General features: G+C 31.2%; 6 protein-coding genes and 1 pseudogene across 8 annotated transcripts; 6 read left to right on the plus strand and 1 right to left on the minus strand.

Annotated features, from left to right (window-relative positions):
- The first annotated feature begins 1,953 nt into the window (after nucleotides 1–1,953).
- Nucleotides 1,954–7,509, plus strand: LOC130818286 (uncharacterized). The gene is made up of 4 exons (XM_057684401.1): nucleotides 1,954–2,524; nucleotides 5,431–5,880; nucleotides 6,486–6,807; nucleotides 6,893–7,509. The coding sequence occupies exons 1-4, from the start codon at nucleotides 2,102–2,104 to the stop codon at nucleotides 7,024–7,026; spliced, it is 1,329 nt and encodes a 442-aa protein (XP_057540384.1). The 5' UTR covers nucleotides 1,954–2,101; the 3' UTR covers nucleotides 7,027–7,509.
- Nucleotides 7,510–10,629: 3,120 nt separating this feature from the next.
- On the plus strand, nucleotides 10,630–17,513 carry LOC130818275 (EH domain-containing protein 1-like). Its single transcript, XM_057684390.1, has 16 exons — nucleotides 10,630–10,714; nucleotides 10,854–10,933; nucleotides 11,991–12,059; nucleotides 12,212–12,269; nucleotides 12,863–12,918; nucleotides 13,013–13,053; nucleotides 13,321–13,381; nucleotides 13,820–13,933; nucleotides 14,390–14,492; nucleotides 15,035–15,084; nucleotides 15,169–15,297; nucleotides 15,390–15,641; nucleotides 15,913–15,992; nucleotides 16,142–16,268; nucleotides 16,345–16,488; nucleotides 17,096–17,513. Exons 1-16 carry the CDS (start codon nucleotides 10,630–10,632, stop codon nucleotides 17,279–17,281), a joined length of 1,635 nt encoding a protein of 544 aa, XP_057540373.1. The 3' UTR covers nucleotides 17,282–17,513.
- Nucleotides 17,514–18,647: 1,134 nt separating this feature from the next.
- Nucleotides 18,648–24,990, plus strand: LOC130818266 (dihydroxy-acid dehydratase, chloroplastic). Of its 3 annotated transcripts, XM_057684379.1 has the most exons (16): nucleotides 18,648–18,804; nucleotides 18,912–18,982; nucleotides 19,880–20,430; nucleotides 21,036–21,107; nucleotides 21,190–21,237; nucleotides 21,875–22,029; nucleotides 22,100–22,294; nucleotides 22,369–22,480; nucleotides 22,582–22,651; nucleotides 22,781–22,839; nucleotides 23,094–23,217; nucleotides 23,316–23,386; nucleotides 23,485–23,586; nucleotides 24,059–24,139; nucleotides 24,449–24,607; nucleotides 24,696–24,990. In XM_057684379.1, exons 3-16 carry the CDS (start codon nucleotides 19,888–19,890, stop codon nucleotides 24,744–24,746), a joined length of 1,842 nt encoding a protein of 613 aa, XP_057540362.1. In that variant the 5' UTR covers nucleotides 18,648–18,804; nucleotides 18,912–18,982; nucleotides 19,880–19,887; the 3' UTR covers nucleotides 24,747–24,990. The 3 variants fall into 3 exon arrangements, with proteins under 3 accessions (XP_057540362.1, XP_057540361.1, XP_057540360.1); XM_057684378.1 differs by lacking the exon at nucleotides 18,912–18,982; XM_057684377.1 differs by having other exon boundaries at nucleotides 18,674–18,982.
- A 670-nt stretch (nucleotides 24,991–25,660) lies between these two features.
- LOC130818314 (photosystem I chlorophyll a/b-binding protein 5, chloroplastic) lies at nucleotides 25,661–28,802 on the plus strand. The gene is made up of 6 exons (XM_057684441.1): nucleotides 25,661–26,156; nucleotides 27,148–27,280; nucleotides 27,586–27,698; nucleotides 27,804–27,908; nucleotides 28,215–28,303; nucleotides 28,541–28,802. The coding sequence occupies exons 1-6, from the start codon at nucleotides 25,945–25,947 to the stop codon at nucleotides 28,678–28,680; spliced, it is 792 nt and encodes a 263-aa protein (XP_057540424.1). The 5' UTR covers nucleotides 25,661–25,944; the 3' UTR covers nucleotides 28,681–28,802.
- Nucleotides 28,803–29,571: 769 nt separating this feature from the next.
- On the plus strand, nucleotides 29,572–34,489 carry LOC130818292 (chloroplast stem-loop binding protein of 41 kDa a, chloroplastic). The gene is made up of 6 exons (XM_057684411.1): nucleotides 29,572–30,286; nucleotides 31,071–31,195; nucleotides 31,933–32,035; nucleotides 32,437–32,575; nucleotides 33,296–33,573; nucleotides 34,136–34,489. The coding sequence occupies exons 1-6, from the start codon at nucleotides 29,888–29,890 to the stop codon at nucleotides 34,310–34,312; spliced, it is 1,221 nt and encodes a 406-aa protein (XP_057540394.1). The 5' UTR covers nucleotides 29,572–29,887; the 3' UTR covers nucleotides 34,313–34,489.
- A 471-nt stretch (nucleotides 34,490–34,960) lies between these two features.
- Nucleotides 34,961–38,366, plus strand: LOC130818307 (grpE protein homolog 2, mitochondrial-like; annotated as a pseudogene).
- Nucleotides 38,367–45,584: 7,218 nt separating this feature from the next.
- On the minus strand, nucleotides 45,585–50,426 carry LOC130818297 (indole-3-acetate O-methyltransferase 1-like). Its single transcript, XM_057684417.1, has 4 exons — nucleotides 50,136–50,426; nucleotides 48,296–48,724; nucleotides 46,975–47,250; nucleotides 45,585–46,171 (listed from the first exon to the last, which is right to left on the minus strand). The coding sequence occupies exons 1-4, from the start codon at nucleotides 50,220–50,222 to the stop codon at nucleotides 45,812–45,814; spliced, it is 1,152 nt and encodes a 383-aa protein (XP_057540400.1). The 5' UTR covers nucleotides 50,223–50,426; the 3' UTR covers nucleotides 45,585–45,811.
- Nucleotides 50,427–61,208: the final 10,782 nt, after the last annotated feature.

The raw sequence follows: 61,208 nt of genomic DNA on the forward strand, positions 1-61,208 counted from the left end.
TGAAAATGACATGATTCATATTATGAAAATTTACACTATAAATTATTTTCATTTTCACCATTTAATAATGAGTAACAAACATAACTTTTCATGAAAGTAAAAAGTTAAAATAGAAAGTATATATTTTTTACTAATAATAGTTGAGTAGTTGCATCATAAAATATTAAAACATGGGTTTAATTACTAAAATAGGTTTGACATTGCCACCTAAGTTCCAAAGAATGTCTCTTTTCTGTCACTATTGAACTTGATGAAGCTTATTTTAAGGATCAATCAAATAATTGCAAAATTAAGCCAACGCCAACAGCTGTGACTATGCTTCCGTTAAACGAGTGTGATGAAACACTATAAAAAATCTTAAGATCATCATACCGCTTATGAAAAAATTATGGTCATGGTCTGGGGAAGGAAGAAAAACGACACCTCATACTCATAGAGTTGTGCGTTCAAAGAGTCCGAGAAAGGTCTTCAAAGAGAGAGATCCTGCAACTTAGAAATAGAATAAATCGAATAAATTGAATACGTACAAATAACTAAAAATAAAGATAAAAGTAAAGAATGAATTAAAGAGCGATAATTAAAGGCAATGAACAATAACAATTGATAGGTAAAAGGGACAGGTTTAGTAATCTAGGACGTGGATAAGGCGCCGCCAACTGCCCTGTCCCTGGTCAGCTCCTTGGAGAGGTGAAATTCATGCAGGTCACTTTTAATTTGTTACTCCCATATTCTCTTAGGTCTTCCTAAACTTCTCTTACCCTCCACTATAATACATTTGATCCTTCTTACTGGATCATACTAAGCATAGTAAGCATATTTCTAATATAGTCATATTATAACATGAATTTTAATATATATTTCTTTTTTATGATTCGAAAAAATCTAATAATAATAATTTTTTTAAAATTAATCTGTTGAAACAAATCATACACAAAAATCTAACTTACTCATCTCATCCAACTTTACATTGGTGCATATAAACCAAATATTTGATTGAATTACCCTAATTTCATCAAACCCTTACTTCGTTTCCCAATTATAGAGCAACATCCTAAGTTACAACCAGTCTAATAAGTTTAGTTTCTGAAAGCTACAAACATAACTATTTCAACTGTTAAAATATCTATTTAAAGGCTTAAAATCACAACTTTAAGATTTAAAATCCTTACTTCAAACTTTAATTTTCCTTTAACAATATTGTCTTAAATTGTTTAATAATTCCTTCGTTCTGAAATACTGGCTACATTAGAAATAGTGGTATTATTCATCTTTCTAGCTTATTTTATATATGGTAACTAATGTGTAAAAAGAAATACATTCAAGTGGGATCTTGTTTGAATCGTCTAATCGCATACTTTCCCTATATCAAATTTTTAAAATTTTTATTTAAGAAGAATTTAAGATATAAATGATTAAAATTATGCATTGAATTGCATAAAAAGTAATATATAACAAGTATAATGGAATTATATAACACCAATTAATGATAGTTGGATAAAATCAACATAGGAAAAGCATAGATAAGTATTCAATAAATCTTATAATAGTGTCTTAAATTAGCCTTTGATTGTGAATTAAAAAAGTAATGATATTTACGGTCTTTAGGCTGTACATAAAAATTAACAAATTCTCTTTATCATTAATAATTTTAAATTTTCTGACAACTAATACTTTATATAATAATTTTAACTTTTCAAGAAAGAATCAATGGTAAAATAATAAAGTATAATTAAATAATTATATTTTCAAAGCAAAAATAATATTAAATTACATAAATTAATACAAAATTCTTTTTTATATACAATCCTAGAAATTGCATATATCATTTTCCTTAAAAAAAAAAAAAAATTCCAAATAATGTGACATTATTGAGTAAAAAAAATAATTTGATTTTAAAATTCTAAAAAGTTATAGAGTACTATATTTATTCTACTACCATCTATAAAACAAATCAACATCAAGATCAGCAAAACAACACAAAAAAAAACTCCATTTATAAGCAATTAATCATCTTTTACACTCTCCAATAGACCCCATCACACACATTCCCTATATCATCATCATCTGTTCCTTTCCTGTTCAAAATTCCTACAAAAAACCAATGGGAGATGATAATACACCAAGAGAACAATTAATACCCACATCAAAAAACACTGTAAAATCATTCAATCGTCTTCTATCACACGCCCATGACGAATTACACACTTTCCGATCTTACCTTCGTTGGATGTGTGTTGATCAATCCAATATTTACACTACAATTTTATGTTGGTTTACATTTCTTGTTTTTGCAATCTTAGTTCCTGCTTTTTCCCATTTTTATCTTGCTTGTTCTTCGTGTGATGCTAAACATCATCGACCTTACGATTCTCTTGTTCAGCTTTCGCTATCCAGTATCGCAACGCTGTCGTTTCTTTGTTTGACTCGGTTTTTGAGGAAATATGGGTTGAGAAGGTTCTTGTTTTTCGATAAACTTGTTAATGAGAGTGATTCTGTTCGACATAATTATACTATTGAGCTCAATGTAAGTTTCTAAATTCTCAATTTCGGCTTATTTTTGATTAGGGGTTTTGTTTTTGGTTTTCTGGGTTGTTTAATTTAATTGGGTTTTTGTTGATTTGATTTTTATTGATTTGATTGCTTTGTTTCATGTCCCCTGCTTCTGGGTTTGTTGAATTTGGGAGAGTTTTTGATTAATCTATCAGATTTTGTGTCTAAATTATCAGTCGTTTTTTCTTAATAAGATTGATGGAGGTACTTTATTACCTTTTCAAATTCAGACTCTACTTTAAATCGGGAAATTAGATATGATGTTAGTTTCCATTGGTTGCGCATGTTTTTATTATTTGGGTGCAGTGGCTAGTGTGCGCCGAACACTCTAATGAAAAATTTAATAGTCATACTTATCTTTCTTTATAAAATTTATTCCAATTTATTACCATCTAAACATATCATATTAGATAGTAATAAAAAATTGTAAAAATTTTTTTTTTTATGATTATACTTTCATTACATGGAAATCATATGATACGCATAATGAAAATTTATACCATAAATCATTTCCAGTTAATGATTAATGTAGTATATAAGTAAATTGTAACAGTCAAATTTAAGTTCTTGGGTAGTGATAATTGTATGCTTGAAATTGAAATTTATACTTACTCTATAGTATATTGAGTATAAATATTTTAAAATATTATCATGTGTTCAAAGTCCAAGCTGTTTGATTGAATTGTTTCTGGTTGCTTCTAAATTTGATCTTAGTGAATAATTAGCTGTCCTTTGTTTTTGTAACATGTTGATTAATGGAAATCATTATAAATCCGGTTGTAAAGCTTGTGATTGTCAATAAAAAGTTGGCTAACAGCTTTTTTTTTATCAATAACATTGAACTTTTAGTTTCCTTGTGTTTTCTTTCCTTTTCTATTTGCAAAAATGCCAAAAGTTTATTTCAAAAGGTTGGGGGTAGATTAGATGAAGTGATATTCATCTTAATTTTGACCTGTAAATTTAAATCCATTCATATATTTATATCTTATTATCTAAATGGCATTAAATAACTCTCACATATGTAAGGTTGGGGCGGAATGAACTCTGCCTTACCTTTGTTAGTGATAACAAACTGTTAGGCCGCGACAATTTTATCAATTAATCACTCCGCATGTCCACTTGTATTGATCATTGATGCACCCATGGGGCACCCGCAAACTACCCACAAACCCGTGGTAGTAAGTGTGGACTTGCATATATACTTGATGAAATTCACTCTTCCCCAAAACCATATGATATTAGAAGGATCACCCATCAAATATTATATACAAGTCCACAGTCTATAATTTTAGTAATTGAAATCTTCCTCAACATGTAAAGTATTTCCAACTTAAATATCTTATTTTCCATTGACTATTTATCTATTTGCAGCAGAGAGTTAATTTGGAGAACAATGGGAAAATTAAACAATGTGGATGTTTCTAGATTGCATCATTACATAATTGTAAGGTTCAAGAAATGTGGCATAGAAGGAATGAATACTTGACTTTTAGGTTTTGAATTCTTTGTGTCTTTATCAAAAAAGCACTAAAATATTTGGCTTGGATAGGTGTAGTATTCTTTGATAATAGAGAAAAATCTTCTTGGCCATTACTTAATGTTTCTTAAAGTATTCTTTACTTAATGTTTCTTAGGTGTAGAATTAATTGATAAAAGAAATTATACCATGATTTAGGGAGCTTAATTACATTTACCCACTATTGGATAGTTCATTTGCATGAGGTGGTATTTAATGATTAATTTGATAAATAATTATATATTATTTTATTAAGTAATTAGCAAAAAATAAATACATATAATCTTTATATCCTCAATACTATTTTAGATGTTGCCGAATTTTTTTATTTAGGAACTAGGATTGACAATAAGTTGCCTTATATTATTATCTATATTGTTCTTTTGCTAACCTTGGGAATTGGGATTGTTGCTTGGATTAAAAACTGCTTTAGATAGTTGACTGCTGAATTTTAAATTTTAACACTCCACCGTAGGAGTTTCACATCATCACCTATTTGCCCCAAAGATGTCAAAAAGCTCAGAATATTAGCCAAGAGTGGTACTTCTTCAAATCAAGTCAAGTTTTGTTCATGTTGGATTTAGGTCATATAATTTTAGTGTAAATTTGAGTTTGGATCATATAATAGTATAGTATATAATCAGTTTTTCTCCTTTCGATTCTTATTAACTAGCAAAAAGGGGCGGACCCACGAAAAAAAATACACAGAAAAAATCCAATACACAAATATATATACAAAACTATCATAAAACAATACTGACCCTATTTATCTTTTTAAAACTCATGCGATCTCGTATATACTCTATGTGACCACCATAAATGCAACTTGACAAACTTTAGTCCTTTCAATCATGCACTAATTTGGATGTAACCCAAACTTCATGTGAAAATGATCTACTTTTGTCATTGAAAGTAAGTAGATTGTACAAGAAAAATGATGAATGATAAGTTGTAGGCCATAGTAATCCTATGCCTTGTATTAATTTTGATGATGTGAAATGATTCTCTCTTTGAAAAGAGTACGAGTATGAATTGTCCGTTATCTTTTCTTATCCAGACCATGTTTTCGAGCGGGATATTGGGTTGATCAAGAGGTGTTCAAAACAATTTCGATGACCCAATACATACCCAACCTTGTAACCAAACCTTGTAACCAAACCCGATTTGGCCCGACTTAAAAAATGATTTACAATTATGTAAAAACCAATATGGATACAAAATCCGATTTCAAACTGACCCGAAACCCCTAACCTGAAATCAACTAAATGACCCGAATGAACACCGCTAGGTTGATGATGATGATGATGTGAAATGATGTTAGAATATAGTGATATTGATCAACTTTGCTTGTTATGCTTATGCAGAGATCACTGAAGATAGTATCCGTCTTTGTACTCCCATGTTTTGTTGCTGAATGTGCCTACAAAATTTGGTGGTATGCTTCTGGATCCTCCCAAATTCCCTTCTTGGGTAACATCATCTTAAGCGACATTGTAGCATGCTCATTAGAGCTTATCTCATGGCTGTATCGGACATTAGTCTTTTTCCTGGTGTGTGTTCTCTTCCGTCTGATCTGCTACCTCCAAATCCTGCGGCTGAAGGATTTCGCCTCTGTGTTCCAAGTAGATTCAGATGTTGGGTCTGTTTTGGTGGAACACCTTCGGATCAGGAGGCATTTGAGGATTATTAGTCATCGTTATCGTGCATTTATCTTATGCGCATTGATATTCATCACTTCGAGCCAATTTACTGCTCTATTGTACACTACTAAAAACCATGCTAATATGAGCATTTTCAGAGCCGGAGAACTAGCAGTAAGTCTCTTGCACCAAGTTTTCTTAGGGCTGTTTCATTTGTAAAGCAATTTGTCTAGATCTGCTGTTGTTTTGTGCTAACTGCGAACTTGTGTGCTATAACATACTCCAAAGCCAAATTTGTATATTTCTGAGACACTTATCACTTATCTAATGAAAGAATCATCAGTGTTGTTTGGCAAACAACTGATTGCTAATTACAGTGACCAATTTGACCAGCTGATTTTGAACCCATTGCTCTATTGTATGGTTTGACAATCCACCCTCTATTTTTATTAAAATAAGCTAAAATTGCCTGATAAGCTATTTTGCCAAACACCATGGTGACTGGTATGTGTGATTCTTGTCGTATCCGAGTTCCGTTTATGTTTGTCCATAACGTAAATGATTATTAGATATACGTAGTGGTTTTCACATAATATTAAAGAACAGAGATAACGTAGAGGGTAGGATTGGAAAATGATATGAAAAATTTAAGCTTACAAGTTGAGATTGTAGAGAATATAGAGACAAATTAGGTGGCGACCAATAGAATGATATATTGATTCATGTAGCTTAACCCAAACTGATGAGAGCTAGGAATTTGTTGTTTTTGATGTGTGTAGTTATGCTCCATGACTTTAATGACTGGTCTAGCCATAATACTGAGAAGTGCTACAAAGATAACACACAAAGCTCAGGCAATCACATCTCTTTCTGCGAAATGGCACGTGTGTGCAACCATCGACTCCTTTGCTACCACCTCTGAGACCGAAACACCAGTAGTTCAAAACTCCAATGGTGCGGGAAGTGCTGGTTTCTTTGATGCTCGTAGTGGAGACTCAGATGACGATGATGCTGGAGACGAGGAAGATGATGTTGACAACACTAAGTTTCTTCCTGCGTATGCCTACAGCTCAATCTGTTTTCAGAAACGACAAGCTCTAGGTAAGTGAAAATCGCTTCGTTTTTCTTGCACAAATGCTCAAAGTATAAAGAACGATACTTGAATTTCGTAATTGGTATTTGGCAGTGACATATTTCGAAAACAACAAAGCTGGGATTACAGTTTACGGATTCATGTTAGATAGGGCTTGGCTGCAACTCATTTTTGGTATTGAGTTATCCTTAGTACTCTGGCTGCTCGGAAAAACCATTGGTATCTAATGCACACGATCACACGAACATCATTATTAGAGCTTGAAGACTATTTATTCAATCTTCAATAATTCGTCGATCTTATAGTCCTCACTTTCGTAGACGTTTTCTCACCAATCACTAAGACGAGGCAGGTTGTGGCTGCGACTGGTTTGTCAGTTTAGTCGTCCTGCAAAGCGACATCATTGAAGTACAATGCTATTTTGTGTTTACGTACCATTTGTAGATTCTACACCCTATTTGGCTTCCGTCTTGTACTTAGCATCTTCATAAACGGGGAATAATAGGCTTGTCGATCATTGTTGCTCGATATTTGTTGATTCGTGGTATTCTTTCGAAATAATTGATATGTTTGTATGCCTTTTTTGTTACCTTGGAGTTTTTCTCATGTTCTTTTTTTGTACGTGTAATTATTAATTGTTTGATAGAATAATTAATTTTTTCAGAGTATTTATGTTTACGCGAAGAGATAATTTTACGTGAAAAAATAAATGTTGGGAATATGTGAGCAAGGCTAGTGTAGAATTCGTTACCTCATTGTCATCAATAGTTTCCATATATGCTCTCATCTCACGTAACCTTGTTTGAAGGATTATATGTACGCAACATTATTATTGTTAATTACAATGAGGTTATTTTTGATCCATCTTAATGTTATTTGCAACTTCACATGAATAAACGTCTATATAAATACAAGGGGCCTAGGGCAAATGATGACATCAAATCTTTGTTTAAACAACAAGATGCTAATATCTGACTTAGGCGTGCTATAGCTATGGTTAGGGAGTGTTCAAAAGTATCGAATTCGATGACTTGCCGACCCGTTTCATAAATGGCGGGTCAAAAAATAAAAAATTGAAAAATCCGGGTCGGGTTATGGGCCGATTTCAAATTGATCTGGGTACCTGTTAATCACCCGCTTAATAGTTAATATATAGAGTTATTTGTTTCAGGGTTTTCACTAGTCTCACATATGCCCTTCCTTCTGTGTTTTATCTTTCAAAGTTTGAGGGGCTGTTTTTCATTCTCAAATTTCAAAATTGAAACATCTTTCCTTAACCCAGTTATTTGTTTTACTCTATTTATTCAATTCCCTCAATCTAGAACCTTCTTCTACCCATCATCATATCTTTATTTAACTGTAATTTATACCTTAAATCCCAGTATTAAACCCATACCATATTCCTAGTCCTCATTATGAAAATCTAAACGCCATAAAATTGCTTCTAGGTATTTTCAAAAATGAAAAGTGTAACTACAAAAGAAGAGATTAAACTTGTTTATAAGACCAATGGAAGGGCTTCATGAGATGGATCCACCTCTGTTTTTTATCAAGACTTTTGATATGATGGAAAATTCTTCTACTGATACTATTGTTTTTTGGAGTTCAGCTTCAAATTGCTTTATTGTTTGGGTTTTTTGGAGTTTTGCCCAGATTTTTCCCATAAAAATAGCCACGTAATTAACAATCTTATCTACCTAAAATATCAAAAAATAAAATCGGGTACCCGGTGTTCCGACCCAACTTATTCGGGTACCCATTAAAAAGGTATCCGACTTACCGAGTACCCGAAATACCAGATACACACTAATGAACACTACTACCTATGGTGCTTGTCCGTTTGGTTTGGCTTTGCTCAAGCTTGCTCATTTACTATTCAAGCTTAATCTTAATTATCATTTCACATCGAATCATCCTCTCTCTCTCTATATATATATATATATATATATATATATATATGTATATATGTATATATATATGTATATATGTATATATATATGTATATATGTATATATATGTATATATATATATATATATATATATATATATATATATATATATATATATATATATATATATATATATATATATATATATTAAAAATATAATTAAAATGTTATTTCTAAAATGAGAACACTTTTAGGATTTCCTTAGATTCGAATAAAATTTTAAATATTAATTTTACACTAATTCTTAAATGAAATGGTCTCACGGTGAGACCATCTTTATTAGACCGGCTCAATATACATTTTTTGTTTTAAAATGATCACTTAGAACGTTAAAGTGATCACTTATAATTTTAATATAATCACTTTTTTATAGTCTTAGACTAGATTACTCATAATCTTTAAACGATTACTTATGATCTTAAATTAATCAATTGAAAAAATAGGATATTATATGAGAACCATCTCATAGTGAGACAGTCTCATACAGTATAAAAACTCCCTGACACAATTTTTTTTTTTAAAAATAGTGAAAGATTTAGATGACTATCTGAGGATCAAGTCCCAACAATGCTTAAATATTTGACACTCTTCTAATCATGCAAATTAGCATATTACTCACAAATGAAAAAAATTGAATAAAAATCAAATAATCGATAAAAGTTTGCAGAAAGAGATTACGAAAGAAAAAGAACGTATGAGATAAGTTTTTTTAGGATGTTATGTGCTATAAAATATCTTGGTACACATAACTTTTGCCACCTTAGTGAGGGTAGAAAACATTATAGTAGGAGGTAAGAGGAGTCGAGGAAGACTCAGGAAAACTTGGGATGAGCAAATAACAGTTGACTTACATGAGTTAAACCTCTCTGAAGGTCTGACTAAGGAAAGGGGTAGTTAGAGGCGCCATATTCATGTTTCAGACTACTGATGTCTTCTTAGGTTACCTTTGGGTGTTCTTGCCATCTTGTTTCTCTCGTTTCTTTTATTATTAGTTTTGTATTCTTTTTTTGTTTTCTTTTGTAGTTCGTTCTACTTATTTATTTTATTTATATGCATTCCATTTATCTTTTCCGTGCAGCTACGTCTTATTATCTTTCTCGAGCGGGGGGACTCCTTTGGTCGCGCTGTCGCGCTCTCCTTTACTGGTATGAATTGCCGCCGTCCTTCCCTCCCCAGACTCTGTCCATAGTTTTTTATAAAAGGGATACATTGGGTAGGATGATGATTATGATGATGACTCACTATGAAAATAAAAAAAAATTAAGGGAAATTATATATGGTGATCCGTGAGCCTAACCAACTTTTATATGTAGTAGATAAAATGTTAAGTTTTTTGTTAAATTAATTACTCATTTCGACTGGATTACATAATATGTGGTCAATTAGGGTGATCGCGACCTCTATTTTTTTGAAAAAAAAGTCATTATGTTCAGAAAAAATAGCATAAAGTTAACAAAATACTTCATTTTTATCTATCATGCGAAGAAGTTATAAGCCTACAATCACTATGTGAATTAAAAAATTATCTACCGCATAAAAAAATCAAAATTGAGTTCGTCACAAAGGCGTTGACCTAAATTTTTATAACATCTCATCTTGACGTACGTCGTTTACCCCTAAAAACATTTTCATGCTAACGGTATTCAACGACCATTCATCTAAATTGTAATCATAAACACGACGTCGTTTACTCAAAACTGATTTTCAAAAATTTATCTCTATTATACTTTTTTCCCCGAGTTATCCTCTTCATTTTACGATCAAATTCCATAATTATAATAATCGATGAAAATTAAAAACAACAGAAAATATAATTGCAGAGAAAAAATCTTTTTCCACATTCAATTTTTTGGATTAATTAATTAATTTAAGGGTGTAATTATGGAAATAACTGGGCCTTCAACTAGCTTTTGCTCCAAAGAAACACGAAAAATTTATCAAGAGTGGTTTAATTTTGCAGATTCTGGTATTTAATTTTGTTACCCATCTTTTCTTTTTGATCTTTTTTTTTTTAAATTTTTAAATTTTTAAATTTTTTTTATAATTTGTTGAATTAGTAAAATAATAGATTTGGTTTGTTTTGTATTGGAAATTGCTTAATTTAGATGGGGATGGTCGATTAACGGGGCATGATGCAATTTTATTCTTTAGCTTGTCAGATTTGCACAGAGATGATCTCAAACAGGTTTTCTTTTTTTTTTTTTTGCTCATTTTTTTTTATTAAAAAATAAATTTAGTTTTTGTAATGTACTAAATCCTTATGATCTGTTTAGCCGTTGGTACTAAATCGCTCTAGAGAAAATGCTTTATAATGTGAATTTTTATGAGATGTAGTCATTTTCACGGCGATAAAGCATTGATTATACTAAAGTTTTTGTTTAGGATTTTTTATTATCTTTGGATATTGCATTTTTAAATGGTAATGCATTATGATGAATTTTGTGAAAGAAATAAGGTCATTGAACAAGTAGAATAAATATGATTGTTAAACTTGTTAAATATTAGTCTATTAAAATTAAACCAACTTTTCATTACCATTTAATATCGACAACTAAACATGTTGTAAAAAGAATGAATCATGGTTTATTAGGGGCTAGTGTTGTATGATTCGTAGCCACTAGTTAATCACAAATCAATAAAAGTAAATCATGATCGATTGTGATCTATTTTTATGCTATTGTAAGCAAATCATGAATTTAACAAGTGAAATAGCTCGTGAGTTATGTTACACTATTTACGGCCATTCATCCATGCTTTTAGACATTTACTTAAATTGGATTTTACTTAATGGTTAGCCTTTTACATTTTGAAAGAAACATGACCACAACACCGTATCATGACCATAACGCAAGAGGTTTTGAGTTTAGCGTGATCGATTATAGGTTTAATTAATCGGGAAGTGAGTTCGTGACTATTACCACCCTTAGGATAATACTCGTATATGGTGGACCAATTAATCATCTTTATAAATGTACTAAACCAATACATTTTCATTTTTTGTTATATGTTATAGAAGTCAATATTAATAAGTTTTTAATCAAATGACTTGAGTCATAATCCATATAATTTCAAACTTAGATTCTCTTTTGATTACTCTAATTGTAACCGAAAGGGTATTTTTGCATTATATATGTTCAGAATTTTCAGTTATATATATATATATATATATATATATATATATATATATATATATATATATATATATATATATATTCCCTTGCATTTGTCTTTCTTATATGAAGGTGTGGGCCATAGCAGATGCCAAAAGACAAGGCTTTCTTGGATTCCAGGAGTTCATTACTGCCATGCAGGTTTGTTTGTTGCTCCATTTCCTTTTTTATGATTCTAATAGAAGTAAATCTCTTTACTAAAAATATCAATATTTTCCTTTTTTTAAGCTAAAATGTAAAAATTTTCATTATTAACTAAAAAATTTATCCCCTTTTCTTCTTTGAAAATGTAGTTAGTTTCATTGGTACAATCAGGGCACACAATAAATCAAGATCTCCTAACAGCTGAATGTGAGTGGCTTCTTCCAACTTGGCTTTCTTTACTTCCTATAAGCTAACGATAGACTAAAAATTAACGAATTTTTTGAAGGCCCTATTTTTTAATCAATACTTAACATATACTACATAATTTAAAATTAAGGCTCTTAATTTTTTAGGACTCCATACGATCGAACATGTGATTATGCTCAAAACCTCCCTGGCCTATTCTATCCCTTTGTAACATGAATTTCAAGTTTCTACTTCCTACCTTCGTAAAATAATCTTTTATTGTAATAATGTACATAGGGGCAGAGCAAAACCGACAAAAAAATTTATGATTCTACGTGCTTCTCTTATTTGAGACCATCACCTACTTCATCAATATACTCGAGTGTATCTTTTAATATTTGAGACCCTTTATTATTTGGGGTCCTATGCAGTGCATGTTGCACGTGCCCAAAGAGGAGGCATGATGAGGTCATTTTCAAATTAGAAAATAAAGCAAAATTCATGAGACAGATTAAAAAGAAAATATAGCAAATTCTTTTGAACAGATGTAAAATGGAGGGGAAAGTGTTTAATTACCATTTATGAAGGCTGAATACTTTTTTTATTCCTAACAGTTGATTGGGAGAATATACAGCCTCCTTCCATGCAAGATCTTACTGAAAAACTTGCTGTAAGTAATATTATCAGTATCCTTTTTTTTTTTTTTGTATTTTTTTGGCTGTATAAGTCTAAGAATTGGCTTATTTTCAATGTTTTATATGCAGAAAAGAAGGAGCAAACTCAAATCAGAATCACTAAATGGTAAGTTTTATGGACTATTACAAAACTTTTGTTTAAGTGTTCCCTTAGTGAAAAATAAGGCCCGCTTCACCGTATTGCGACCGTATTATAAAGATTAAAGATTTTTGAGTTTACTGCGAACGGAATATAGGGCCGTATTGACTGCAAAATCATTGATATTGGACGTGAAATTTGTTTTGTAACTGTTACCGTTAGTGAAACAATATTTTTGCACTATGATGTTCCTCTCAACATATTTGTTGAATTCTTTTATAGGCTATTCTGCAAATAGGAGAAAACTCCACCCTACAAGATCAGCTCCTTGGTTCAGTACATCAAGATCTTCAAAAAAGGTAATCATGTATCTATAATTCATAATGTCATAAGGTCGGCAACATAAACCAATATATTTGTTTCACTATTGTCCATATGAACCAATAGATTAATTTCAATAAGCATCCCCATGGCTTCTTTTTCAGTATTCATTTCGATTTTCTACTATCTGAACTCGTTTCATTCGAATCTGTTAGAGGTGCTCACTCGGGTTATCGGGTCGATTTTGGGTCAAGTGTTTCGAGTCGGTTCAAAATTGGGTTTTGTACATCAGTTTTTACATAATTGGGAATTCATTTTTAAATCGGGTCAATGGTATTCGGTTACAAGGTCGAGTGCTTATCAGGTCGTCGAGTCTATTATGAATAGCTCTAGACGTTCTTATGCTAAAAGTGTGGTTATTTGGTTTGTAATCTTGCTGTCTTTTCTGATCATTTTCAATGACTATGCATTTCCAGATACAATTATCTACCGTTACGTCTATAATTGATGGACTGAAGAAGTTGTACAATCAGAAGTTACTGCCACTGGAGTCAAGTTATCACTTCAATGATTTTGTGTCACCATTATTAGTAAGTTTTAAGCCACTTAATCAGAGTTTGTTCCTTGCCACTTTCTATTTGTGTCTGCTAATGCACCGTGCTGTCTTACACGCCCTCTCACATTAGAGCTCTAAATGTGTGGATACAACAAATACACTCTTCGAACCTAACTCGAAATACTCAAGTTCAAATCACGTTTGCTCCGATACTATGTTAAGATATCAACTCAAACAAAAGCTTAAACTGATAGAACATGTCAAAGAACCAATTCAAAGTAGTTGATGATAAATTTGTTAACGGGTTTATACGTAACCAGACCCGCATAAGATGAGAGTTGGTTGTATATAAACTCGACGAGGTTCCATCCTAAAACTAATTGATATTAAAAGTAGCCCATCAAGTTTATATGTTAGTCAATCTCCCTCAAATTGTTCGACGTGATCGTTGAAGCCCCAGCATAGGTTACCTATTCAATTTGTTTTGCAGACGAACAGTGATTTTGACGCCAAGCCTATGGTGATGCTTTTGGGGCAGTATTCCACCGGAAAGACGACATTTATCACGCACTTGCTAAAAACTAGTTACCCTGGTAATTTGTGTCATATTTGGTCATTCTTGATTCATCCCCTTCATTTTTTTATGATTCAAATGTGTTAGACTAATGTGTTTAATGGGCGGGGCCTTCATTTTGAGCTCTTATCCGACCCATTTTTAGAAGGGTTTTGTAAGGGCCGGGTTAAAAGTGTCAGGGCCGAAAACGGGCTCTATTATAGTTGAAATGGAGCGGGCTATAAAAGGGTTTAATAAGGGCCGAAAGCGGGCCTTTTGTAAATTGTAAGAATAGGCGGGAAATGATGTTTGTACCAGCGTCAAGAAACATCCAGCAAGTTTTCTTCCCCCTCATGGAAATCTGTCTTATAGCAATTGTCATCCTGTTTGGCAAAAGTTTTCTGATTCGAAGGCCCCTATCCAGCCCGACCCATATTTACTTGAGTCCGGCCCGACCCATATCCAACCCATTGAACTCCCCTAGTTGAGACTTACTTTCTGAAGGAGCAATGAAATGTGTTGAACTTGTACTCCTAGTCAATAGTGAACATTTCTGATTTGATATATTTCGATTTCATGTAGGAGCACATATCGGACCAGAGCCTACAACAGATCGATTTGTCGTTGTTATGGTATCAAAATGATCCACTTAAATCTGGTATTCCGCCTTGTTTAGGAGCCAGAAAAGAGCCTAATTGCGCGTTTTTCCCCTGTAGTCTGGTCCTGATGAAAGGAGCATTCCAGGAAACACGGTTGCAGTTCAAGCAGACATGCCATACACCGGTCTCACAGCTTTTGGGACGGCCTTTTTGTCTAAATTTGAATGTTCCCAGATGCCGCACTCAGTAAGTTTCAAGAGATCGTTATCTGCATAATGGTTTTTGATTTCTGCTACAAAAAATATGGGTGTTTTATGATTGAACTTTTTACCCTGAAGCTTTTGGAGCATATTACGTTGGTCGATACTCCAGGAGTGTTGTCTGGAGAGAAACAACGAACACAACGAAGCTATGATTTCACTGGTGTAACATCTTGGTTTGCTGCTAAATGTGACCTTATCTTGCTGCTGTTTGATCCCCATAAACTTGACGTTAGCGATGAATTTAAGCGTGTGATCTCTTCTTTAAGGGGTCATGATGACAAGATTCGTGTTGTTTTGAACAAAGCAGATCAAGTCGACACTCAACAGGTATTCGGGTTCCCATGGCCTTAGTTTTGTTCATAGTTATATTTGCTAACAAGGGCATGTCGGAAACAACCTATTTGTTATTGCTAACAAAGATAAGGTTGCGTACATCTGATCTCACAAAACCCGCTTAAATGGGAGCCACTTAACTGAACCTCTTTGTTATCGCTGAAAAGAAAAAGGTTGTGTACATTATGACCTCACAAAACCCGCTTAGATGGGAGCCACTTAATTGACAACCAACTAATGATAGTCTTTTTGGTGTCTATGGTAGTTGATGAGGGTTTATGGAGCTTTAATGTGGTCGCTTGGAAAAGTTTTGAATACTCCAGAGGTAACCCGTGTTTATATTGGGTGAGTTCGTGTGCTCATTCTTTCGTCTATTCATATTTCGAGATGAACTTAGTTTTCGAAGCAACAAGCATTGTGATTCAAGTATTTTGGACTTATATAAGGCTAAAATGTTGTTCTTACTATGATAACCGGAGTCATTTTTTTCGCAGATCATTCAATGATAGACCCTCGAATGAAGGCATTGATGGCCCAATAGGTCGTGAGCTTTTTGAGAGGGAGCATGACGACCTTATTGCTGATCTAAAAGATATACCGAAGAAGGCTTGTGATCGACGGGTATGTTAACATAACATAGACGTAATCAATGCCAAGACTCAACAGAGGCTTATTGATGGCTGTTGAATCCTTGCAGATTAACGAATTCGTAAAGCGTGCAAGGGCAGCTAAGATTCATGCCCATATCATTGGTCATCTGAAGAAGGAGATGCCTACACTAATAGGAAAGGCTAAGACTCAACAAAGGCTTATTGATAACTTAGAAGATGAGTTTAGAAAGGTTCTTAGTTTTACTTCTTGTTCAATTTGCTTTGATTTTGCATTCTAGTATCATTCAACAACAATATCACGCCCATTCTCAAATGGACTATGTTTGTGTCAAAGAACCAACTCAGATAAAAACTTAAGTTGTTGCTTAATGCCCCAAAATCTCATATACGCTCCCTCACACGATAGCCTTTTGGGTAGAAGCTCCATAGTCCATAAGTTTAAGCTGATGGTTGAAGTCTCAAGATATATTATATGGTAAATCAAAAACAACCTATTTGTTATTATAAGGGTATGGTTGTTACATATGACCTAAATTCAACCACTTAATAATGACTTTTTGTTGATGGAACATTGTTGTATCATTGGACTACAATTCAACTATCATGATTAACTATTCTATTATGTACTTGTTGAATCTGTTAAGGAATCAACTCACCTATATTCTTGAGCTTATATTCCACTTTTTAAATAAGGGGTGGTTGAGATTTGAACCCGTGACCTCTTGTCAAGCTAATTTCTAATACTATATTAAGGAACCAACTCAACCAAAAGTATAAGCTTATGATTAAACCCTTGAATATATTATATACTTTTAACAGAATCTCGCTATAATGCAGGTTCAGAAGGAATTTCATCTACCAGCAGGAGACTTCCCCAATGTGGAGCAATTCAGGGAAGTTCTCAAAGGCTATAACTTTGATAAGTTTGAAAAGCTTAAACTACCGAAGATACAAGCTGTTGATGACATGTTAAGCTATGACATCCCTCAACTTCTCAAAAGTTTCAGAAATCCATACGATTAATCGATCATACTTTGAAATTTCGAGTTATATGGATTGATTAACCCAATTAATACAATTAGTGAATTAGTAGCATAATAGTTTCTTATTTTGTGGTCGTTTCACCGAGTTACGCCTCTGATAAAAATAGTTTATTTATTTTATTTATTTTATTTTAATTTTAGTTGTGACCTCTTGGAGGTCTTATATTGGACAGATGAACTGAAGTAATGTTTATCTACAATTTTGCAGTTAATTTAACAAGAATGTTTGGTTAGGGGTTGTAAGTGTAACAAAACAAAACCTTGCTATAGTAAAAAAATGAGATGATATATCTATATAAATGATTTTTGTTTATGTGTTTTTTATGTTTGCAAACCGACTATATGTATTATGATGATTTTATTGTGTACTGTTGTCTGTTGGATTTAGAATTTTACCGTAACTCTCATTTTATTGCGCATCAATATAAAATTATTTTTTACTTTTATATAATAATTTATTAATAAAATTAATAACAACTTGTGTTTTAGAACTTACTTATTTTACTTTCAAAATGAAAAACCAATTTGTTTTTTTCTTACAAAAATAACACATTTATCTATTGATTTTACTTAATACGTGAAGTATCATGAAAGAATGACTTTGACATTATGTTCTGTGCCCTAAAATAATATCATGAATTGCTCATGTTATTTCATGATGTCCTTGTTTTAATTTGTAGTATATTAATATTCGAAGTATTCAATAATCATCCACTTCATTAATTACCTTTTTTACATCATAGATTAACTATTTTTGATTTTGGGTGGAAACAATTTTCTACAAGAAGAAAGGGGAATTAATTTTGATTAGTTGTTGAAAGTTGAATCATTATCAATTAAAAGGATAAAAAAAAATATTTAAGTACTGAGCTAATTTATAAAATTTATTTTTTTGTTTTTTAAATTAATAGTACCTTTTTATCTATTTTCTTTCTCACCCTAGTTAAATTGCTATTATATATATATATATATATATATATATATATATATATATATATATATATATATATATATATATACTATAAAAGTTGTACTACTTTTTATTTATGTAAAATTGCACATGACGTTCGTTAACAAGGTCAATCAAAAATAATCTCTTTATTAATTTTATCATCAACAAGGGTAGGAGAAAGTATAAATCCGTCCCTCCTAAACTCCACTCTACACAAAAGTCACCTAATAATATTCGGGTAATAAAATGTTGTTATTACTTTCCTTACTATAAAAGTGGTTTTTTCGTCCAATATAACAATTTAACTGAGACAGATGAGTATTATGGACCCACCCTTCCACTAAATGGAGCCAATCCCTATCCAAGCCCAACTTTAATCATGGGTTTGGCTAGATTACAAGATTCCCCAGCCACTTTGTAATTGTTTTCCAATTCCAATAGGCAGTCTCTGTGTTTCATTGTATCTGCGCCTGCCATTTCCCCTTCCCACTGAAAACAGCACACTTACTAAACCTCTTTCTTCCCGTGTGCTTCAACATCAACGGTTTAAGGTTCGTAATTCCTTCTATAGTTATCTCCTTAAATTGACTTACTTTTCTGTATTACATAATCAATATTTGTCATTCGAAGTTTTCAATCGTCTGTTTCAAAATTTCAGTTTCTGGATATTTTTTTAGTACCACAAAGGATTGTTGATTGCTGATTGTAATTTGCGGTGTTTGATTACATGTAAGTGTTTCAGTGTATGTCATTGCCCTTTTGTTTTGGACCCAATTAAGATTATTTTCTCCTTTGAATTTATGTGTTTTTTGGGCATTTATGGGTGCTTTTTATCATGACCTATCAAGGAAGCTACTTTTTTTTTTTTTTTTTTTTTCCTATTGTGATTCATGGGGGAGGTTTATATTTGTGGGATTTGAAGCTCAAATGTGCTTTCTAACTTTATCATTGAATTTGATACAAATATATAGTATGTATATATATATGTTCATGTTTTTTTAATGTTCTTTGGTTTGTAAAAAAATAAAAATGTCTAGATGGGATGAAGTTAAAGGTTAAGTATGGGGATGAGAATTGGTGAAACACTTTGGGGTAACTCAAAAAAATATAAATTGTAGCGAATTTATTAGGACCGATAAAAAATCATAGTCAAAGGAATACTTTTAAAGCCTAAACATTTTGTAGTTGCTTTTGGGTTGTGTGGTATGTGGTGGCCTGGTGGGCTATGTCACTCGGACACCTTATCTTATCTCAAGTATAAGGGTCGAATGCTCAATATTTTGACATGGGTATGGACACTTGACACTTATTTTTGTATCAAATAGCTGAATTGGACACTTTGATGCGTGTTGGTATGAGTAGGAGGAGGTTGGGTGAAGGGGTATAGGAAGGAACGATTTTGAATTTTGATTGATTCTTTGATCATATCTTGTGTGTTTTAACGGTCTAGGAATTGTTTAGCTTTGTCTTTTAGATTATTTGGAGATACTCATAATGTTAATTGCTTTGGAATCACAATGTATGGCCCATGTATTCTTGTTGTAATTTGGTGCATGATTGCTGAAATTTCCCGAAATATATATTTTCCCAACCTATTCTAATACCATGCTACCTTTATACTGCTAGAATCAAAAATGCAAGCTTCTCTTGTAATCCCGAATGTGGGTTCGAACTTTGCGACTCCCTACATATCTAGTCGATTAGCTCATATTCCTCAATGTCATCGTCCTCTAAAATGTGTTGCTGCTGTCACGACTCCGACAACTGAACCACCATCAACAGTGTCATCCGAATCTGCAGGGAAGCTCAACAAGTATAGTTCTCGAATTACTGAACCCAAGTCTCAAGGTGCCTCGCAAGCCGTGCTTTATGGAGTCGGGCTCTCAGAGGATGATATGAGCAAACCCCAAGTGGGTATTTCATCAGTTTGGTATGAAGGCAATACGTGCAATATGCATCTGTTGAAATTAGCAGAAGCAGTGAAAGAAGGAGTTGAAGAAGCCGGGATGATTGGCTTTAGGTTCAATACTATTGGTGTCAGTGATGCTATTTCTATGGGTACTAGAGGCATGTGTTACAGTTTGCAATCGCGGGATTTGATTGCGGATAGTATAGAGACGGTCATGTCTGCTCAATGGTATGATGGCAATATCTCTCTTCCTGGATGTGACAAAAATGTGAGTATTGGTTCTTCTGGTAATCAACTTGTCTATGGTGTTTTTTATTAGTGTCTACTTTCCTTGTTTAGTTGCAACCCTCTTTGTGTTTCCATCTTTTGCTTTGAATATCCTTTTGTTTATGGTGACTAGTTTTTACTGTTAAAGATCTATAGGTATTGTTTCAATAATCATTAGAATGGGTTTAAAAGATTTTAAAACAGATTATATAACTTAAAATTTAATAAAAATGGGTTGAGGTAGTGGATATTGATTCGATGTACTTTCTCCGTTCTGAAATACTCGCACCCGATTGTAACATGTTGTGTGGAAAAACGTCATTATCAGTAGCAAGTATAATAGAATGGAGGAAGTAGTTGTTTAACATATATCTGGTCTGTAAAGTAATCTAATATTGGTTTTAGCTTTTTTACTTCTTCAAAGTTCCACCCATTTGATACATGGGATACATGTTGGATATAAAATGTCGAAAATTGGATTTTAATTTTGATAGCTGGATTTTGTGGTATTATTACCTCATGATGTTTCTTCTTCAAGGCCGAAGCATTGTTGTTGAGTACAAGATTTTGGTTTATTATGCAATAAATCGATTGTTTTGTTTGCAGATGCCTGGCACAATCATGGCAATGGGACGCCTTAATAGACCTGGCATCATGGTTTACGGCGGTACAATCAAGGTTAACCTCTCAGAAAAGTTAATATCCTATAGACTCGTCTTTCTTTGCGCTAGTATAAGTTATCTTTTATTATGTTTTGCAGCCTGGGCATTTTCAAGGTCATAACTTGGACATCGTTAGTGCATTCCAGGTATAGTGAAAATTTTCAACTGACTTTGTATCTATTTCGCTTATTTGGTGTATTTTGTTATACATTAAGGGGATATTTGGTTTGCTAAAATTTCAAGTAGGTAACGAAAACAATTAATGAATACCCTTTCTACTTGTTTGTTTGATATGGAAAGTAATGGAATCGGTTATCATAGGGTATTGGAATCAGTTACTTTGTTGCTCCTCATGAACTAGTGGAAACAAAAACTCATCATCTCCCTTAATTGAAAAAGCTCATGAATACCCTTTCTACAACAATAACTAGAAGGATTTGTACATTACTTATCTAAACCAAACAACTTTTTAATGTAACACAATTAGTTTCCTTTCCACTCTCTTATTGGATTTCTTTCCCTTTCCACTTTAATAAATATACCAAACACCCCCTAATACTCTATACGAAATTCCAAAGATTTATACACATGCTCGTTCATTGAATCAATTTGAAGAGCATGGTTTAGTTTCTATAAGTGAGTAATGAAGATTGAGATTCTCATGTCGTAGCATCGTTGAGAATATGTTCGTGGAGCGATTACTAATGACCTGTATACAGAATTTTCGTTATCACGTTCGTAATTGTAGCTCAAATCATAAATCTGTTTTCTGTCTTTGTGTAGTGTTACGGGGAATATGTTAGCGGATCTATAAATGATGAGCAGAGGATGAATGTCATCCGTAATTCCTGCCCTGGAGCAGGTGCTTGTGGTGGAATGTATACTGCAAATACCATGGCATCAGCTATTGAGACGATGGGAATGTCTCTTCCTTATAGGTATCCTTACTGAATTTGTGTGCTTTTTATTTTCTTTCCCGGGTTATTAATTTCTCTATTCATTTTTAAGCTCGTCAACACCGGCCGAAGACCCTTTGAAGTTAGACGAGTGTCGTCTTGCCGGTAAATATCTGCTGGATTTGCTAAAAATGGACTTGAAGCCACGAGACATAATCACCGAGAAATCTCTGCGGAATGCTATGGTTGTGGTCATGGCCCTTGGTGGGTCTACCAATGCTGTCTTGCATCTCATTGCAATTGCCAGGTGTGGGAAGTCGCGTGAAAAATTTCTCGGCATGTTTAACATAGTTTCTTAATAGACCTCTTGTATTCTTGTAGGTCCGTTGATGTGAACTTGACTCTTGATGACTTTCAGAAGGTAAGCGACAAGGTCCCGTTCCTTGCAGATCTTAAGCCAAGTGGTAAATACGTCATGGAAGATGTGCATAAGGTACATATTACGCTCCATCGCCTTGATTCAACTTTGACCTTTCGTCTTGGGTTACCTTATGATATTTCTTAAGCTGTTTTGTGAATTTACGGATCTGTTAGATTGGCGGCACACCTGCAGTAATTCGTTACCTTCTTGAGCTCGGACTATTAGATGGGGACTGCATCACTGGTATTTGTTGTTGCACCCTTGGATATGCTTTTGTCTTGAACGCACATATTAGAGTTTTATTTAAATTTTTCTTTGTATTTATCGTTATTATCAGATATATGATGTCTTGTGTGTTTCCTGTTTGTCTAGTTACCGGGAAAACACTAGCCGAGAACGCCAAACTATTTCCACCCTTAGCTGAAGGTCAGGTATGATTGCTGTCTAGACCACTGACTGTTACTGATCAGATCAGTGTTACATAAATCGCTAGTTAATTCGCTTTTTGAATTCGCGATTTGCATAAATTTTCTTAAGAATAGCCCAAAACCGACCATAATTTGCTTTTTTCGATTCGTTATTCGCGAGGAGATTAGTGAATCATGTGACACTGTTACTGATTTATAAATTGAAAGTTTTGTCCTTTGGAATGGATTTTGTTTATGTTTTTGACGGTATGTTTCAGCAAATAATTCGACCGTTATCAAACCCCATCAAGGAAACTGGGCATATACAGATATTGTACGGTAATCTTGCTCCGGAAGGCTCAGTAGCAAAAATTACCGGAAAAGAAGGGCTATATTTTTCTGGTACTTACCTATATAAAGTCTAAACTTGTACGGGTTTGCTTCAGAGTTAGAACTGCTCGAATTTCCACTGAAAAAACGCGTTAAATATAAACTTTCAGGTCCTGCCCTTGTCTTTGAAGGAGAAGAAGCTATGATAGCTGCTATTTCGGCAGACCCCCAGAGTTTTAAGGTACCTTTCTCGGAATAGTTTTTACATGCGTTGTGACGGATCAATTTTGGTATGTCGTACATTTCGGTGGCTCATTTCTTATTTCAAACTTTTTTCAGGGAAAAGTAGTTGTTATTAGAGGAGAAGGGCCCAAAGGTGGACCTGGCATGCCGGAAATGTTAACACCGACTAGTGCTATAATGGGAGCCGGACTTGGGAAGGTATTTTGGCTTAACTATTATGCTTACGTAACAACTGAAATGTTCACGCACATCTTGTTTGATTTCATCCAAAACACTCGCTGATCAATTTGTATCATTAAGAGTGATACCATATCACCAAAGAGCGATTTGACCTCAACGAGTTCGAACCCTTGACTAGGTTCAATGGCCAGTTGATATGTACCTTAACTACTAAACCAATTAGTCTTGCTATATTACATAGCTCTTTGCTCCAAACACTTAACTACCATGCTCTCCTATCCCATGCATTACGTTAGTTCATCGCTTAGGAAACCGATCCTAGAATGCTCTATAGAAAGAGCTACTCCTAGTTTATATGGGTAAAATAAGATTTTATTTTAGACTCAAAAGCACATGATTAATGAAGAGTAATGAATGTTGCATTTGTATTATTGAAAGTTAATTTTCATCCCGATTTGATGGCTAAGACAAACTTTATCGGTTATTGCAGGATGTGGCTCTACTAACTGATGGAAGGTTTTCTGGAGGTTCACACGGATTTGTTATCGGTCATGTGTGCCCTGAAGCACAAGTATGCGAAACTTCTTGCATTCTAATGGATTGTTACTTTATTTTGGGACGGAAATAAAGAAGTTGGGTTGAACTTGGTGATTTAACAGCAAGTCTTATATGAGACCATCTCATAGTGAGACGGGCCCATACAGGCAGCTTAAATTATTTATATCTAAAAAAATAAAAAAATAAAAACTGTTTTTTAAATTAATTTTTTTAAGAAACTAAAAGTTGGGTCAGTCCATATTAAGTCGTCCCCATCGCGAAACGGTCTTTATAAAAAAATTGTCGTGATTTAAAACTTGCATTTACATATTTGAATGTTCAGGAGGGCGGACCCATTGGCCTAGTGCAGAATGGAGACATGATTACAATTGATGTCCAGAAAAAGAGAATGGACGTTCAGTTGACGGACGAGGAGATGGCAGAGCGAAAAAGAAACTGGACGGCTCCACCATACAAGGCTAACAGAGGAGTACTCTACAAGGTATTCTTTCGTATTCTTACGCCCTTCACAGTATAATTATACACGAGTTATGTATTTTGCTAATAGTTGTGTTCATTCGAATCGTCAGTACATCAAGAATGTGCAGTCTGCCTCAACGGGTTGTGTGACTGACGAGTAGAGCCAGATGAGGAGCCTTGATTATTACGAAGCTAAAACAGGACTTATTCGATGATTCTGGATCTTTCGGTTTGTCTTGTGCAGTGATTCGGGATTGCCTAAGACATGTAGGTTTGAGTCTTTTGTTTGCCGGTTGTAGTTTCAGTGCTTGTATCGTTGTACGTTTGTCCATTTTCGCCTAAGCTCAAGTTTACGTGCAGCAAGCGAAGTCAATAATTAACATAGTTCCTAGTTCACTTGTTCGATTTCTTTCTTATTTTCGGATATAAGGATAATTTCTTTTAGACACGAGAGAAAGTGCTTAAGGGCTTATTTAAAATTAAATTAATAAAAAGGAAAACCATTAGTTTCTACATCATTAATCAAAATTTTTCCTGAATTATACAGTAATTATTAACTAAAATATCATTATTATTTAGTAATTATTTAGGATAAATCTATATTAATCATGCTTTCTTCACAATTTTTTCTCAAGATATCAAAGCATTTTATTTTTTACAATATTATCCTCATAAACTTGAAAGTTTTAATTTTAATTGAATCTAAAAAGTCCGCAATCAACATCAAACATTAACGCTTTTTTAGTTGAAAAAATTATCATTATTTTATCATAGCAAAATCAATGAAAGTCGTGAATACAGTACATCTACTCCTTTGTCCTATTAATTTTGCCCTAAAGACAAATGGTGAGAAAATTAAAAAAAAGTGGATAAAATGAAATTTTATATGGCAAAGTGAAAAAATGTGCTTATAAGATAAAAAGATTAAGTTAAATATTTAAAAAATAATTTAAAAAGTATAGTAAATTTAATAGGACAGACTAAAAAAACTCATTTCCTTCGTCCCATTAAATTTAAAGTTTTTTTATTTTTGTCCGTCCTACTTAATTTGCATTATTTCTATTTTTAGATAATGACCTACTACTTTCTTTTAATTTCATTCATATATTTTGACTCTCTTTTAATTCAAATCACGATAATTTATTCTCTCTTTTTATTTATTATTACTTTTTTATCACTTTCTTAAAAATTCATATTTTTCTCCACGAAACAATTTTATGAGGACAAATGAGTAATTCACGTATAGAATGGTTAGCAATGAACATTGTGTAGATAAGTAGGGCCCATAATATATCTCATTGTTACCAAGTACCAAGCAAATCAATGTAAGACTCAATAGCTTGAAACAAAGGCCTAAAAATGGCTGTTACATTAACAAAATGCTTCCTTCAAAGACTACCTTGTAGCCTTAATAATTCTTTATCTTTTTCAACGAACAAGCTCTACAAATCTTCATCAAGACTTTTACAGCCATTTCCCGCCGTTGGATCAAGTAGATCAGTTTTTATCAAAGCTCAAGCTCGTCAAACATGGCTACCTGGCCTTGACCCTCCTCCACACCTTGATGGAAGGTCTAATTTTATTTTTCTATTTTTTTAAACAGAAAATTATTGATGATTTTATTCAAAATGATTACTGAGTTTATATCTATTTTAGGGTTTGTTTTACGTGGTTGATTGGAATTCATCTGAATTTATTTAAATTTAAGCATTGATTTTTATTCTTATTTGAATTTATTTATCCTGAAATGAGTTTTGTTCAGATCGGCTAGCCCCTAGAATACAGGTTCTCATTTATTAACAAACTATTTATTATCATGTTTGAGAACAATAATTTTATTTGAAAATTTAAAATTGACTCAAATTTATTATTTGGCAAATTAAAAATTTTTAAATTTTGATTTGGATTAAATTTCACCATTGTTTTTTAAGGTAGTTAAAGTTGAAAATTTGAGAATGACTACCCAGACTTTGTCATACTCAAATTCTTCATTTATGATATCATAATTAAAATCTATAATTTAAAATGAAATACTTGTTCCCAAACACTACATATAGTTATTCGTTAAATTAAGTATAACTATGTTGGTGACGTATATTCTTGTGATGTTAGTTAAGGGTCTAAAACCTACCATCATTTAATTTTTAATCTCTATTTTATTATTAAGTAAAAATTAATACTCAGATAAAAGCTTTAATTTTCTAAACATCAAAAAATAAATAAAACTCTTATTATAAGCATCATGTACCTTCTTATTTTTTGTTGAACATAACATAAATTTTATGAATTGGTGTAAGTATAATAAAGATAATTTTTTTAGAAATTAATAAAAAAGGACTACTTAAAGATTACAATAAAAATTACTTTCTTCTTTTATTGATCAATTAGTATATCGTTTTAATTATGAATAAATTTTATATGGACTGAACTTAGTTCAAACAAGACTTTTTACCTTAACACCAATTGCTTAATTAATTTGTTTAATAAATTTTTACTTGTATGTATGAGACGGTCTTTCACAAGAGTAATCATTAACACATTGGTTTGCATTGGTTGGTAAAGTTTGGTTGGAGATTTTGGGTTCGACCCGCTTGGACTAGGAGAGGATCCAGCTAGCTTGAGATGGTATGTACAAGCAGAATTGGTTCATGCCCGTTTTGCTATGGCTGGTATTGCTGGTATTCTTTTTACTGATGTAAGTTTTAATCACACTAATTAAGTGTTTATAAAGTAACTTATGCTCTAGTAGTTCTTAATGGGTCAGTACTCTTGGGTGCCCATGAGTAAAGCTAAAGTGACGTTGAAAAGACTTATATTACTTCGTGGGATCAGTTTACAACATTCATAGATAATCACTGTCAATTTAATAAGCCGGAGTGTTATAATTTTATCATAAATTTTATTTTAACATTATACATATTTATCATTATTATATAATATAATTACCACTAACATTTAAGGTTTAATTTAAATGAATATTTTCTCTTGTACAAAATGCAGCTACTTAGAACTACAGGAATAAGCAAATTACCAGTCTGGTATGAAGCAGGTGCAACCAAATTTGATTTTGCTAGCACAACAACTTTGTTATTTGTTCAATTAATTTTAATGGGGTAAATAATAATTTATTCAATATATTTTATGATTCATATTTTTTTACTAATTTTTATAATGAATTTTATGGGTTATAATTTTTATTAATATTATTGAAATTCCAGGTTTGTGGAAATGAAAAGGTATATGGACTTTATTACCCCTGGATCACAAGCACAAGAAGGTTCTTTCTTTGGCCTTGAGCTGGCATTCAAGGGCCAAGAACCTGGGTAATTTTGCAACCATTTTTTTGAGATTACATTTATAATTTTTTTAAATTAAATTAATTTATTGATAAAATAATTATACAACCTCTGCATCAGAATTAACAGAAATTAAAATTCAATCATAATTAATAAAACTACAATGATTGCGGATGATGTTACACTTATAAACTTAAAAGATTAATTATAGAAGCAAATTTTTAGAAAATCATCTTTTATAATATTTTGATTGAGGTGCAAAAGATCGATTTTTATGCCCTATCAAATTTATTCATGTTTTCTCGCATATTGATTTATGTAATAAAAATATAGGTATCCAGGTGGCCCGATACTAAATCCTCTTGGTCTAGCAAAGGATATAAAAAATGCGCGTGATTGGAAGCTCAAAGAAATAAAAAACGGTTAGTAATTCATTAATACTTTTCTGTTTGTTTGAGTGAAATTGCTATATTTTTCTCTTCTATGTAAAAGTTTTTTTAAGAAAATGTATCAAAATTATTGGGTTTTCGAGCTGAGGCCCGAGAGATTCTTTAATTACATCTTTTTTTATGGGTATGAGTTGTTGTCTTATTTTTCTTTCCAGACGCTAATCATAGTCTACACGGGTGAGATATAATGTGTTACATGTTGTATTTCAGGAAGATTGGCAATGATAGCAATGCTAGGCATATTTGTGCAGGCTTATGTAACACATTCTGGGCCAATTGAGAATCTTGTGGAGCACCTTTCTGATCCATGGCATAACACTATCATTCAAACACTCTCTACCACTACTTAATTTTATCTCTTTACTTTGAAGATTTAATTTTATGTAACATTGTTATTAATTGCTACTCAAATTAAGTATTTTTTATTGGTTGTGATTTCGATCTCGTTGTTGATATAAGGGCAATATTGCTAGATCGATTTGTAAATATTTCTTTTATTGACTGTTAGTTTCGAAGGCAAAGCGTTGATCTTATAATAGAGTAATAGTCATAGGTGATCGAAATCGACGCTATCTAAACTTTCTTCTCTTTAATTTCTTTCGGCTTAATCCTAAGTTCCTAACACTACGCATAATGATAAGGTCTAATTATAGTTAGATATGTCTTGCTCTAAAATGATTTAAAATTCTCCTTTTGGCTCATTTGATATATTGGTATTAAAAGAATATTTCTAGAAAAATCATATATATGAAGATTCATAGTCACATCTGCTCAATTCCAAAGATTTTCTTTTCTTTACCCTAGATATTCTCTTCAATTACCACTTGAAAGAGTTATATATTATGATAAAGAAAATCTGAGGAGAAAACACATATTTGATATTAACGTTTAATTTTTTTACATTAGTTTTTTTTAAACTTTTTATGCATAGTTTGAATAAATTTCAATATAGCTTTACTTTTATCGTCTAATTCAATTCAATTCAGTATATTATTCTTACATTAAAATAATTGAGAAATTAGTGTATTTGACCATTTTCCTTACGGAATGACCCGTAAATATTTCAATCATTTTTAATAAATCTACACATTTAACCTTTTCTCTACGAAGTGACCCATATTATTGTATATATAGTTTACTCATCTTCTATATTAATATATTTAATGCTGATCGTTTTTAAATAAACCAAGTCACAAGTTCTTAGTAACGGTCTACTTTATTGCACAACTCTAACCAAAACCTTCTCTACCACTCTTTAATGTAACATTTAAAAGATTATATACCAATAAAACCTTAACCTAAGGTTGATACCAATTCTTATGTGATCAAAAATACACCGTCAAAACAAAATTTAACATGTCTCGCTCATTCTTAACCCAAAAAAGCTTGAAAAAAAGTAGGATAAGTAGGCCCCATATTCATCTCATTTTCTACCACATAAAGAGTAAATACCCATCAATCCATCTTCAATTCAATACCTAATGATTACAACCCCCTTAAAGAGTTAGTTCTTGGGCAACAAATCAAGCCACAAAACATCTTTAAACACCCAAAAAAATGGCTACTTTTATTTCATCTAACTCATTAATTTCTTCACCATTTTCCCTTAAAAAACCTTCCAACAATTCTTACCAAACAATCCCTTCATTTGTTCTTTCATCTTCTAAATCTTGTTTGTTTTCTCCATTAATCAGTCATTTAAATTCATCAAACTTTTCTGGGTTTCCATTGATTTTTAGGAATAATAACAATAATGTTTGGAAATTCAGTATTAATGCAAGTGGTTTTTCAGAGAAGAAAAAAGTGCTAATTGTTAATACAAATAGTGGTGGACATGCTGTTATTGGGTTTTATTTTGCTAAACAACTTTTGGGTTCTGGTCATCAAGTCACTTTTTTTACTGTTGGTGACGAAGGATCTGATAAAATGAAAAAAACTCCTTTTAATCGCCTTTCAGTTGAGTTTTTTTCTCTTGATCTTCTTTTAGTCGGAGGTTGTTGGGATAACAAATCAAAAGAGCATGTATATTTTATAAGTTATTGGAACTCTTTTTTTATTGGTGTATGATTTTGGGATTGTATATATCTCCTTGTTTATGAAGTGTGCACCTCGTATTTCCGATTATCCAGTCTAATTTAATGGAGGTTATTATATTTTACAAATTCTTAAATGAGAAAGTTTTATGGTGAGACTAATTCTATTAGGTTGACCATGTACAGTTAATCAGTTAGTATGTTAAATAATCACTTACATTTTTAAACTAATCAACTAGAAAACTAAACTAATTATATAGATTCGTTTTAATATCTTATAATGAAACGATGTCGTACAAAATAAAAAAAACTTAGACGTATCAATTTAGGTTTCGTTGTGTAAGTAAAAGTTCATAAAAGGTCATATGAGTAATGCTGGGTAAATTTATGTTCGTTCCCTGTTTGCTTTTGTTTGTTTTTATTTGGGTATAGTGTAAATGATTGCGATAAAATGGTGATGCGATTATCATAACATTTAAATATCGGTTAAAATTTATCTCTTAATATGATCTAAATATGGTTATTTTATACTTTTATAATGCGGGCATATTAATTAGTTGTTTTTAAAAATTTTTATAATGTGAAAGATACAATATCAATTATTAGGCCAATCATGAGCTCTAAAAATAAATGTGTGACACGTGGACACATTATTTTGAATATATCATGTGATTTCTATTTTTTATAGAAAATTTATGTTTGAATAGGAAATAACAAGTGCTGGAGGAAAGACTGTGTGGGGAGATCCTGCTGACATTGGCAAGGCAATAGGTGGTGGGGACACTTTTGATGTGGTGCTTGAAAATAATGGCAAGGACTTTGAAACTGTGGGGTATGTCAATTTTGTAATAAAAATTGAATAAATAATATTGTGTATTTCCGACTTTGCAAATTCATCATACGCATTAGGATGATGAAATATTGTGCCTATTTTTGGTCGATCCGACAAGGATCTGAACCTTAGTTACTCATTAACGCGATAATTATTTTATTCCAGGAATAAGATTGCGCTTCTATAAACGGGTGTAACTTAGGTGAATTTAAAGTAATGAAACGTGTTGTTTGATATTCTTGTTTGATCTAACAAGGATCACAACCTCAATTACCGATAAAATAATGTACCCATGAATTTCTGATATTTGATAGTCAAAATCTCAAGATATGTTATGTACTTTATCACGCCCTTTACACGAGAATCCTTTGGAGCCAACATGATGAAAGGCCACAAGTTCAAATCTGATCGACATCTATTCCAAGTCAAATATTTAGTGTCTGGTACGAATAGGATTTGTGTTGCATCTACAAATCTAGGCTAAAGGACTCTCGTACAAAGGGGTGATCAGCGTCACATGATTCTCTAATCTTCGTGAATCGAAAAAAGCGATTTATGGTCGATATTAGGCTATTTTTGAACAAATTTGAGCACTTGACGTGATAGAGTATATAACATATCTTTGGACCTCAACCATCAACTTAAACTTTTTAATAAGTTGGTTCTTTGATAACTTTCAAAGTTATCAATAGTGATAAAAAGATGTATTACTAACAACAATTTGCTATAACATTCAGCCCTGTGGTAGATTGGGCAAAGAGTGCTGGTGTGCAACAATTTTTGTACATAAGCAGTGCAGGAATATATAAGCCTACTGATGAACCTCCCCATATTGAAGGGGTAAGTCCATGAATTTTGAGTCAATATACATATATTCATTGCAGTGTTTGGTTCATGACTTTTTGTTTAGCTTTTTGGTTAGTTTTTGGCTTGTTGGTTGGTCAAATAATAAAAAAATATTTCGTAATGACTTTTAAGCCAAAATAAAAATGCTACTCCAGTTAGCTTTTTTTGTTGGTTTTTGGCTTTTGGCTTATTGGCCTACTTTTTCTCTAATAAACAGCCAACAATCAATACGTAAATTTACCAAACATCTCTATAAATAGCTGGCTTTCAAGCTTTCAGATAGCTTAAAAGCCAATAAAATCAACCAATATTTCCAGCTGGTCAAACAAACCAACAATCATTTACCAAACATCCTTATATCTTTGAATTTTTGAATTAAGATCATTTTGTTTTAGGATGCTGTTAAAAGCAGTGCCTCACACGTTGGCGCAGAAGAATACATTGCTAAAATTTTTGGTAGCTGGGCAATCTTCCGTCCACAATATATGATTGGATCAGGAAACAACAAGGATTGTGAAGAATGGTTTTTTGATAGTAAGTTCATCATTATATTCACAACATACCCTAAAAGGTCTACAACAATCAAGCCATGACCACGTCACTGAACTTAACTAAAAAAAATAGGTTAATGGTTGAAGCCCCGTAATATCTTACACTATATCACACCCTCTTATTAGAAAGTCCTTAAAAAGATTTGAACTTGTAAAATGAGGGGTTAAAAGCCCAGGTTATGTGTTTGAATTTCATCCATCAATCCCTTCCTCTTTTCAATTGAAAATACTGATGCTAAATAGAGGTGTTCAAAACAAACTGGATGATATGATTTTCACCCGACCTTATAACCGAACCTAATTTGACCCGACTTATAAACGAATTTAAAATTATGTAAAACCTATGTGGACACAAAATCTGATTTTGAATCGACCCGAAAACATGATAAAAATTCAACCTAATAACTCGAATAAACACCTCTAATGGCCAAGTATGAGAAAGATACAAGACTTTTACTGCATTAATACTTCTAGCCCAAAGAGTTATTGTGTGAGGGGTGTGATATGGTCTATAACATAAATTAGGCCTCAACCATTAGTTCTTTTGGTTGTTTGTTGCTTGACATATCAATCCATCATCTATATATTTTCAGAAACTTAATTGATTTTTAGTGATTAAAACTAATTTCTAAACGAGTTTGACCGATTAAGAGATCAATTTCGAAGGATGAATTGCTGAACTTAATTTCATGTATGATTTCAGGGATTGTCCGAGACAGACCAGTTCCTATTCCTGGGTCAGGAATGCAACTGACAAACATAAGCCATGTTAAGGACTTATCATCCATGCTTACTCTAGCAGTCGAAAACCCATCTGCAGCAAGCGGAAACATCTTCAATTGTGTAAGTGATCGAGCAGTTACCCTCGATGGGATGGCCAAACTCTGTGCTCAAGCTGCTGGTCGCAGTGTCAAGATCGTGCATTACGATCCAAAAGAAGTCGGAGTTGATGCCAAGAAAGCCTTTCCTTTCCGCAACATGGTAATGACCAAGAGCCCGTTCTTTAAAATTACTAACAATTGAATTGAATCGAACTGAACTGAACTAGTCGAGAATAAGAGACCCTAACAAACATGATAATTCTTTAATCGATAACAATAATGTCAAAGCCTTAATCCCAAAAGATTAGGGTCGACTATATGAACCAATAAACCAGTTTCACTGATCGCCCATATGAATTTTTCTTCTCAACTCATAAATCTAAATCTTTCATGTCTTTTTCTACCACTGCCCTCTAGGTCATCTTCGGTATTTCTTGGCCTCTTTTTAAGTCCCTGAGTTGGTTTATTAGTAACATGTATTTGTAAATTATCTTAAACAATTCTCTTTTATATTTGCGACTCTTTCTTATACCTTCGTTTTGAGTTCAATCGTTCAAGGTATGCCACCCATCCATCGAGCATTTACATTTCCGCCACTCCTATCTTCCTACTATGATACTTTCTAAAAATTCAACATTCTGATCCATATAGTAATACAGCTGTAGTGGTTAATTGTATGTTTTTGTAGTATTAGTAATCATTCTTGTGAATGTATTATGCAGCACTTTTATGCAGAGCCAAGAGCAGCTAAGGATATCCTAGGATGGCAGAGTGCTACTTATCTCCCAGAAGATCTAAAAGAAAGGTTTGAGGAGTATGTAAAGATTGGAAGAGACAAGAATGATATAAAGTTCGAGCTTGATGATAAGATACTTGAATCAGTCGGTACCTTAGCCTAATTAGGTAGAAATTAGGCGGGGTGTTACACAATGTTCTGAATGCATGATTTTTTTTTTTTTTTGTAATTATGAGTCATATTATAAGGAAGCTTCATAGAGGGTGCAAATTTTGGTATATGCTCATGTAAAACTTTGAAATAACTATTTTTCCAAGATCTTGGGATGCCTTTAGTCTTCTATATGTCTATGAATAAGCTATTTTTATATTGTTGATTTGATTCCTTTCAAACAAGAAATATTGTTGATTTGATTATTACAATTAACAATTTTATAGCCTAAAAATTAGGATTGACTATATAAAACAATAGATTAGTTTTATGGTCGTTTAAATAAATACACTCATATAAAAATTAATTTTTGGTTTATAATTATAGAATATGACTAGGTTTAACTGAGATGATCATTAAAACTACATTATTACTTGTTATTGAAGGTCAACTAATTCAATTTGCTTTTTTATAAACAAAAGACTCTACTCTAACGAGTTGTTTCCATTAATTAATTAGTCAAATAATTCATCACGCAACATACCACCGGTTCACCGTCAATCGCCAATCGCCAATCGCCAATTGTCTGACACTCCATAGACCTACAAAACTCAATTGTTAACCTTCAACGACACCGTTTCACCCTAAACTCATTGCTTCTTCTCCAAGAAGTAGAAACTTCAAACATTTATCCTTCTTTTCTTTCCTTTCCGTTTCTGAAATCATCAAATCCCATCACTCTCTAAAATTTTCTTTCTCAAACCTTCAAAAATGTCGGCAATTAAGGTCTTAGGAAGAGCATCAAGAACGATACTAATTCAATGTCGGAATCATGTACTCTCTCCTTCACCTCTTCACCAACACAATTATCCTTTGTCTATTCTCTGTAACCGCTTTCATTCTTTCTCCGAAGTTACTAGCAAGGTATTTCATCGTAAATTTGACGATTAATCGTGGTTTTTGTTATTGTTAATTGTTTTTTGCTGATTAGGGTTTTGCTAGGGTTTAAGGATTGTGTTGTATCTCGTTTATTCTATGATTTTTTTGTTAAATTTATTATCTTTGAGTTTCTACTGAGGGTAAAAGCAGAGAAGCAAAAGTTCTTGATTATGTTTTATATAAACAGGAACTCGTACACCCCAAATTAGTATACTTTTTAGTGCTCTAGGCTGCATATAGCAAAACCCTTATTTTATTTTGTTTATTCTATGCACTTTGTGTTAAAATTATTGTCTTTGAGTTTGAATGAAAAGTATAAGTTGCGAATTGTGTGATTGTTTTAAAACCACGATTAATTGAAAGGCTATAGGCACCTTTCAAGATGGAATTATTGAGCGTTTTGATGAATAGTAATTCATAAATCCCCAAATTAGTACTATATTAAGATCTTTTTAATGCTCAGGGATGATAGCAAAACCATTATTTAATTTGTTTATTCTATGCATTTTTGTGTTGAAGTCATCTTCTTTAAGTTTCAATTGAAGGTAAAAGTTTTGAATTGTGTGATTGTTATAAAACCATGATTAATGAAAATGCTATAGGGAACTTTTTAGATGGAAATATTGAACCTGTTGATTGTATTATAAATCCCAAAATTAGTTGTATATTAAGATACTAAGTTAAGAGAATCGGGGTGTCACTTTCTCTAGGTAAGAACCTAACCCTCCTTTTCCCTAACAGTCCATTTGGTTAGTGGTACTAAATGGTGGTAATGGGAATAACTTATAGTGTAAAATTCCATTAAAAGTTCTATGTCATTCCCATGGTGATGAAACTTTGATCACAAAAAAGTTTTTTTGTTTACAAATCTCCATTACCACCTAATACCACCTCTCCCAATGGTAATGCACTGAAATCAATTTTATGCAGAAAATGAGATAATTGAAGTTGGACAAGCATGGCCATCAAGGTAGCCAAGATATTTTTCAACTAAAATTATATTAGTTTTCATTCCCATTACCACCGAATACCACCTACCAAACGAGCCGTAAATCCTTTGTAAAATGTTGCATGCGTGTATTATCGTACTCTTGGTAATAGGATTATGCACACTGCCATTGGTTCTTCTAGTTATCATTCTTTTAACTTAAAAATGAAGCTAAAGTGCTGCACTGTCCATTTTCTTTTGGGTTAGGCATCTCCTCTGCATGATAGACTATATGGTGATATTGCTTTCCCGCACTGCAGAATGTCTACATGTGCATCCTCTGAAAATGAGCAAGGGACACATGTAGAGAAGGAGGAAAATGGTAGTGCTGATGCTGCAAAGCAAGTGGGTGACACCGAGGCTTCTGGGAGAAGTAAAGAAACAGGTTTTGATTCTGAATCACAATCTCATACCATTAAAAAACAGAGACAAGGCACTAAAAGAACTGTCTTTTTTATTCAGATTCCGAAGGAGACATGGATGACCTTTCCAGAGAAGATTTGGTGAAACTTGTGTTGGAAAAGGATGAGGCCCTTGAGAAGGAACAGGAAGAGTTCAAGGAAATGAAAAACAATTTTCTTCGGAGTTATGCTGAGATGGAGAATCTCATGGAACGAACACGTCGTGAGGCAGAAAATTCAAAGAAATTTGCTGTACAAGTATGTTTTTATTATATCAAAATGGTCTCTACTTCATTTCCTTTGATAGCTCTTCTGATTCTGAATATGTGCTTGTTGCACATGTGCGTTTATACTGCAGAGTTTTGCAAAGAGTTTTTTGGATGTTGCGGATAATCTAGGCAGAGCGTCTTCTATAACCAAAGAGAGTTACCTCAAAATAGATGCACCAGATGATACTGTTGGTGCAATGCCCCTTTTAAAATCACTGCTGGAGGGCGTAGAAATGACCGAAAAGCAGCTCGCAGAGGTAGCATCTTTGATGCTCATTTAGAAAACACTAGCCACATTCTTCCCTATTTACTTGAATCCTATTTCCTTTTTGTTTTTTCTTGACTGTCAACTCAAGTCTTGCTGAAAATGAATCATTCTTGCAGGTTCTCAGAAAAGCTGGAATCGAGAAGTATGATCCAATCAATGAGCAATTTGACCCCAATAGGCATAATGCAGTATTTCAAGTACCTGACAACTCTAAACCTCCTGGTACTGTTGCTGTTGTTCTAAAGGTAATGTTCGGTGTTTTGATCTACAATGATTTTAAGGGCCTTCATTATTAAGACGAATTTGTGACTGAGGGAGTAGTATAAAGCTTTTCCATGAGTCTTATTCTTTATTAGGTTGAAGGGCCAAATTTGATCTGGTCAAATATGAAGTATTTACTAGTGCTCTTTCTGAAAACATTGAAAATAACTCATTTAATCGTGCGCACATCTATTCATGTAAAGTTACATATGATGATGTTTGCTACTAATGGTAAATTAAAAACTACCTCTTTGTTATCACTAACAACTAGAGGTGTTCTTTCGGGCCATCAGACAGTTTCGGGTCATTTGTCTAATGTTTTGGTACTTGTCAAAATTATGTCAACATTGGTTTTTACATCATTGTGAATCCCTCTTTGAAGTCGAATCAAATTTGGGTTCGATTATACAAGGTCAGTTAATTGTCGGGTCGAGTCTATTTTGAACGCCTCTACTAAGAATCGTAAGGTTGTGCACATTAGACCCTTAAACACCGCTTAAGCGGGAGCCACTTAATGTCTCTGGGTAATGGAAGAATGTTTTTGCTTTCTGAAAACACTGAAACAAGGTCTTGATCAAGTGGCGATGTTTATTAATGAAGTAACAATTGGTTTTTGATTCATGTAGGCGGGATACACTCTCCACGAGCGTATCATCAGGCCAGCTGAAGTTGGTGTCACAGTAGAGGCCAACTCTTGAGGTTGAAATGGTCTCAGCAAAGCCCCTCCTTACACTCGAGAACTTTATCAATTTTTGCAACAATGTCAAAGCCTTGATCACTAATAGTATGAGATCAACTTTGTCAATTCATGCGATCGTCTGAAATTATCATGTTTTCCTGACGTTAGGTTAGTTAATGCTGCCTTGGTACAATTTTGTTCCTTTCCTTCATTGTTTTATAGTATAAATGAGCCTCAATAACTATTTTGCTTACTTTGTGTACATGAATGCTGATTCCTTTATTGGTACCAATTATCTTCGTGTATCTCCTCATTGATCGTACAAAAATAAACAAAGTATGGTAAGAGGATAACATAAAACTAAGTATCATCAGAGTCTTAGTAAGAAAAGTCTTGAGCAAAATCGAAAAGTGAATACAACAAATCTCGAGTAAAATCTTTAGTGTGCTAAATTTTCTGTTATGTTTTATCCCTCTTAGATGCTCCTACCCTCCCGAGTCCTCGCTACTTGAGATTTAAGAAGGAACCGATTTGGATCATATATTGCGTTTGTGCAAACCACCATAGCAAAAGCTGAAAGACGGAATGAAAATCGTTCTTCATGGATTGATCTGTCGTTGGTAGAACATCTGTCCGAGCCTTTCGTAAAGCGACTGTTGCTCCTCGTAGCTGAGGTTTTTGAGTATCTAAACCACAATAATAGTAGGTTAACCATCATGATCACCATATATTTGGTGTATAATTATTCCTTCCGCTAAAAATTAAATCACGTGTACTCCTAATTTATGTGATGTTGCAAATAATATTTGCAATTAAGAAGTTAAGACATAGTTTCGACGTATTTGAGAATGAGCGAGTATATCATAGGCGCATTAGATGCCGATTTAAAGAAGTTTATCCTTTGGTCGATTTGCTCCATAGCACGCTGATCCGAAACTTTACCTGATCCAATATGTTCTCGACAGAAAGGTCTCTGTACACGGCGAAGGATTGATGATATATGTATGCAAAAACACCCATCACCATCTGTATAATTGAACAAAATTCTTGGTTTTAACACCCATCACCATCTGTATAATTGAACAAAATTCTTGGTTTTCTTTTGTTGTGATTGCAAACTTATGCATGACTGACATTTTATGAAAACATTTTATATCAGCCTGTACCTGGCAATCCATTCTATCAGTAAATCCACCATGTCCAGGAATACTATCTCCAAAATCCTGCAACCCAAGAGAGTTTATATAAATAAATAGAACAATATCATCAATTCATCTTTCATACAATTGAATCCAAAATAAGGAAACTGCTTGTTTGTTTATAGGTATGAGTTGTCGCTTTTCTGATCTCCCCATACCCTGCCTATAGTTAATCTATGGGCATGGGCATGATATATTGAGTATGATGATAATGATGATACTCGTCACAAATGCCCGACGCTAACGCAAGATGGGGCCATAGAGTGCCCAGATCCCATCGTAAATTGAAATAAGTATGATAAAGTAAAAAGTCATGGCTCTTCTAAGTTTTTCTTTTTGTTTGATTGTATAATCAGCTTGAGGATCCTTTTAAAATTTTGAGTCCGTCACTGCCTGACACTCGATCAAGAACGTAAGAGCGAAGAAAGAAGAGGACATCAATGAGTCTAACCTTTATTTTCAATGTTCTCTTAAAACCACTTGCAAAAGAGCCTCCAAAAGGTGCTATTATTGATGCAAAAAGTCCCATACATAAGGCATGCCACTGTACTGGCATTATGCCTATGTCTTTGTGATGAAGCTGCAAAATTTCAAACACAAATGTTACAAATTAATTTCATGGTAAAAATTACATTGCAAAAGTCCACTAACTCATAACCTAATTGTCATCAACTAACTAATCATATAAATTTGTGGTCATGGTCATGATTATGATAACGAAAAGCTGACGTGTGTCGACTCGTAAGTCATTCTGTTGAACATCAGCCAAAATCACGAGATAACCTTGAACCGACCCAAAATGCAAATTTACATGTTAGCATGGGTTATAACGATTCGGTAAATTTAAAATCATTTATCATGTACCAATACTATATTATGCCTCCAATACTATATTAGACGGACTATATTAGACGGTGTTATTTTTGCACTATGATAAAGACGGACTCTAGAAATACTCACCCATTGAGCAACCCATTGTGGTAGACTATGATACTCTGGCTTGAAAATCTGTCCAGGATCACATTGCAGCCAACCAGTAGACAAATCCTAGGATCATATAATTTTCTTTTCTTATTAAGTTAATTCGCATTGCACATGCAATTCGTAACTTCACTTAAATAAGAAATGCAAAATAAAAAAACTATAAATTTCCAACATCAAGTAAAAAAAAATCTATACCTTTCGCGGGCATGTCATCCACCGAAAATGACCCAATATGTTTCCAAGCTGCACAACCCCAGTATGGGAAAATCAAAGATGCTTTAGTCGTAGTTATCAGCCCAGTATTTCTCATAAGTCGAGGTCAGGAAAGAAAGGAAAGTAGCGGATAGATCATACTCATAGCCCCTCCAAGGAGAGGGCAAAGAGAAATACGCGCACATACAAAAAAAATTCTATTGATAATCAGAAAAAAAATTAAAAGAAATTGATTAGTACTCACTAGAAATGCAGCTATCATAGTTGTGACTGATGCACCAATAAATCCCTCCCATGTTTTCTTTGGAGACAATTTAATCAATGGAGTCTTCCCAAAAAAGAATCCAAAGATATAAGCAGCAACATCATTGTCAGCTATTAGGGTTACAGGAAGTAGGAACCTGAATGGATAACCTTGTTAATGTTAAGACACATCCTAAGACACAAATGTGGTAATGGTCATAGTGATGTAGTTATTGTACAGTCAAATTCAGTTGAATTATGAGATATGGGACATGTCTTAAATGTATCTAAAACACAAATTTAACAGATGCAGGTAGTATCGAGTCGGTTGTTTTAAAATTTTCTATAACTTGGCCGATATGAAATGCTTGTTGCACTATTCTTAGTTATAACATAGAAGTATTCAACTAGAAAACATTAAAAAAAACTGAATTTAGGGTCGGATCTATGCCACATTCTGTTTGTAAAAACATCATTTGTAACTTTATAAATATAAAAAGTTCACGTGATTTAATAAATTAGTTTATATATATTCCCTCAGTTCATTTGCATTTGCTATTCAAAAAGTTTAAACTTAGATTAATTTGCGTGATATAATAAATTAATATAGAGTATTAACTAGTAAAAAGCATGGAATACCATAATATCCCTTCAAATATATTAGCTGAAATAAAGGAGTATTGAATGAAGACCACTATAAGAATCATGTGAGTCCATGCATATTGGCAAATTGGTACTTGTACATCTTCTTCTTTAGGGTAAGAATAAACCAAACAACACCTTATTGTACATAAAACCTTAATTAATAATGTATTATGCAGTATATAATACAGAAGAATGACAATCGAGTTAGTCCAACACACTTATATGGAAAGATGAAAGTTTGGCCCATCACACACTTGTATTTTGCATTTTCTCCTGTAATCTTACATGTTATCGTAAATCCTAAATTACGAGTTTGAATCTCATCCGACTCTTATTTCAAAAAGAATATATAGCTTTTGATTTGTATTCTAGCCTAGTGGGTTATTGTTTGATAGGTGTGATAGAGCAGAAAACATATTATGGGTTCACACAATTGAGACGAGATTAGAATGTATATATACATAGGAGTTATGTTACTTGAACTCGGGTACTGTTGTCAGAAACTAGAACGTGTCAAAGCGTCAAATACGTTTAAATATTATTTTATGCCTAAAATGAAGTGTCTAAGTGTGATGCTAATGTCCGAGCATCAAAGATCAGACACTGGTATGTGAAGCAAAATAAAGAATCCGAGTAACAAAGTTGACAGGAGCATGATCAAAGAGTTACCTGCAATATAGAGGAAATAACAGATAAACATCTGATACTTGATAACACCACTAACAAGCTTGTATGAAACCTTATCTGAAGACAGTGTTGACAAGTTGTCTGTTGAGTATGCGCCCATACATAAACAGCACTGCTGTGAAGAAGAAATGCCTGAAACATTTCAAATAAAATGATTCTATTATTGTATATATGTAACATACTCTAGCTACCCGTTCATGGTTAAATTGGTTCATTGACATGATGAGATAAGTCAATATGATAAAATGTTACTAGCAATTCCAAGTTTGAGGGGGCATGTGCGCGCTGCAATCACACTTCTAGCCTATAGGCGCTCTTGTGAGGAGGCGTGTTATGGAATACGATATATTATGGGGTTTCAATCATTGGTTTAATCTTTTGGTTGAGTTAATTAGTTTCTTGACATGGCCAATATCATCCAAATTTGAGAGTCTTATGATACTTCCACACTTTTAGCTCTTGTGTGAGGGGATAATTATAATATATATGATATAATCCTGAAGTTTCAACCACCGACTTAAACTTTTTAGTTGAGTTGATTTTTTGATAGATTATTCAGTATTTAGTTGAAGTTTCAATCACAGAGCACCATGGGCTTGGATCCACAAACACACGAATACTGAGCTTTGATTGCATAAACTCTTCATCACAACATTTTCCAAAATCATATGGTCGTATTAGAAGAATTACCTACCAAATATTATATGTAAGTCCATAATCCACTATTTTAATAAACATAGGATCTTGATCACAACATTTCCAAATCACTCACAAGTAAATTTGTTAAACGCAAGTAAGATTTACCAGTTTAAAAGCCAAAACCAGTTTAAAATCAGCTTAGAAAACTATACAAGTATTGCTAGTCTTTAATTAGGCCATGTATGTGCATACAACAATATATTGCTAGAACTACAAAGATCTTACTTTACGAGTTTATTCATTATGAATTTACGATTATATTCATATTATGCATTATCCCTTAACCTCCGATAGGGATGATAGTGGATGCAGAAATGGGTGCCAGACCGTTTTCTCATACCATTTTCATATTTATTCTCATTTAAAAATTTTCATATTGCTTCCTACTCATCACCTATAACAGATAAAATTGTCATACTCGTTCCTACTGATCATTTGAACATTCTAAAATCGCAATACACAAGACATTACTCAATTGAGTATATCCATTACGATTTACGATCATAAACCAAAATGCTTCATAATTCCTCTCTATATACACGCCATCAAAAAGATCGATACTACAATATGTCATTACTCCAATATAATCTGTAGTAAAAATATATTTCCTCAAACAACTTCACGACAAAATTAATAATACAAAAGGTAACCCTAAAAAACTACCAAACATTTAATAAAAAATACCCAAAAAATCATAATATTATCATAACATAGCATCATCCAAAACCCACGAAACACACATTTTTCGTAACACAATGGATAATTTTACGTCAAATTATACATTATGAAACTAAAAACCATCATAATTCAAAAATGAAGAGATAATTATAGGAAATTATTGAAAAATAATCATGAATTATAAACACTTAGCGTAATTTATCATGATATTACATCACAAAAATATAAGCATTTTTTCATGTAGATCATTATAATTGAGCGAATATTATAGATAAAAATAAATGTATTCATAGTTTATTAAATATCATCCAAAAAAAAGAAAAAAAAAAAGGTACCTTTGGAGAGTGATGATCTCACGAAAGGAAGAAGTTAAACAGATGACATTAATTGGAATGAAAATGAAAAAATTTTTAATGGGTTCTTTGATTTAAAAATTAACGTGGCATGTTATGGATCATTGAACTCCAATTTGTTGGGATCAAACTATATGGATCTTGAGTTTTTGCCTCAAGCTAGGTAGCTTGTGAGAATTGAATTCCGATTAAAAGGAAATGTCTTTAATCATTTACAAATTATTAATTAAATAAGACAATTTCATCTATAGTGTTAAAATGATCAATTAGATAAATTGTCTATTATATATGTTTGTCTCATGGTGAGACGATCTCATACAAGATGAGCTACACACCAATAGACTAGCTAGTCTTCATGATCATGAGACCACCTCACCATCACATGGACCCATACAATCAACACATTTCTCTAAGAAAATTTGAAAAAGTGAAAAAATAAAAAAAAATTAACAAAATAAACTAGTTTTTAAACTTATTCCAAAAGTAAGAGTGAAAATCCTAAACCTGAGGTTTGGGGCTGTTCGCAGTCAAAAATAGTTGTTCCCACTTAGTAACTGGGAACAACTTTGACTTTTTTTTGACCTGTTCGCAGTTACTAACTACGAACAGCTATCTGTGTATTTGTGCAGCTATCTGTTCGCAGTTACTAACTGCGAACAGGTCAAAACAAGTCAAATAGTTGTTCGCAGTTAGTAACTGCGAACAACTATTTTGTCCTATTTGGCTGTTCGTAATTAGTAATTGCGAACAGCTTCAAACCTCAGGTTTGGAATTTTCATGCTTACTTTTGGAAAATTTTGGAAAACTAGTTTATTTTGTTAATTTTTTTTATTTTTTCAGTTAACCTTTTCAAATTTCCTTTCTCTAATTGATATTTGTAGATGATCAATTCAATTGTAATTGACTACTTTAAAATTGCAAGTGATCATTTAAAGGTTATAAATATATATTGGGTCAACGCAATAAAGATATTTTTACCATGAGACGTTCTCATTTGATAATTTGTGATAGGTTAATCCTTAATTCTCAAGTTTTTTATTTTTAAGGTTATCAAAAACTTAAATATTTTGGGTTCAAACCTAATTTTTTGGACTAAAAGATTCTAACATAACAAGGGAATAAATTAGAAAGATTGAGTCACCTAAAATGCAAAGTAATCATATTTTTAAATGTACGTTTTTTTTTATATACAATTTTTTCAATTTAGAGTCTAATAATACATAAGTAATTAAGCTCAAATTATAAATTAATCCTTAATAAACTAAAATATTCCATGTTTTTGGCCCAAAAATTAAACTAATTTATAATAAATTTCTAGGGTTGTACACATTACACGTAACTAATTTCACTTCTCTAGTCCGTCAAAAAGTGAACTTGACCCGTTTGGTCAAAAGGAAAAGAGTTTGGTTGAGCAAGTCAAACGCTACTGTACATCATGCGTTTGTTGCGTCGCACCTACTCTTAAGTATTGCTTCCTCTGCTCACTAAGTCGATTTTAGATCAAGTCGTTTGAATCAGTTTAAATCGAATCTTGTGTCTATGTTGGTTTAAATAATTATAAATGTATTCTTAAAGTCAGATTAAAATTAAATTTAGTTATAAAATCGGGTAAATGACAAAACGTTATGTCTATTTTAAAACATCTCTACTTCGTCTCTTAAGTTGTTTTTTACTAAAGTTGATTTATTTATGTAAATTAAGCTTATTATTACTTAATAATAAAGTTGATTAATATAATACAACTGAATTGTATTCATAAATCTCATTTACCCACACAAACAATTAAGTGATAGTCAATAAAATTTCAAACAAATGCTTCAATAGTACAATTGAGCATGCAAAACTAACTTAAACTTATGCTTAGCTTGCTGTCTCATTGATTCTTTTTTTTTTTTTTTTGAACCTAAAAAACTCTACCTAGATTAACAATAATATTAATAAACGTTCATACAAAATAAAAATATTAAAAAAGGAGAATAAAAAGGTACGTCAAATGATGCACAAAATTATTCAATAAGCAAAGTAAGTGAGGCAACAATGTGGAAAAATTGAAGTTGTTCAATGAGCTCATTTGCATGGCTTGTGGCTCGGCTTTCCACCCTTTGAAACAGCTCGACGCTAAGCAGGTCGCCTATGTGGGCGTCAACGAGGACCCCACATACGCTCCGGCAGCTATTTGCGAAGGCTCGACCGATCTCAGCCTCATCATCGGGGTGGCTAACCACCAAGGGACTTCCTCCTCTAAATACTTCAAGTTTGTTTATGACAAATGAGCCATCGGTTTCTACTACTTCCTTGAAGTCTTGTAGGCTTGATGCATACACCGGAATGTTGAAGGTGTCACGTTTTTCACTCGTTATGAAGCCCTATACATTAAAAGTTAATAGAAACTTCCGTTAAAGAATGACGTTCTACTATATAAGGAAATTCAGGCTCGAGCCTGTATAGGACGTTATCCTCTAAATACTTTAAAATATAAACAAACTACTATTTATAATTTAGAAAATATGATAAATCAAGGAGAAACAAAGCAATTTAATCTCATAAAAGAGTTTTAACTCTAGACATATATACAATATTCATATTCAATTTTTCAAATGTCCATCATTAAAACCTATAGTATATAAGAATTGAGTTTTGAGCATGTTCAGAAATATTATTACCTATCTCAAAAAGTGTCTTCTAAATGATATAATAAATATATATCTATAATTCCGTCAAAATGTTATTACTCGTCACATCATCTGAAAACTTAAAGTTAAATTTTAAGGTACCCCGTATACTTTAACATAATTGCTTAAAACTATTGCATAAAAACTTGTCATCATATATGATCATAGGAAATAATTTGAAAAGTAACTAAAAGCATAGTGGATAAGCACAAACAAGAGTATATATGCGATTCTAGATGAACCGCAGCATATAGTCATACTTTATATGTTGCGGTTCACAAAAAACAACAACATATAACGTTTTTTTATCTTCGGTTTTAATCCATAACAATAAATAAAGGCATATAATGCTATTACAATTGTTTGAGGTCTAAACTGCAACACATACGTTTCCAAAAACCGCAGGAAATAAGGTTTTTTCTACTGATGTGAGACATAGGAAATTAGATATAGGACTAGTAGAAGTACATGCATGCATTGCATATATAGAAATTTACCTCATTGACAAGGTCATTCCAAGCATCTTGAAAGTGGGTCCCAAATAAGAGGCCAGCACCACCTTGATCAGTAGGGTCCACAGACGTTCTTCCTAAGCAAACAAGGAACATGGACCCACCTTCCTTCATTTCAATAGCCCTTGCCCTTAAGAATCCAGCCAAATCTGTTTGGAATTGCTTTTTATAAGCATTGGCTATGCTTTCATTGGCTCCATGAATAAATATTCTTCCTTTGTTGTATGATTTTGACCTCTTATCCAATACACTCTCTGGAACCTGTAGTTTTATTGCATAACTACTTTTAACATGTTCTACATTTGACATTCATATAATAAAAAACATAAATAAAAAAAATAAAAGGAAAAAATTAAAAAATTAACGAAATATATCTTTTATTGTAAATAAACTAATATGTGTTCCATAACAAAATTATCAGTTATTCCTAACTATTAGTAGATTGATACCAAATTACCAACTTATATCAAATTGGTTCTCTATTTAGTTTGATGTCTACACAACACTTCTTCCTTCAATTAATACTTCTATGTCATACCATTTCTATCTCACTTTTCCCCTCTTTTTAATTGTACTATTAAATTTATTAATATTTCGAAATCAGATTTTATCTCAATTCAAAAATAAATATCACTTTTTTAGACAAAATTAAAGTTCAATTCTCAATTAGTTTTTCCGTTTCCTCAGCTTACATTGTAATCCGAAAAAAATCATAACCACTTAAGTGTTAGTGCCAAAATTAATTAATGTAAACAATATATAGTTTATAAAAATTTCCTATTAGTCTTAATTAATATTCAAGAATAACATATATTTACGCAAAATTAAGTTAAGTCTTGGTTTAGGTATTTTGGATTGATTATAAGGGATAATTAGACAAGTACTATTATTAAAATGGAGAAAAAGTAAAGCCTGATATGGGTTAAAATAATGTTTTATTGTTGTTAAACCTTCTAATTGTATGATTTGGTGCAATATGCAACTTAAAATAAATATTTTCTAATAATCAAAATATATAAATTACCTTAGAAAAGTAAAATAAAAATAAAGGAATGTATATATAATTTATAAATAGCATGAAATATCTAAATAAATATTGAATCAATTATTATTAAATTCGTTTTGATATCTAGTTTTACTTATCAACTTTTATAATGACTTTCATTTTTCGAAAATTAAGGTTACAATCAAAATTTATGTTGAATACAATTATTAATTAATACTACTTGGTGCAATCAAGTAAACATTTCTTATGAGAGTTTTTTTTAATTAAATGGAGCAAATTCTAAGTGACAGAAAGAATCACCTGAGAAAGCCAATGCAAGGAAAAAGCCGAGTGGAAAACATCAATAGACTTAGCCGGAAAAAGTCTCCGGTAAAAAGTTCCGGGAACACCGGCAGCAAAATACGAACGGTGTTTATTGGCCGCCAAACATTCCTCCATAGTGCCACCACCTTGACCGTCGTAGGTGTAGTAGTTAGGGAGGAGTTGGAAAAGTGTGTTGAAGTCATTGGAAGGGAGATCGGAAAAAAAGGCGGAGAACTCGGGTGGCTCGTATCCCGATGCCTCATAACGCTTTTCCATGTGATTGACAATAACGTCGACGATGTAGATGGTGTTGGAGCCGCAGGAACAACCAAGGTCCACCACTACAAAGGGCATGCTTGGTGGTCCTAGTTGTACTCTGTCTAGGGCCTCCTTTAAAAGGTGCAACATTGATTTTGCATGTTGTGCCTATTCATGTCCAAAATTACATATGTTAGTTTAACTTATTAAAAGGTACAATCACATTTATGCAATTTTATTATTTTTCGTGATTAAAATCAAAACATAAAATTTTCTTAAAAACAAGCTTTATGTTTATATTTTTTTTAAAAAAATATCTTTAATTTAAGGTGATAAGATTTGCTATCACTTTTATATTCACTAAACATAGATATATAATAGGGTACGCAAATTATATATATCATCTATCACTACTATGGTTTTATATATTAATTTAGATTTCTTTTTAATCTCAATTGTTATTATATATATGCTAGATTTTAATATGCATATATACGTATGACTCTCTTTTTATTGACGACCTAATTTTAATTTCTAGAAGAAGAAATAAATATAAAGAAATTATATTTATTTTTTTAGAGAAAATTATATTTATTTTAATTTCTAAAAAAAGAAATAAATATAAAGAAAATTAGATTTTAAGAGACTAAATTTGTCATGGAAATACCTTAATTAAATTATTTTTCAAAGAAAATTTTAAATGTAAATTTTTAATTGAGACAATTTTATGGTGAAATCAATTTTATAGGGCTAGCTCATATATTTTTGATGTGTTAAAGTGACAACTCACAATTTTAAAGTGATGTATTATAAAAATTAACTAATAATACAGGTTCATTTTACGGAAAAACGGGTCTTATAATACAAGACAAGTAGAATTTTAAATTGAATAGAACTATCATGTGAAGTGCAAAAGTCACAATTGCATGCATATATTCGTAACATATAGGAAAGAAAAGTGAAAACAGGAACATGAGGATATTCCTTAATTTTCTCCAAGGGATTAATTATGAAGGAATTTTAGTTATGACTTTTGATGTATTATAGGAGAAGAATAATGAATTAGTCAAGTTTTTAAAACAAACACAAAAATAAAATTTTATTATGATTCACATTTTTTTTTCAAAATTAAAAAAAAAATACAAAAACCCTTGAATCTTATATAGTAAATAATTTATGAACCCTTCAAACGCCAATGATTACTAATAAATGAACACAATAATTATCATTTTTATGGCATTTTTTAGTATATGGTAGAATGTGGAAATGGGTAGGCCGGAGATTAACGAGAATCGAATATTATAATCTATATATACAGTGGTATATATTCCAATTGAGATTCAACTCTCAATCATTTTAATGGCTTTTAATTATACTTAATTCTAATCATATGATATTAAATTGCTAAATAATATTAAATTACTCACATGTCATAATTAATTACCATTTAAAATTTGAAAAATGATAAAATATATATATATATATATATATATATATATATATATATATATATATATATATATATATATATATATATATATATATATATATATATATATATATATATATGTATATATACCTGGGCTTGACAATTATTAGCATAGCTTGTTTGATCTTTGCCACCTTTCATACAAAACATTTTTTCAAGCTTCATATTGGAAACCATAACATTCGCTTTTTTATGATTTGTATTGAAATCTCAGTTTTTTCAAAAAAAAAATAATATTGATCAATTAAAGAAGGAGAAATATATTTGGTAATAAAATAATTAAATATATATTTTTTTTAAGAAGGGAATCTTTGTATATGAAGGAAAAATTAAAGATAAATGTAGTAGTATGGAAAAGTGAGTAATATGGAAGGTAGGAATGGAAGACTGCTAGAGTTTGGAGGTATATATATAGGATTAAAAAGTTTTTTTCATGGGTCAAAAAAAAAAATAGTTCGAGCTTACCATTTCTTTCGTTCAAATTACTTCTAATATTTGACTTTTTATATATTTCTAACATATTGATTTAATATTTAATATATTTAATTATATATAATAAAAAATATAAAAAAGGATATTAATAATTTTTATAGTGAGACGTATCTAACAAGATCTCAATTGATTATATTTTAACTTATAAATTAAAAACAAACATAAATTAATGGGATAAATAAATAGCATAAAAATTCTAATGTTATAAGTATTTTGAAAAGGAGTAAGTATTACTTTCCCTTTTTTGAATCAATATATGAACTATATTATTTATAAATAAATGAGTATGGATATAGAAATTAAATAGAAAAAGAAAATAATAGTGTTTTGTGTTAAGGAGAGAGCAATATATTAGCAGTATTTCCCTTCAATCACCCATGATTTATTATATGCCAATTATCCATAATAGTCATGTATTTCTATATTTAATTTTTGTCAAATATATTTTGTAATGTACTGTTACCTTTATTCACATTGCATTCTTTAGGTAAATATATTAGTAATTATTTGAGATAATCTTTCTTAAAAAAATAATTTTGAGTTTGATTATCATCTATCTTCTCTCGTCAGTGTACCTTATAATTAAAAAAATATATCATTTTACACCTTTAGAATAAGTGCTTAAAAGTTTCCTACTAAAGTCAAGGTGATCTCATAATTTTGACCCAAAACAAAAAGATAGCTTGGACATTCTACCACCACTTGAACTAATATAAAATACACAAGGAATACTACTTTAAAAGTATACGAAAATTATTAGAAAATGCAGTAAATATGTGATTATAATAAGAAAAATAATATGTTCAACCCTAAGGGCCGTATATAAAAAAAATCTTGTATTTAATTAATGTAGTTTAATATTATTTTTGCTTTGGTAACATAAACATTTAATTATATTTAATTATTTTAATTTTATTCTTTTTTAAGAATTTAAAGTTATTATATAAAATATTAATTGTTTTACAATTTCTAAATTAAATTCTCTTAAAAATTTAATATTATTAATGATAAAAAAAATTTATTAATTTTTATTTATAGCCTTTAGGTGTGTAAAATTTACCCTTATAATAATTAATTAATCTTAACTAGAATTGGCATTATTATTAGTGTTGTGTATGTCATTTAATTATATTTTCTGATTTTTTAACTATGTACGTTCACATGGAAGAATTGGAAGAGTAAAGAGTAAAAGACGGCCAAGATTGACGGCAGATTTTGGTGTTTAAATTTATTTTTTAAACCCCTCAATATGTTATCGCTAACAATATTCGTTCATTGGAAACCTTTTTTACTTTTGGTTATTCGTTTGGTGAAAAATAAAGACAAATGTCGAATATTTATGTAATTTAAATTAAAACAATTACTTTCTTTTAAGAGAATTGGAGTTAAAAATGATTTATCACTTCTTTCTTTCGCTCAAAATAAGTGATATTGAAATAAATTGTACATTTTTTGCATTATAATTTGCTTAAACATGAGTTATGAAGTTGGAGTGATGAGGCAAGTCGAATCTGGGCATGTGCAAGCCAGGTGTGCGTTCAATCACATAGGTGATAAAATATAATATTTATATACAAGTATTTGATGGAATAAAATATTCAAAATTTTATTAGCCACAACATATTATGTATTATGTAAATATTCTTGTTGCTTAACTTAGCTCATTCATATATTTATATAGAAGTATTTGATAGAATAAAATATTTAAATTTTAATTAATATGTTAATTTTGCTAGAATATATTATGTATCATGTAAATATTCTAATTGCTAAACTTTTCTCATTAGGATAATACTACTATTGTGAAAGAAAGAAGTAGGAAATAAATATCAATTTTGTCTCCTATAAATAGTTAAGTTATAATTGCTATCTTCCTAAAATCCCACTTGTCATGCTTCAAATTCTTAGACAACAACTAATAGTCCTTCGTTCCCATCATTTTAGTTACTTCTTCTAGTTTTTATTACTTGTTACAAATGGTGATATTTCTTCTCACAAGATGTTACTATCTGTAGCAACTAAAAAATCCAGAAAATATATTTTAATTTCTTTTGGCACAAATATTAAAAAATTTGATAAAATGAGTTAAAATAGTGGAATATTAAAAATAAGAGAGAAAATACAAAGAATACAAATGATGAAATTATATAAAAAATTTTAAATAAAATAAATTTATTAAAACAACTAAAATGAAAAATATGGCAATATTGTAATTATTCTATCCACTTTGGTGACCATCCTACTAAACACCTTTCACTGAACAAGGCATAATCATTACTCTATTTTAGCTCCTAATCTTAATAGTATGGAGAAAAGCTGATCGATATAAATATTACATTTATATCATGTATAATTGTTTATTTGTTTATATGGCATAACAATTTAAACACATAATATAAACAATAAGTATAATTATAAAGAATAAAATGAAAGAAAAAAGATCCAACTATGATGTTTATATGGCATAATTATAACGTGTTGATTAAAAATGATTCCAACGAGTATAACATATTACTTTTAGTTGCTATAGAAGATAATAATGTAATAATATATTTTAACGCGTGATTTGAATTCAAAGTTTAAATTTTAATGCTAATTTAAATGATATAATTAAATTTTAAGATATTTTTGTTTATTATTTAAAACTAGGTTATATCCGTATTTTTACAAAATAGTTAAATATGATATCATAAAGCACTAAAATAATGAAAAGGATGAGCAAAGTCCACTATTTTAAGTAGGAAATGCATGCTTAAGATGGTCATTTCACTAATTCCTCCCTAATCCCAATTTTCAACAAATTACCATATTAAAAGAAACTCTCTTTGTTTTTTTGTGCTCTCTTTTGTTTTCACCAATCTTAAAAAACTTACTATAACTTTAGCTATATCAGTATACACCTCGAACCTATGTGTAGCATGTATTGTCTGTATTAGGAAAAAAAAAATATGCAAGGACGGAGATGCTCGCTAAACTTTTGCCCATAATCTAAACACAAATTTCTATGAGAAACAATTTTTTAGAGACCATTTTTAATTGAGCCAACTTATTATATATTTATTGAAATATATTATAATTAGACATTTAAGATATTGTAAGTAGGCATTAAGGATATGATAAGTAGACATTAAGAATAATATAAGTAGACATTAAAAATATAATAAGTAGGCATTAAGTTTTAATGGGCCGGGCCCTAAGAGACGTATCTCAAAGAGACAGTCTCTCAATATCAGACTAGCTGTAATTTAAATGAATGTTAAACGCCGGGTATAAGAAGCATTTGTATTGTATTTACATATGTGACTCAAAGAAGTCTAGAGTAAAAAGGTGAGTTTAAGTATATAATATGTTTCGGACATAATCTTTTGATTGAGTTAGTTTCTTTCAAAGAATTGGCAATAAGTCATGGGCAAACTCAAAGAGTAAATGATACTATACTTATTACACCTATATTTATAGTCCAAATTTAATTTGATGGCTAAGGCCTATGTTATATACTCTAACAAATTCGAACATTAATGTCATATAACGAATATATACTTTATTGTTATCTCACACCAAACTAGTAAGAAAAAATGGTAAGCTCTTTTATTCAACATATTCTATCTTGCTTCGACTCAGTTAAAACCCTTTTGATTTAACACTTGTATTTTGTATATCTCTAACTTATGTGTATCAATCCTATCTCTAATTTTATTCACTCAATACCATCGGCAAACAACAATACATACATCATAAAACTTTTCATCAAATAGAATGAACAAATTTCATTATCTAATCTAAGATCACTACACAACAATAATCTCAGAGTCTTAATTCTAAAAGATACACTTACTCAAACTGATGTTGAAACAAGGTAGAGTATGTAAGTTTCTCATGTTATTGGGTGGTCGGTGATAGTAAAAAATAAATGCATTTCTTAAGTGAAATCCAAATGGTGTCCACTCGAAGAAAGCAAGCCAAACTCATTACTCATGGCTTGCATCATATTACTAGACAAACAAGCCAAGCATTGCAGCCTTTGAATGGTCTATTATTGTATCATGTCCTCCAAATCTTTTCTTTGGTTTGTCACTTACGAATAAAAGGAAGAAACTATTTATCTATAAGTTTTGTTTTACCCTTGACAATAAAAAAAAGTTACTAAAGTTAATAATAAGTAATTAATCTTTTTCCATTAAAATTGTTTAAACCAGTCACCAAACAAATGGTCCTATTATGGTCTTGAGCCCAGTTTCCTACACAATGTCAGGGCCTAAGAAAGAGGTAGCGGAGAGATTAATCAGTATCCCCTCGAGTGAGAGGGCAAGAGAAATGCACAATCAATTAATTTTAACTCCCAGATAAGACAGAAAACAAACACTACCAATTAAGTTTATACTGACAAAAATAATTTTACCGCACACTTAGAACAAGTTCTTTTTTTTAAAAAAAAACTAAAAGCATGTTTTTAAAATTAAGTAAAACAATTGATTTGTTAGACTAGGCAAAACTTTTCTTGTGAATTATTTTCAATGTGGCCTAAAATTGATAATATTTATTTTTTAAACAATTTTTTAAAAAAGTTCAGTATAATAAAGTTTGTTTCTAAATTATTTAGGCCATGCAAATAGAATATGCAAATATTATTAGGGGCACTTTTTATGGCTATGAGAATGTGCATTGTTGATTCTTCACTCTTTTTGTTTGGTCTATTTCATTAGGGTTTTTTTGCCTTTGTTGATTTATTATTTCTGATGCTGCCGGGTGACAGTTTTCTTATGGGGCCATCTCTTTTTTTTTGTCTGCCTCCCACTAAATTTCATGGCAACAGTGCTATAATAGTATATTAGTATGTATGGTAGCTTCTTGTTTCCTCCTAAATAAGATACACATCCAACTCTTTCGAGTTCACAACAATATTATTCTATTATACTTTCACTTTTTACGTAATTTAATGTGTTATTTTGTTAATTTATATGTTAAATTATACACATCTAAATATTATAAAAGTACATAATTAGACAATTCAAACAAGATCCCACATTACTATACTTTTACTTACATATTAACCGCAATATATAAAATAAACTTGAACGAGAAATAGTGCTCATAATCAAAATGTATCAAGTATTTCAAAACAGAGAAAGTATTTATTATCATCATATCCAGTGTATCTCGTTTATTGAAAAATATTATATTCATTGTAAAGTAATACTTCTATAAGGCTCTTTCAACGTACTTTGTCACTTGTATGTACCCTAATTTTTTTTTCATAAGGCTACCTATTCTAAATTATACTACATAAACCAGGCTTTATTGTACAGCTCTTAGCGCTAGCAAATATGTTTTTATTGTTAATTAGCATCTGCACCTTATTAATAGTAATTAAATTATAATATCATTTCTTTTAATACTCTATTATTTTTTTCTTAATCTCAACTAGACTAAAAAATTACAAAATAATGTTTCAAGGTTACAAAAGAAATGTACTTATTATATATATATACATAAATGTCAATCGATAATTTATTTTGAAGAATTTTGTATCGAATAATTAATAAGTATGGATAATAAATATATAAATAATTTAAAATATTCATATATAATAAATCTCGTATAACTAGTAGATTATCATTATTTTTTGTATAAATTTGTAACTTATATATTAGATATACAATTAACAAAAAATTTAACCAAAAAATCATCATTTTAATTAATAATGATCGCTTTTTAAAATTATTAATATATATATATATATATATATATTATCTAAACAAAAAATGTCAAAACAAAAAATATAAAAATCCTTCTCCACTTACGTTACCTCCTACTTCGAGTAAGTCCGTGATAATCGGCCGTTCACGTGACCCTAGATTGTGGCCTGTGTGAGATTATGACTTTTTAACTCCTTTTAACTACCAACTAATCTCAATCTATAAATTTCAAACAATTTAATGTGAGTCAACAACAATAAAACAAGGATAGAACTACTTCAGTTCAAAAATAAATATCATTTCATAAAAAAGTTAAGGTTATAATAAGTTTGATTTCCATCTAGTTTATCTTTTTATATTAATATTATTATTTGAAAGGATAAATGTTTAATTTTTGTTAATTAAATTTGAGTCGAAGGTGATACAAATACTATTCAATTGGTGTTAGACAATATTCTCTTCGTCCAATATATATTGAACTAAAAATTTTGGGAATTTTTTTAGTCATGTATTGCAAAATCAAAGTCAAAGTAAAAAAAAAAAAAAAAAAAAAAAGTATTGTTTCTCTAGTCAATAATGTTCTAAAGCTTATTAAAATCTCACTTTTTATGTTAAGAATTTCATAATTGTTTGACTATCATTAAGGAGGTGGTTAGTTAAAATAGTCAAAAAGGTGTGATGTTAATATTAGAAAAGCTCTTCCTACATATTCTACCAAAGATGATTTTGTGATCCTTTTAACCCTTTAATTTGTATAAGCATTCTAATGGAATTTTAGTCAAATTTGTGAGCATTTGACCCAATCAAATTACATACTCTTTTCATTCATTTGAATTTGCTATTAATAGTGATATTTTTTGTCACTTTAAAAAACAAATTTAAACGTATAAATAAAGTACTTCCTTTGTTTTGAAACTCTTATCTAATTGTAAATAAATTATATAAAAAAATATTACTAACAGTAATAAGTTTAATAAATAGGAGGAAGTATGCTAATTTGGTGGTAAAAAATCTTTATTTTCTTAAAGGTTATAGGGACAAAGTGAACCTTTTTTTAATGGTTTGATGATTGTTGGTTTTGTTCAAAGTTAACACTCTATCCAAAGTGAACAATAATTTAAAGATGTCGGGTAGTGAATGTGAGGAACAAAGATGGAGGACCAAAAATTATATCCATATTCATATTCATAGATCATACAAAATAGTGTTTCATTTGTTTTCTTCCAAATCTCATACGTTTCCATCTAGTTATAATTTATCGTATTATTTTGATTATTTATTTATTGAGTTATGTATAGCTTAAAATTATAAAAAGTAAATATTATACATAATATAATTAGTTAATTTAAATAAAATTTTATCTGACTATTTTTTTTCCTTACACATTGAACATAATATATAAAATATGTTTGTATGAAAGACAATGTCAATAACTGTAATGTAGTCAAACTATTTCTAAACGGATGAATTATATATTAGAGTTAAAAATCGGGTTAAATGTGGTGACTTAAGCGTCATAAAGTATACTGTTGATAATTAATAAGTCATGCGTACTATTAACAAATTAAATTAGAGTACTATTCTCAAAGTCACAACTTCAACACAAAATACAAATAGTTTACGCCTAATGGTATCAACCTCACTAGCTTATTGACAAATCAATAATATGAACAGATTATTGTCATAGTGATCAATCCAATATCCTAACAAGAAATCAAAGTTTAGAGAAAAGGTGGCAGACATATATATACATGCCCCTCCAACGAAAGAATAAAGAGAAATTCTTGGATTATTTGATATTCAATAATATAACTTTCGCATCGATTGCAAGAATTCAAAAACTAAGTTGAAGAAGATCATAAACTTCAATATAATTATCGTAGAAATTTTACCCCCAACCAAATCTATATGTATGATTAGAACATGTCGCCTTTGTATAATCACTTATATCAATTAGCTTAACTTTTCGGTAATTTCATAACTTTCAAAAAAACAAAAAAGTTTTAAGAAATGGACATAACAACTGAACGTAACATGATAAAACATCCAAAATCTTAATATTTTGACAATGATACTCGCACAATGGCATAATTAACGTGATGTCATTATGATCGGTTAAAATTACTTAAAAAAAATTAAATATTACATGTAAATATATACACTAGATAAGTTGGTTAGTACATTGCCTTTAACATATATGATTAGAGATCAAAACCATTTAAATTTTTGATTTAAAGTATGGACATCATTAGCAGCATTAAGAGGAACGACATAAAAATCTTTTAATTCAATTAATTTGGATTGATTAGGAAAATTGGTATGATATGGGTAATGGGTTATGATCAGTTGCTTTCAAATGAGACAATGGGAAGCAAATTTAGCTTTAAACAAAAGTGGCAATTCTTTTCTTTTATTCATAAAAGTCTTTGATGCTTTTGCAGATAACATCAGTTGAAATATGACCCATCCTAGGCCATAGCCTCGTGTAGGAACACAAATTATTTCATTTTTTTAAGCTTTTCAAAGCATCAATTGGTTAATTGTCTCAAATATGTTCAAGCATCAATCCCTAATTTTGGGCTCCTTGTTCATAATAAGATAGGGAGATTACTAGAGAGTTTTAAGTCATGGGTTGGTCACTAGCAATGACTATAAATGGTTATCAACTATTCTAGGTTTCAAGTTAATACTTTTGATTTATTTTTTTACATATTTACAATTCTATTTTTAATTATTTGCATGAACTGATTGAGATTCTATATTTCCATTAAAATGTGGATGTCAATTGAAGCATTTGCACAAACATCAATGTTAACTTCAATAAGATTTGATTCATATTACTTTATCTAATCCAAAATTATGGAAGTAGTATCCATATTTTATATATACTCCATCCGTTTCATAGATATTATTACAAATACATCTAGTTTTCGATATAACCTACACTCATTTTTTTATTATCACGCTATATTTAGTTTTCATTTTTTATTTTTTATTTTTATCGCATTAATATATTTCTTTCATTTCCAGTAAAATTCACATTCTTAGTTATAACATGTGACAAACTCGAGAATCGAATATTTTCTTGGTTAAAGCATGTATTATAATATTCTCCTTGCTCTCTCCCCTTACCTTAGCTTATCCTATGCTAAAAAAAATAAAAGAAAAACATATGCTATAAACTCAAAAAGACAAATAAAGTAATTTAATGGAGTATATTAGGAGTATGTGAAATGGATTACTCCCTCCTATTCTAATTAATTTTTTTTTTTAATTTTATACACTTATCAATGCACTATTTCAATAGTACACATCTCTAAGTATGTTTAACTAAAATTTATAAAAAATTAATGTTAATAAAATTTACATTAAAAAAAAATCAAATAAGATCTCACAGATTGTAAATAAAATACAAATTAAAAGTAATTTATGAATAAAACTAAAAAAATAGCGAAGATATTCAGTTAGAATATAAGGGAGTATTATATTGCTGACTTAATGCAACAAATATTCTAAATATCTAACATACAATAACAAGCCTTAAAAAATGGACAAAAGGAACCTGTACGGATGCTAAATTGCTAATAGCTAATAGACATTGAAAATTCACTTGTACATTGAAATCAGCCATTTGCTATATAAGATACGATATACTCTGTCTCTTCATTTTAGAATTTGCTCCATTTAATCCGAAATAAGTCATCTTAGATTCGTTGGAAATAGATGTGATTTTGCTTGAAAGTCATGCTCATGCTTTTAATAAAAAATTTAGTATCTATAAAAAAAAAATATTTTTATATTCTTATTTTAGATCTTTAAATATGACTTAGGAATAATGTATATTTCAAGCATTTATTCACAACTTCAACTTGAATAGTAATTTTCACAATTCAAAAAATTGCATCCTTCCTTCAAACTATGCTTTTATATACGAAGTAATCCGAGATTTTCAACCGGCCGGTGGCATACGGGAAATCTTAATAGAAGCCCTAATATTAGCTTTCTTAATTCGACTCAGATCAAATTAAGTATAATGCCGATAGATTAGAGAAAAAGAATGTCCGCCTATTTAACTTATGAAAACAGAAGGGAATAAAAGATAACCTAAAGATTGAATTTTTTGTTCATGATATATTAACAGCAACAAAGGGCGAAAATGTATGAAGTAAATAAAATAAAGTATAAATAGTATTAACCATAAAGAAAGACAAACATAAGTAAAATAAGATTACAAGTAACAAGAGTACAGAGATGGTCATGGGTAGGGTCCAATCAGATCCAAACCCAAACCCATTAATTTTTAGTGGACCCATATCTGAACTCGTACAATAAAACAACAATAGGATCCAAATCTCAAGCCACGTTCATAGACAAGAACACAGAAAGCAAACTACGGCAAAGTGTACCTGAAGAAGTCTGGTCTAATCTGATTTGGTCTCATCATTTTCTAACAGGAATATATTTGTTTTGGCGGGGCGATCCATGTTGCAACAAGGATGAGGCTCCTTTGACGCTTTCATCTAATTGTTAACAAATTCCGCAACTTTATTGATTCATTGAAGGAAATTTCTTATAACATAATTCTGTAAGCTGTTGATGTGCAGTTTTCTAGTAAAAGTGTATGCCCCTCAACTAAGATTCCTGTTTTTCCTTGTTGGAACTTGGAACACCCTTAAAAAAACACTTGGATCAGAGCAAAAGATTTGTCGTTGATGTCGACTTTTGCCTTTCGAATTACAACTTGTAAGTTTTATAGTCGGAATTTTTGACAAACATGTAATATTCGAGAGAGAAACTATAAGAAAAAGACGTAGAAGAACCTCATGGCCAGCCTACGTGGGTGTCACTTAATTGCGGAGCACCTGGGTGGCCAACCACCTCTGGCAAGTCATCGGGATAATAGCACTTACAGACGCCAAGCCATTTCGAGCTAATTCATGCAAAACATGTCGAATGCATAGGTTAATGGAAAAAA

Source organism: Amaranthus tricolor, chromosome 7 (genome assembly GCF_026212465.1).
Source record: "Amaranthus tricolor cultivar Red isolate AtriRed21 chromosome 7, ASM2621246v1, whole genome shotgun sequence".
In the NCBI taxonomy this organism is placed as follows: domain Eukaryota; kingdom Viridiplantae; phylum Streptophyta; class Magnoliopsida; order Caryophyllales; family Amaranthaceae; genus Amaranthus; species Amaranthus tricolor.

What these genes read in the sequence shown, in the direction of transcription:
- LOC130818286 (XM_057684401.1), top strand. Translation starts at nt 2,102, where the DNA reads ATGGGAGATGATAATACACCAAGAGAACAATTAATACCCACATCAAAA. An exon ending in ATTATACTATTGAGCTCAAT is followed by an intron (nt 2,525 to 5,430) that starts GTAAGTTTCTAA and finishes ATGCTTATGCAG; the next exon opens with AGATCACTGAAGATAGTATC. An exon ending in TCAGAGCCGGAGAACTAGCA is followed by an intron (nt 5,881 to 6,485) that starts GTAAGTCTCTTG and finishes TGATGTGTGTAG; the next exon opens with TTATGCTCCATGACTTTAAT.
- LOC130818275 (XM_057684390.1), top strand. Translation starts at nt 10,630, where the DNA reads ATGGAAATAACTGGGCCTTCAACTAGCTTTTGCTCCAAAGAAACACGA. An exon ending in ACAGAGATGATCTCAAACAG is followed by an intron (nt 10,934 to 11,990) that starts GTTTTCTTTTTT and finishes TCTTATATGAAG; the next exon opens with GTGTGGGCCATAGCAGATGC. An exon ending in ATCTTACTGAAAAACTTGCT is followed by an intron (nt 12,919 to 13,012) that starts GTAAGTAATATT and finishes TTTTATATGCAG; the next exon opens with AAAAGAAGGAGCAAACTCAA.
- LOC130818266 (XM_057684379.1), top strand. Translation starts at nt 19,888, where the DNA reads ATGCAAGCTTCTCTTGTAATCCCGAATGTGGGTTCGAACTTTGCGACT. An exon ending in GGAATGTCTCTTCCTTATAG is followed by an intron (nt 22,030 to 22,099) that starts GTATCCTTACTG and finishes TTCATTTTTAAG; the next exon opens with CTCGTCAACACCGGCCGAAG. An exon ending in CAGACCCCCAGAGTTTTAAG is followed by an intron (nt 23,387 to 23,484) that starts GTACCTTTCTCG and finishes AACTTTTTTCAG; the next exon opens with GGAAAAGTAGTTGTTATTAG.
- LOC130818314 (XM_057684441.1), top strand. Translation starts at nt 25,945, where the DNA reads ATGGCTGTTACATTAACAAAATGCTTCCTTCAAAGACTACCTTGTAGC. An exon ending in GTTCAATTAATTTTAATGGG is followed by an intron (nt 27,699 to 27,803) that starts GTAAATAATAAT and finishes TTGAAATTCCAG; the next exon opens with GTTTGTGGAAATGAAAAGGT. An exon ending in TTCAAGGGCCAAGAACCTGG is followed by an intron (nt 27,909 to 28,214) that starts GTAATTTTGCAA and finishes ATAAAAATATAG; the next exon opens with GTATCCAGGTGGCCCGATAC.
- LOC130818292 (XM_057684411.1), top strand. Translation starts at nt 29,888, where the DNA reads ATGGCTACTTTTATTTCATCTAACTCATTAATTTCTTCACCATTTTCC. An exon ending in AAGGACTTTGAAACTGTGGG is followed by an intron (nt 31,196 to 31,932) that starts GTATGTCAATTT and finishes TATAACATTCAG; the next exon opens with CCCTGTGGTAGATTGGGCAA. An exon ending in AACCTCCCCATATTGAAGGG is followed by an intron (nt 32,036 to 32,436) that starts GTAAGTCCATGA and finishes ATTTTGTTTTAG; the next exon opens with GATGCTGTTAAAAGCAGTGC.
- LOC130818297 (XM_057684417.1), bottom strand. Translation starts at nt 50,222, where the DNA reads ATGGTTTCCAATATGAAGCTTGAAAAAATGTTTTGTATGAAAGGTGGC. An exon ending in CTAATAATTGTCAAGCCCAG is followed by an intron (nt 48,725 to 50,135) that starts GTATATATACAT and finishes GGACATGAATAG; the next exon opens with GCACAACATGCAAAATCAAT. An exon ending in CCTTGCATTGGCTTTCTCAG is followed by an intron (nt 47,251 to 48,295) that starts GTGATTCTTTCT and finishes ATAAAACTACAG; the next exon opens with GTTCCAGAGAGTGTATTGGA.